Source organism: Mustela nigripes, chromosome 13 (assembly GCF_022355385.1).
Source record: "Mustela nigripes isolate SB6536 chromosome 13, MUSNIG.SB6536, whole genome shotgun sequence".
Classification (NCBI taxonomy): domain Eukaryota; kingdom Metazoa; phylum Chordata; class Mammalia; order Carnivora; family Mustelidae; genus Mustela; species Mustela nigripes.
Window position 1 is genome coordinate 80,336,056 of NC_081569.1, and position 72,089 is coordinate 80,408,144.

At 39.2% G+C, this 72,089-nt stretch overlaps 2 protein-coding genes across 2 annotated transcripts; both read right to left on the reverse strand.

Annotated features, from left to right (window-relative positions):
- Nucleotides 1–21,398: 21,398 nt before the first annotated feature.
- Nucleotides 21,399–32,009, reverse strand: DTD2 (D-aminoacyl-tRNA deacylase 2). The gene is made up of 3 exons (XM_059373052.1): nt 31,805–32,009; nt 27,836–27,905; nt 21,399–23,630 (listed from the first exon to the last, which is right to left on the reverse strand). Exons 1-3 carry the CDS (start codon nt 31,913–31,915, stop codon nt 23,305–23,307), a joined length of 507 nt encoding a protein of 168 aa, XP_059229035.1. The 5' UTR covers nt 31,916–32,009; the 3' UTR covers nt 21,399–23,304.
- Nucleotides 32,010–45,876: 13,867 nt separating this feature from the next.
- On the reverse strand, nt 45,877–52,636 carry GPR33 (G protein-coupled receptor 33). The gene is made up of 2 exons (XM_059373051.1): nt 52,504–52,636; nt 45,877–48,241 (listed from the first exon to the last, which is right to left on the reverse strand). The coding sequence occupies exon 2, from the start codon at nt 48,233–48,235 to the stop codon at nt 47,216–47,218; it is 1,020 nt and encodes a 339-aa protein (XP_059229034.1). The 5' UTR covers nt 48,236–48,241; nt 52,504–52,636; the 3' UTR covers nt 45,877–47,215.
- Between the last annotated feature and the right edge of the window lie 19,453 nt (nt 52,637–72,089).

The window sequence follows — 72,089 nt, forward strand, 5'->3', positions numbered from 1 at the left end:
AGGGCCCTGAGATCATGACTTGAGCTGAAATCAAGAGTTGGCCATCTAACCAACTGAGCTATCTAGGCGTCCTTCTGTGATAGCTTTTAGCACTAGATTTCTTTTTTTGTTTAATATTTATTTATTTATTTTTGTTTATTTGTGTGTGTGAGAGAGAGATAGCGAGAGGGAGAGCACAAGCAGTGGGGGAGAGAGAGAAGCAGGCTCCTGCTGAACAGGGTCTATCCCAGGACCTTGGGATCATGACCTGAGCTGAAGGCAGAACCTTAACAGACTGAGCCATCCAGGTGCCCAAAGATTTATTTATTTTAAAGAGAGAGAGAGAATGAAAGAGAGAATGTATGTGCGCTGGGGGGAGGGGCAGAAGGAAAGGGAGAATGAGAGTTCTTGAGCAGACTCCACACTAAGCTCAGAGCTGACATTGAGTTTGATCTCACCACTCTGAGATCATCATCTGAGCTGAAATCAAGAGTCGGCAGCCCAACCAGCTTAGCCACCCAGGCACCCCTAGCACTAAATTTCTAATAAGAACTTTTGAGCCATGGGTAGGATTTTCTATAGTTGGTAAACTACTACTATAAATATTCAGCCAAGAAGTGATACTTACAACATAGCATAGGTCTTGATCTATGATGGCAAGTAAGTAATAGTAGACCATCTAACCTTGAAAGAAGCACTTAAACTCAGGGCTAGTGTTTCTAAGCAGAAATATTGAGCAAATGTAGATTTGCATCTATTCATTTAATACTTTATGCAAGAAACAATTGCAATTATGTTCATACTTGACTAAGACACCTAAAGTCCCTTCCAATTCATTTTTCTCCAATCAGATTAAGAAATACTGTGTTTTACATGTGCACAAACTTTACAGTTTTGTTCCAGAGTTGCTGCCATATATTTTATAAGTCAGCTTTTTAATCTCTTTGGGCTTCAGTTCCCTCCTCTGGAAAATGAGCATGCATATTAGGTTTCTAAGATCTCTTCCAATTTTAAAAATTCAAATATTCTACTTTTATTCTTATAAAAACACCTTCAAAGTAAATAGAGTAGCTATTATTTGGAAGAAATAGAAACCAAAGTTCAGAACAGCTAGGTAATTTGTCCATGTTTGGAACAAGATTCCAGAAGTAAGATTTAAGACTAGGCCTTCTGAATCCTCGTCTGATATCTTTTTCATATTATCATAGTACTATATATATTCAGAACTATATAAAATATGCTAAACAGAACAGTACTTTTAAAAGTTTTTCTTTTATATATATGTACTAATGTTTATTTTAAAGTATTATTCACATTGCTTGAAAATACAGCTTTTTAAAATGCAAGGAAACAAAAACATAATCCTACCACCTCCATATAACAATCATTTTCACTCATTTGATTTTCTTTCAACTGTTACTTACATGTCTAAGTAAAGTGATATGCATACGGCTTATCAAATTCATATTCATAGTCATTTCATTACATATAGACATCTAAACATCAGTTCCTGGTTATAGTACTGCTAGCTAAATGTTACCTGGACCTGAAGAGAGAGGAAAAAACTGCTCTCTCCTACTTACAGGTAGGTGTAATTGGCAAGGAGTGAAGAGGACCTAAAATGACTCTAGTTTACAATGATAACCCTTTTCAATTAATTTCTGGCTTTAAAATCTCATGATTAGACTCATTCTTATGGTTTTCATAAGATAAAGCAAGAGACTTCAGGAGGCTGATGTTAAGATGCTCTTACTTGGGTGGGAGAAAAAATCCTGGAGATCTCCTGGCTTATTCCTTTAATATAGTTTCACCTTGGAAGACAGGGAGGATGTGACCCTGAAAGATTGAGCAGCGGGACAGGAAGGTTTCCATGGTAAGGTGGAGGACTAGGCAGCAACAAAGCTTCAATAGCCAGGGAAAGAAGATTCTGGATAGTGGGATCCATAGCAGATTCCAGGAAGAGGAGAGGAGGTGTCTGTGAGGAATCAATAAAAATGGGGCTGAGAGGATTTAGATGAGAGTCCTTGGTCAGCTTGTCAATTTTTTCCTGCCAGAAAGTTCCTTATGGGAACCACAGGAAGCACCATCATAAGCCAAATTAATCATGGAGTTAATCTGTCAAGGTGAAGGAATAAAATTTAAAGTCATTAGCAGCTTTGTTCTAAACATGAGCCCAAACCCGAGGAACAGGATAGGTCAAGCAAGAACTAGGACTAAAGAGGAGGGCTGTGTTACTAAATATTTTTTAAATTAACATACAATGTATTATTTGTTTCAAAGGTACAGGGCTGTGATTCATTAGTTTTACCCAATTCACAGCACTCACCATAACATATACCCTACCTAATGTATTACACAAGCTGTCAACTGTAGCTGCAAGCTCTTTAGAAAGTAAGTTATTTACCTGTAGACAGGTAACTTAAGAGAATAATTTAGTGCTTTCATTTAAGGATATTTTGTTCTTTATAAATAGCATATAAGGCATCCCACCAAAGCCTTATTCATCTGACATTTGAATGTAAAAACTGAAGATGGATAATTATCTACTAAAAAATGAAATATATTGAAACAATAATCATACAAGATAACATGGTAATATTAAGACCCATAAAATTTGTTGTAAAATTCATAAGCTAAGATTATTTGTCTAATTCAAGAAATTGAACTTCCCCAGTTAAAGGACAAAACTCTACCTGGTTGATTAATAGAATTCCTACTGAATTATCACATGTGAGGAGAAACTATATACAATATTATATGACATACTTATGAAAGTGTAATGTGTATATATAAGCCTATTACTAGCTTCTTTGGGACATGTTATTCTTGGAATAAATTCTAATAAAAATTAGTTTATATGTCAAACTTCTTGCTTAGCTACAAACTTATAAGAGAGAATATTATAGATGCAAATATTTATCTGGCTAGTATGAACAATAACTCAAATTAAATTAACCGTATGGGGCATCTGGGTGGCTCAGTCGTTAAGCGCCTGACTTGGACTCAGTCATGATCCTGTGGTCCTGGGATCAAGCCCCATATCCGGATCCCCGCTCGGCAAGAAGCCTGCTTCTCCCTCTCTCTCTGCTGTTTCCCTGCTTGTGTTCCCTCTCTCGCTGTGTCTCTCTCTCTGTCAAATAAATAAATAAAATCTTTTTTAAAAAAAGCTGTATAATATGATTATGGTAATCAGTGGAGCTAGAGTCATAGATCAGGAAGAAAAAGAAAAATGTTAATAATACGGAATAGAATTATATACTCTTGAACTCAATTTGCCAACCTACAGGCATTCACAGACCAGAACACAAATCCATTTATAGACCATACTTGCTCATCTTATTGACTTACACATTTTCTCCTTTTGTCTGCTTCCTCTCCCTTACACTCCTTGAGATCAAAACTTAAAAAAAAAAAAAAAAACAGTTTCTTATATATTTAAAATAAAATATTAAGCGACAAAAAAAGCAATAGCAAAATATAAATCCTTTTATACCTGGACTGTGTTAAAATATGTGTGTGGTTATGAACGAAGATTATAAGGGAATAAATAAAAATAAAATTATTATATTTGAACAATGAGATTATAGGTCTTTTTATCTTTTTTGATATTTGTAATTGTTTATCTTGCTTTTACAAAAAAGAAAGAAAGAGAAAAAGAAAAGCATTTTTAAAAGTTTTTTCTTTGCAATTTCCTGGTGCTATTTCCCCCCTTTTGAATAAGTACCTGACACATAGTAAGTGCTCAACATAAATTTGTTGAGTAGGTATACAAAATGGCAACTACAACTTTTGGCAGATTTTCTTTAGGGAGAAGCCAAATGATAGCCCTGGCTATGTTGAGCTAAGGATAAAATAAGTCAGCATTCACTTACCCACCTGCATAGGTGCTTCTAATGACCTATCCTTGAGATTGTAGATTTGTAGATTGTCCATATAAATTGTTGTCTATCTGGACATTTTTGAGAATGAGAAGACTTGCTATTTATAAATATGCTGGGTTCTTAGATACGGCACCTAAAGCGTAAGCAACCAAAGAAAAAGATATGTTAGACTTCATCAAAATTAAAAACCTTTGTGACTCAAAGGACATTATCAAGTAAATAAAAAGATAACCCATAAATAGAAAAAAATTTGCAAAGCATTTACTCACAAGGGTCTAGTATCCAGAATATATAAAGAAAATTTATAAGCAACAATAAAAAAGACCACTCAACTAAAAATTGGAAAAATAATTTAAAGGACATCTCTTCAAAGATGATATACAAAAGGGGAATCAGCACATGCAAATATGCTCAATGCTGGTTATAGGGAAATGCAAATAAAAACCAAAATGATGTACTGCTTCACAGTCACTAGGATGGCTATAAGGAAAAAACTTGAAAACAACAAGTGTTGGTGAGAAGGTAGGGAAACTGGAACCCTCATATACTGCTAGTGGGAATATAAAATGGTGCACCTACTTTGGAAAACAGTTTGGTAGTTTCCCAAAAAGTTAGTTTCTGTACAACTCAGCAATTCTACTCCTAAACATACAATCAAGACAAATGAAAATGTATGTCCATACGAAAGCCTGTACTTCAGTGTTTATAGCAGCATTATTAGTAATAGCTGAAAAGTGGAAACAAGCCAAATGTCTATCCATTACATAACAGGATAAACAAAAAATGTAGTATATCCATATAATAGAACACTATTTAGTCATAAAAAGAAAAAAGTTCTGATATGTGCTACAACATGCTTGAGCCTTGAAAACATTATGCTTAGTGAAAGACACCAGACATCATAGGTGAAATATTATATGAATCCATTTATATAAAATGTCCAGAATAGGAAAATCCAGAGACCAAGGGTTTGTGGTAGAGAGAAAGTGGGGAATGAATGTAATGGTATAAACTTCATTTTAAAAGGAAAATATTCAGGGCGCCTGAGTGGTTCAATTGGTTAAGTGACTTCTGATTTTAGTTCAGGTCATGATCTCAGGGTTATGAGAGTGAGCCCTACACTGGGCTGTGTGCTGGGCATGGAGTCTGCAATAGAGCGGGCAAGCTGGGATAATGGGGTGGACTGGAATTGAATTATGCTCATCATAGATCAGGCATTCAATAATAAATACTTGGAAAAAGTTGGGGTTGGAGAAGATACCTAGATGTTTTTCCCTAGAACAAACCTTTTAAACCTGAAAACAAACTTTAAAGAGACGTTATGCTAATATTAGATATCACACCTAGATCATCTCCATTTTGCTTCATCTCTCCTAAACAATATTCAGGCATAATTAATGCTTTTTTTGTTGTTGTTGTTTTTGTTTTTTAAGATTTTATTTATTTATTTGACAGAGAGAGATCACAAGTAGACAGAGAGGCAGACAGAGAGAGAGAGAGAGGGAAGCAGGCTCCCCGCTGAGCAGAGAGCCTGATGGGGGACTTGATCCCAGGACCCTGAGATCATGACCTGAGCTGAAGGCAAAGGCTTAACCCACTGAGCCACCCAGGCGCCCAATGCTTTTGTTTTAACATCCCTTCTCTCTCAATTTCTTTTGCTTCATTTATGACAAACAGTATTCAGACAAAAATTAGCATTATAATTGCATTCACATTTCTTCTCTCACCTCCCTACAAATCTTGTGTCCTTTTTTTTTTTTTTTTTTTAAGATTTTATTTCTCTATTTGACAGAGATCACAAGTAGGCAGAGAGGCAGGCAGAGAGAGAGGAGGGGAAGCAGGCTCCTTGCTGAGCAGATAGCCGGATGCAGGGCTTGAACCCAGAACCCTAGGTTCATGACCTGAGCCGAAAGCAGAGGCTTTAACCCACTGAGCCACCCAGGTGCCCCAACTCTTGTGTCCTTCTTAATGCCTTGTCCCTTCATCACGTAAGTCTGTCTCGTCACTTTTTCTTTTATCTGCTCTCTTTTTCTATGCAACGTAGTTTGCTTATTCTCCTAATAATCCCACTTTATCTTCTAAAATACCATCCTATTGCTAATAAACTTTCTTATATTGTGAACCTGTCCTTAACAATCTTTTGACCTCTTTGCTATAGTGGAAATCCAACTTCCTCCAGGACACACACTTCCCTTCAAGTGAAGGTGATTCCTATTTCAAGGCCAGGAAATGGAGCTGACATTTCTCAGGCTCTCCCAGGGGTTTCAGACTAGCTTTCTTGTGATCCTCCTCTGAAAATCACATCCTCCTGGAACACTACTGTCTCTCCAACCCCAACTCTGCCTTTTGCTGACCTTCATGTTATACTCTCACAGTGGTTAAGTATTTGGGCACAAGATTAGGGGTACTTCTATTCTTCTGAGTCTTATTCTGGGTTACCTTCATTGTCCAGATGGCATAGTCATCCAACCCATTACCTTTAATTTTTTTTTTTAAAGATTGTATTTTATTTATTTATTTTAGAGGTAGAGAGGGTGAGAGAAAGAGTTGTGGGGGGTGGGGAGTGGAGCAGAGAGAGGAACAAGCAGACTCCACGCCGAGTGCAGAGCCCCATGTGGGCTCAATTCCATGACCCTGAAATTGTGACCTAGCTGAAATCCAGAGTCAACCACTTAACTGACTGAGCGAGCCAGATGCACTCTAACCCCCGACATACCACCTTGTAAATTACTTGACATATACACTGCAGCTACACAGTCCCATGGCCTCATCCCAGATCATGTTATGACTCAAGATGGCTCTACCTCACAAATTTCATACTGTGCCTGGTCTCCAAGCCTTCCATAGCTCCCTCTCTTTGAACTTCCTCTGCTAACTTCTTCCCTTTCTAGTCTTTTTGACCTCTCCTGTCATCTAATCTGTTAGCTCCTAGCTGCTTTTATTATTACTATTTCTAATCTTTTCTTTGTCCGGTTTGGTTTTTGAGGTCAGGTGTTTCAACCATTTTCTTACTTACACTCCTAATTCCTTCCACCCCATGTCCCCTGCCAATCCCTGAATGTGGATCAAGCCAACCATCTGCTTTTTCTGATCTACTCTTGGACTGCCAAGAGAATTACATAACCTTGCTTTCTAATTTGCTGTATTATTTATGATTTCTAGCCTCAACTAGTTGGCTCACTTACCCAATTCCTAAAGTGGCTTTGTCACACATGCACTACTGTCCTTCAGCCCTACTCTGAGCCATCTTCCTTTCTCCCAGATGATCAAGTCATGTTTTTTTTTTTTTTAAGATTTTTATTTTATTTTATTTATTTGACAGAGAGAAATCACAAGTAGGCAGAGAGGCAAGCAGAGAGAGAGAGAGAGAGGAGGAAGCAGGCTCCCTGCTGAGCAGAGAGCCCGATGCGGGACTCGATCCCAGGACCCTGAGATCATGACCTGAGCCGAAGGCAGCGGCTTAACCACTGAGCCACCCAGGCGCCCTCAAGTCATGTTTTATAGCAAAAGAAGAGGGCATGATGTCTGAACTCCATTAGAACTCTCCTTTTCATCCTACATCTAGCAATCTTTTCCTCATCTCAGAGGATACCCAAAGTTTTCCCAAAACATCTGTCTACCTATGACTTTGATATGGATTTTGCTCCATAAACCCTTGGTTGTTTTTTTTGTTTTGTTTTGCCTTCAATTTCTTTCCCTACTTCCCCTTCCTTTAAAAACATGCTCAGATTTTTTGCATCTTAAAAAAATCCTTTAATATTGGCTTCATACAAAACTATACCTCTTTGATTTCCTTCATCCTCAACTTCCTTGAAAGAAATTTGGCTTATCTAATTTCAAGGAATCTGTATTCAGTAACATTCAGTGACTTTAATCATCAATTCCAACAGCTTTTTAAACATTCTTTCCTATTTGTCCTCTCTAGTAGACTGGATATCTTTCACTACAACCTCCTTGAATAGAACCTCTCCCTTCTCTTGAGCTCCATGACATTATACTCTTTTAATTTTTCTGCTCGTATACTCTATTTTTTCTACCGACTACTGTGTAATTTAGGATAAATAACTGTTGTAAGCTTAATGGTAGGTATCTTGCAATATACATACTTGTTTGCTTGTGATGTCAACTGCTGCTTTGCACATACTAAGTAGTAAGTATCTGGTTAATTAAATAATCTCAAATATTAATCAAACCGAGGGTATCAGTGGCTCAGTATTAAAATACTTGCATAATTTCCTACTTCTAAATGAAAATGTCAAGGAAAAAAAGAGGAGAACATATGAGAATTAATATGTTAGTACTATACTCCTACACATTTTTTAGGATAAGCACATATATGTGGGCTATATACTGGATGGACTTTATTCTGGTCACATGACCTCAGTGAGTAAGATCTGCCAGTAACATTTTCAGAAAAGCTTAGCAAATAGCAAATTTGTAATACCACTGAAAAGAAAAAGAGTAAAAACAACGTTGTTAAAGGATATGGGCACTCATCATTATTATTTATGAGATGGTAGCAAGAACACTGAGACACATTTAAAATAATATTCTGAAATCATCTTGAAACTAAAATTAGGCCCAGATTTACAATGGAAAAATATCCTACCCAACATCAAGGTGACCGAGGGCACAAAATTTAATTGTTGCTCAAGACAATCAAATGTTTTTCTCTTTCCCTACTAAATATAGTTTTAAAACTTGCATTAACTTCTGCCAATTCAGAGTCCTGAGAAAATAAGTCACTTTCTTTATAGGAAAAAGGAGAAGGTTCTTATCAACAATATAAAAGGAATGCAGCGTGGCCACAGCTCAGAGTGGACCTGGCAGACGATGAGCGCTGGAATCACCAAGAAAACGCGGAGCTATGAAAGGGCAAAAGACTGAGTGAAATGCCTGAAGCTCATTCCAAGGTTCAGCTTTGAAAAAACCAAGTGAGAACTCATGAGATGCAAGAATTTAGTTATTGTGATGGGTAACTAATGAGCTAGTTGAAAGAAAGGAAACAAATATGGCTCAAATGAATATAAGCCTAAACATTTCTTTTCAGTTCATCTGATTAAAGTTTCATGAACAGCTTCTAATTCACGAGATTCAGTTTTAAGAGTTCCACAAAATGGTAGAGGTGAACAGAATCTTAGAATGAAGAGAACAAGAATCTCAGACCAAGTATAATTCCTTCCCCTCCAAGATACATCCTAGAGGGATTGAGTTACCCTAGGGTAGGATAACACACACAGTCCATGGGAAAGCTGAGACTCCAAAAGAAGTCTCCTGACTCTCGGTTTGGAGCTATTGCCACTATACAAGCAATTCTCAGATGCTAGTCCATATCAGAGTTACAAGTGGGAAAACAGTGGCTGTTAAAATGCAGATTCCCAGGCCTCGGGTTAGGAATTCTGATTCAGTAGTTCCAGGGTGAGATGCAGGAATTTGCATTTTAACAGGTTTTTCTAGTAATTCCAATTAAGGTGGTCCTCAAACTGTTTTTTGATAAACTGCTAGAAAGCTAGACAGATCAAGGAGCCATTTAGAAACTGCTTCTTCTCCATTCTCAGGTTCAGACTTCCAGGGAGAGCTAACTAAACTAACTTGAAGGGTGGGAATATTATTTCTCCCGTGAACCATCATTCGGGACCTTTCCTTTAAAGAAAAGTCACATGGAGTAGAGAGGTTTTCCCATAAAGAAAGTTTAGGGAATCTGGGCTTATCAGTGAAATACAGCAGGCTCACAACAACCTGGGCTTCTGAGGGGAGAGGCTTGATCAGCAGTGGCAAAAAGTGAGGACAGAGGAGGAATAAATTAAAACCCTTGGCAAAACAAAATAGTCTCATTCTTGGAATGGACCGATAGAAAGATAGGTATTAAAGCAAATATAACAAGATGCTAACTACAGAATCCAGGTTGTGGGTTAACTACATAATACTTTGAACTTTTCTTCCTTTCTTTTTTTTTTTTTTTTTAAGATTTCATTTATTCATTTGACAAAGAGAGATCACAAGTAGGTAGAGAGGCAGGCAGAGAGAGGTGGAGAAAGCAGGCTCCCTGCTGAGCAGAGAGCCTGGTGCGGGGGCGATCCCAGGACCCCGGGACCATGACCCATGCCAAAGGCAGAGGCTTTAACTCACTGAGCCACCCAGGTGCCCCTATTCTTTGACATTTTCTATATGTTTACATCCATTTCCCCAATTCTTAAAACTTTAAACTCCAGGATACCAGTGTTTCCACTTATTTGTTCCACTTTCTCCACCTATCTATATCTGTCTGATGTTTGTTTGTCAATTTTTCCTCTTCCGTCTATTGCTTTAAATCTGGTTGAAAGTCAAGTGCTTTTTTGTCCTCTATATTCTCTCTTTCATATCTCTTTTTAAAATTTTTTGAAAACTTATTTGACAGAGAGAGAGCACAAGGAGAGGGAGAGGGAAAGGCAAGCTCCTGCATCTGGGCTTGATCCCAGGATCCCAGAATCATGACCTGAGCAGAAGGCAGACACTTAACCGACTGAGCCACCCCAGCGCCCCTCTTACATCTCTTAATCTTCAAAATTATACTAAAATGTTAGTGCTCTCCTAACTAGAAGAAGTCTGTATCTCCAAATCTCCACATTACTGTTTTTATCTCTCTTCTGGCACCTCCAGTTTCTCTGTGTTCCAGTTAACTGTCCTAACACACCAGTTGTTACAATCTCCAAGAGGACAGAAATCACCCTTTTTTTTTTTTCTTTAGTGTACTTATACTTACCAGAGTAGGCACTCAGTGAATATTGGATGATTAAATTTTGTCTATTTCTGGGGCTTCAACTATCACTTTCATAAATAAGACTTCCAAGTCTGTACTCTCTTTGCCCCAAGTAACAACTCCACTTGGCATTTCCACTTGGGTAAACTTCAAGCTCAACGTATTAAAATCTGAATTCATCTTCTTCAGTAACCCACACATGAGATTTTAATTTCTGATTCGTCCCTTTAGCCCCACCACAACGAGGCAGCTGCCTTGAATTGTACTTGTTTTCCAACACCTTCCAGTATCTCCAGTTATGTTTATTTCCATGTTCACAGACACTATCATGATCTAAGTCAGCCTTAAGTTCCTTATGCCTGTACGGCTAAAAAAACCCCATCTTCCTGCCACCAAATTTTCTTCTCTTTGAAATCCTCATGTACCACTGCCAGGTCTATCCTCCTTAAAATTGTTTTAATTATGCCACTCTTCTCTTTAAAATCCTCCAGTGACATCTTACTAATTAGCCCAACTAATAGAAATGCCTCTCTACCCCCTCCTTTGGGCCTATAGAAATTCTACCCATTCTTCAAGGGATAGCTCAAATTGCCATGCCTTTGTTAACAACAGGGATTCACCACTCCCACCAGAAGTATCTTCTCTATCTGCTGCTACTCTATAGTTCACAGATAGCATCATCCAGATGTCACTGACCACATACTTGTGTCTATCATGTTCCCTACTAGATGGTAATAAATTCCTTGAGATTAAGGATTGTATTTAAACCAAGTGTATTTCGCACAGCTCTCAGCTTGACTGCTGACCTGCAGATTCTAAAGACTACAACCTTTAAGTGGAGAGCATCTATCCATGATGCAGTATTAAGCAAATGTTAAAACAACATTTTCAGGATGCCTGGGTGGGTCAGTGGTTACGCATCTACCTTGGGCTCAGGTCGTGATTCCAAGGTCTAGTCCTGCATCCAGCTCCCTGCTCAATGGGGAACCTGCTTCTCCCTCTGCCTGCCACTCCCTCTGCTTGTGCTCTCTCTCTCTCTGACAAATAAATAAATAAAATCTTAAAAAAAAAAAACAAAAAACAAAAACATTTTCAACATCTGGCTCAAAAAAGGCAAGCATGTATACTGTGAAAAGAAATCAAAGCCATGAAGACTATCTGAAAGTAATGAGAAAATAAATTAATCCGGGCACTGAGCAAACTAAACTTTGAAAATGATCACATCTACTCATGAAGAGACTTCCTCGGGGCTGAAAAGTAGCTTAAAAGAATGCCTTGAGGGGCACCTAGGTGGCTCAGTTTTAAGCCTCAGACCCTTAATTTTGGTTCAGATCATGAGGTCCTGACCTCAGGGCTGTGGGACGTGTTGGGTGTGGAGCCTGCTTAAGATTGTCTCTCTTCCTCTGCTTCTCCCCCAGTTCTCTCTCAAGAAAAAAAAAAAAAAAAAGAAAAGAAAAAAGAAAAAGAAAAAAGCCTGCATAGAAAGTGTGCCTTAGTTTATCTATGTGAAAACAAAGCTAAGTAAACAATATCTCTAAGTTGGAGTCAAGGATGGCATTTTTGCAGTCAAATGTTCCCTTAAAAACACTAACATTCCCCCTCCTCCCCCAAAAGTCCACAATTACTTTCCCAACCCCAACTGTTCATAGCTAATGGTTCTCAGATACTGTTACATAGGGTGTGGTGCATTCTCTACATACATTCTTCCCACATTCAGAAAAAAAAGCTGATATAATAGGTCAAATTTTATTAAGCTTCTTTAGAGAAAAAATGCTGGCTTACCCAGAGCAAAAAATTTGTTCATATGAGAAAGTCTGGTAAAAAGAAGTAGGGTCATATTTATCACAAAGTTGGCTATTTGTGATGCATCTGACAGAACTGCTTTATTTTGTAATCAAATATAGAAGGGTCTTATTACAGCTTGATGCTTTAAAGTTCACATTTATAAATAAAACACTTTTTAAAGATTTATTTATTATTTATTTTTGTGAAGGGGGAGAGAGAGAGAAAGCATGGCGGGGGGAAGGGGCAGAGGGAAAAGCAGGTTCCCCACTGAGCAGGGAGCCCAATGTGGGACTCCATCCCAGGACCCTGGGATCATGACCCCAGCGGAAAGGAGGCACTTAACCGACCAATCCACCCAGGCACCCATAAATAAAATACATTTTTATTTGGTTCACAATAAGTTTGTTTTATGAAGCACTCAAATATAGGTTTCTTAAATGAAATAGTTTCCCCCTTCTGTATTTGTAGAATGGCTTGCTAATTTTACACCTTTTTTAAGTATGGGGCTATTGCGTAAGTACAGTTATACTATATATATAGAGAGAGTGAAACTTCAGAAAATGTAAAGTGACCACACTGATGTAATAAAGTAATAAAACAGAAATAGCAACGCTCACAGTTGTATTGAATCTCTACCTGTTTTAGTTTTCCTCAAACTTTTTTGGTGTCATCTACTGTATTTTTGAAGCAAGGTGTAGCTATATTAAACTTATTTCCTGTGCATTCCAAACCTTTTATTCTTCAGTAGCAAAGAAATCCATATATTAAATACTGGTTTTACTGATTCAAAATTAAGAGTATTTTGGCCAACTGACATATCTTCAAATATTTTTTAAAGATTTTATTTATTTATTTGAGAGACAGAAACAAAGAGAGCACAAGCTGGGGGAGCAGCAGAGGGAGAGGGAGAAGCAGACTCCCCGCTGAGCAAGGAGCCCGATGTGGGGCTTGATCCCAGTACTCTGAGATCATGACCTGAGGTGAAGGCAGATGCTTAACTGACTGAGCCACCTAGGTGCCTGACATATTTTCATATTAATTCAGGTAATATTTATGGAGAATTATGAGCATAGACAATACGCACAGTGATGTCTAAGTACTGTGGGAGACTATAAAAAACATTATACTATGTTATGTATGCTCGCTATTATACTGTCTCTGCCCAATGTTATTTATACTCTTACAGTTAAGACACATAAAACATAAACGAGTTAAAGCCAATGTACTCAACCTCATAAGACCTATCACAAGTGTCAAGAGTGGGACAACTACAATTTGGAGGAGGGTAGAGGCAGAACAAATTAGTCTGGGATAAGAAGAGATTGATTTGGGACGCCTGGGTGGCTCAGCTGGTTAAGCGGCTGCCTTCGGCTCAGGTCATGATCCCAGCGCCCTGGGATCGAGTCCCGCATCGGGCTCCTTGCTCAGCCGGGAGCCTGCTTCTCCCTCTGCCTCTGCCTACCACTCTGTCTGCTTGTGCTCACTCTCACTCCTCTCTCTCTCTGACAAATAAATAAATAAAATCTTAAAAAAAAAAAAAAAGAAGAGATTGATTTGAGCTAGATATTGAATCCTGAAGGATTTAGCAAAGCACAGAGTAACTCAGGCATGAGCATTTCTTAAGAAAAACAAGAGTTACAGTGGAAAATTTCTATTGGAAGTAGTGGGAGAAAGGATTAGAGTCAAGCTGGAGAGCACCTGGGTGGCTCAGTCAGTTAAGTGTCTGCCTTTGGCTCAGGTCATGATCTCAGGGTCCTGAGTTGGAGCCCCACACTGGGCTCCCTGCCCAACAGGGAGTGTGCTTCGCCCTCTCTCTCTCTCTGCCCCTCCCCCAACTTGTGCACTTGTGCACTCTGTTTCTCAAATGAATAAACAAAATCTTAAAAAAAAATGTCAAACTGAAGCCAAAGTTTAAAACTCTGAAAGCAGCCTCAGAAGTCTGGGCTTCATTCAGAGTAACAGTGGTTTTGGGATTTCAGTGTTTATGAGCATCACCTGGGGGACACTTGTGACTAGAAACATTCTAAGTCCTGAGATTTTTTTTATTAATATTTTAAGTTTTTATTAGCATATATTATTTGCTTTGGGGGTACAGGTCTGTAAATCATCAGTCTTACACAATTCGTAGCACTTACCATAGCACATACGCTCCCTCCCCAATGTCTAAAACCCAGCCACCCTATCCCTCCCCTTCCACCCCTCAGCAACCCTCAGTTTGTTTCCTGAGATTGAGTCTCTCTTATGTTTTGACTCCCTCCTGATCCTATCTTGTTTTATTTTTCCCCTCCATACCCTCCATGACCCCCTGCCCTGCCTCTCAAATTCCTCATATTGAAGAGATCATATGATAATTGTCTTTCTCTGATTGACTTATTTTGCTTAGACTAATACCCTCTAGTTCCATCCACGTTGTTGCAAATGGCAAGATTTTGGTTTTTGATGGTTCCATAGTATTCCATTGTATATATACACTATGTCTTCTTTATCCATTCATCTTTTTATAGATATCTGGGTTCTTTCCAGTTTGGTTGTTGTGGACATTGCTGCATAAACATTTGGGTGCACATGCCCTTTTGGATCACTACATTTCTACCCTTAGGGTAAATATCCAGTAGTGCGATTGCTGGGTTGTAGGGTAGCTCTATTTTCAACTTTTTGAGGAACCTCCATACTGTTTTCCAGAGTGGCTGAACCAGCTTGCATTCCCAATAGTGTAGGAGGGTTCCTCTTTTGCCACAACCTTGCCAGCATCTGTTGTTCCCACACTTGTTAATTTTAGCCATTCTGACTGGTGTGAAGTGGTATCTCATTGATTTTGATTTGTATTTCCCTGATGTCAAGTGATGTTGAGCACTTTTTCATGTGTTTGTTGGCCATTGGATATCTTCTTTGTAGAAATGTCTGTTGATGTCTTCTGTCCATTTCTTGATTAGATTTTTGTTCTTTGGGTGTTGAGTTTGATAAATTCTTTATAGATTTTTGATACTATCCCTTTATCTGATATGTCATTTGCAAATATTTTCTCCCATTCTGTCAGTTGTCTTTTTTTTTTTTTTTAACATTTTATTTATTTGACAGACAGAGATCACAAGTAGGCAGAGAGGCAGGCAGAGAGATGGGGGGAAGCAGGTTCCCGGCGGAGCAGAGAGCCCAATGTGGGGCTCGATCCCAGGGCCCTGGGATCATGACCTGAGCCGAAGGCAGAGGCTTTATTTCACTGAGCCACCCAGGCACCCCTGTCTTTTGGTTTTGTTGGCTGTTTCCTTTGCTGTGCAAAAGCTTTTGATCTTGATGAAGTCCCAATGGTTCATTTTTGCCCTTGTTTCCCTTGCCTTTGGCGATGTTTCTAGGAAGACATTGCTGTGACTGGTTCTGCCTGTATTCTCCTCAATGATTTTGATGGATTCCTATTTCACGTTGATGAGGTCTTTTTTTCCCAAAGGCTTTTTTTTTTTTTAAGATTTTTATTTATTATTTGAGAGAAAGAATGAGAGATAGAGAGAGCGTGCGAGAGAGCGAGCCCAAGAGATGGGCAAGGGCAGAGGGAGAAGTAGACTCTCTGCTGAGCAGGGAGCCTGATGTGGGGCTTGATCCCAGAACTCCAGGATCATGACCTGAGCTGAAAGCAGCCACTCAACCAACTGAACCACCCAGGTGCCCCTCACATTGAGGTCTTTCATCCATTTTGCATTTATTTTCATGTGTTGTGTACAGAAATGGTCCAGTTTCATTCTTCTGCATGTGGCTGTTCAATTTTCCCAACACCTTTTGTTAAAGAGGCTGTCTTTTTCCCATTGGACATTCTTTCCTACTTTGTCGAATATTAGTTGCCCATAGAGTTGAGGGTCCATTTCTGGGCTCTCTATTCTGTTCCATTGATCTATGGGTCTGTTTTTGTGCCAGTACCATACTGTCTTGATGATTAAAGCTTTGTAATAGAGCTTAAAGTCTGGAATTGTGATGCCGCCAAATTTTTGGTTATCTTTTTCAACATTCCTCTGGCTATTCAGTATCATCTCTGGATCCATATACATTTTAGGATTATTTGTTCCATTTGTTTGAAAAAAATTGATGGTATTTTGATAGGCATTGCATTAAATGTGTAGATTGCTTTAGGTAGCACAGACATTTTCAGAATATTTGTTCTTCCAATCCATAAACATGGAATGTTTTTCCATTTCTTTGTGTCTTCCTCAATTTCTTTGATGACAACTTTATAGTTTTCTGAGTACAGATTCTTTGCCTCTTTGGTTAGGTTTATTCCTAGGTATCTTATGGTTTTGGGTGCAAATGTAAATGGGATGACTCCTTAATTTTTCTTTCATCTTATTTTTGGGATATAGAAATGCGACTGACTTCTGGGCGTTGATTTTATATTCTGACACTTTCGGTATTCAGTGAAGTTCCTATATGAGTTCTAGCAGTTTTGGAGTGAAGTCTTTGGGTTTTCCACATAAAGTATCATATCATCGGCAAAGAGTGAGTTTGACTTCTTCTTTGATGATTTCGATACCTTTAATTTCTTTCTTTTGTCTGACTGCTGAGGCTAGGACTTCTAGTACTATGTTGAAATGCAGTGGTGATAGTGGACAGCCACACTGTGTTCCCGACCTTAGGGGAAAAGTTACCTGTTTTTCTCCAATGAGAATGATATTTGCTGTGGAATTTTCATAGATGGCTTTGATGATATTGAGGTGTGTCCCCTCCATCCCTACACTGTGAAGTTTTGATTAAGAAAGGATACTTGTTGGGGCGCCTGGGTGGCTCGGTGGGTTAAGCCTCTACCTTCGGCTCAGGTCATGATCCCAGGGGCCTGGGATCGAGTCCCGCATAGGGCTCTCTGCTCAGCAGGGAGCCTGCTTCTCCTCATCTCTCTCTCTGTCTCTCTGCCTATTTGTGATCTCTCTCTCTGTCAAAGAAATAAATAAAATCTTTAAAAAAAAAAAAGAAAGGATACTTGTTTCTTGAGAAAGGCTTGTATTGCTGTAATTTGTCAAATGCTTTTTCAGCATCTATTGAGAGTATCATATGGTTCTTATTCTTTCTTTTATTAATGTATTGTATCACATTGATTGATTTGCAGATAATGAACCAACCTTGCAGCCCAGGAATAAATCCCACTTGGCCATGGTGAATAATCCTTTTAATGTATGTTGGATCCTATTGGCTAGTATTTTGGTGAGAACTTTTGCATCTGTGATCATCAAGGATATTGGTCTGTAATTCTCATTTTTGATGGGGCCTTTGATTTTGGGATCAAGGTAATGCTGGCCTCATAAAATGAATTTTAAAGTTTTCTTTCCATTTCTATTTTTTGGCACAGCTTCGGGAGATTGGTATTAATTCTTCTTTAAATGTTTGGTAGAATTCCCCTGGGAAGCCGTCTGGCCCTGGGCTCTTGTTTGTTGGGGGATTTTTGATGACTGTTTCAACCTCCTTACTGGTTATGGGTCTGTTCAGGTTTTCTATTTCTTCCTGGTTCAATTTTGATAGTTTACTTGTCTCTAGGAATGCATCCATTTCTTCCAGATTGTCCAATTTGCTGGTGTATAGTTGCTCATAATATGTTCTTATAATTGTTTGTATTTCTTTGGTGTTGGTTGTGATCTCTCCTTTTTCATTCATGGTTTTATTAATTTGGGCCCTTTCTCTTTTCTTTTGATAAGTCTGGCCAGGAGTTTATCAATCTTATTCTTTTGAAGAATCAGCTCCTAGTTTCATTGTCCTACTATTCTTTTGGTTTCTATTTAGTTGATTTCTGCTCTTTATTATTTCTCTTCTCCTGTTGGGTTTAGGCTTTATTTGCTGTTCTTTCTCCAGCTCCTTTAGGTGTAGGTTAGGTTGTGTACTTGATACCTTTCTTGTTTCTTGAAATAGGCTTGTATTGCTATAGACTTCTCTCTCAGGACTACCTTTGCTGCATCCCAACGGTTTTGAACAGTTGTGCTTTCATTTTCAATTGTTCCATAATCTTTTTCAATTCTTCTTTAACTTCCCGGTCAGCCCATTCATTCTTCAGTAGGATGCTCTTTAGCATTATGCTCTCAGTTTTCTTGGTTTTGCTCTCGGTAGCTTTTGTTCCATGAATACTTTACATACAGCTTTGGAGGATGGGAATGAAAATGGTGGCCTCCCAATCGTCTCAGAGTTGCTGAGAGCTCGGGGCCTCACTCTTCAGTGTGCCCTCAGAGAAAAGTAGTAAATCCCTCCCTGCTCCCTGGTCTCCAGCTGCACTCCGAGCCTGTGACCGAGTGTTTCTATCTCTAGTGCACGGTCCCATTTGGAGTCTCCAAACCCAGCTGATTTCTGCAGCGTGCTCCCACGCCTGTCCTCCCAGAGGAGGTAGTTGGGGGTCTCTGCTTGAAGAGCAGTGGTCCGACTGCACCTTGGATCACAGTTTAAGGTAATCTTGAGCTGAGAACTCCCCTACTTGGCTCCATCTCTGCAGCCGGCTTCCCTCCTCTGATGCCTGGGAGCTCTGCAAAACTCAGGCATCCCTGCTCTTCCTGTGACCCTGCGGGTCCTGAGACCACACTGTCCCCACAAATGCTCCACTCCGGCTTAGCCTCTGGAGTGACATCTGTCAGTGGAGCAGACTTCTAAAAGTTCCAATTTTGTTCTCTGCTGCTCTACTGCTTGCTAGGAACTGGCACCTCGCCCCACTGTCTCTCTTCCTGTATATCGCCTTGGATTCACTTCTCCACACGTCCTACCTTCCAGTAAGCGGTCGATTTTCTGTTCTTAGAATTGCTGCTCTTCTTCTCTTTGATCTCGAGTTTGTAGGTGTTCAGAATGGCTTGATAACTATCTAGCTGAACTCCTGGGGCCTGATGATGTTTAGGTCTCTAACTCCTCAGCCATCTTGCTTCTTCTCCCTAAATGCCGAGATTCTAATACGTAAGTTTGGGATGGTCCTAACAAAAAACACATTTTGTTAAAATATTAGGCTCCAGGTGAATCTTGGTCCACTGGCACACTTTGAGACACTCTGTCCAAGGACAAAAGATTAAGAATCTTTTTCTGCTTCTCCCAAGTCTTGTAAATTTAACCCTATTTTTCCAGAAGCTTGAAAATACCTAACTACTAGGCCTAGAAGTCTCTCCTCAGTCTTTGTATTATTGTTTTTCTTGAGTATGTGGCACTGACTTTGTCACTATTTACATCTTGAAAATTATCTTCTGTTAATACTGCCATTTTTGGATTCTCTCTGCACTTCTGATCTCTACAGTGTTCTCTGGCCTCTCATTTGTTTGCTCTTCCTTTATGTTTTCTCAAGATTCTGACTTTGGTCCTCTCTACAGTTCTCCCTGCATGATTTCATTCACTTCTTAGGAGTATGGAGAACTTTCATTACAACTTCAGAAATTTAGACTTTGATCCATAGATAAAAGGTTATAAAAGTTTCTGAATGATAATGTAACACTGTATGTTAACTATCCTGGGGTTAGAATAAACAACTTAATAAGGTTTCTGAACTGTGGAATATTATTGAGATAAGAATGTTCTAGGATCATTACCTTGGAGATTGTCTGCAAAAAGAATTAGAGGTAGGAGTAATAGGATGAAGGGAGAATAATTAGGAGACTTATCAAACATTTAAAGTCATCACTATGGGGTGGTTTTGGAATGAAAATGTCACTTTTCTATAGATCTTCCCTTTCTGAAACCAGTATTATTTCAATAAATTAATAGGTAAGACATTTCTATTTTATTTTTTTAATTTCAGTAAGGTTGGGAATGATTAAACTTAGTAAAAAATACACTTAATGATTTTATTTATTTGAAAGCAAGAGAGAGAGCATGCCAGTGAATAGGAGAAGGGGCAGAGGAGAGGGAGAGGCAGAGAATCTCAGGTAGACTCCACGCAGCATGAGGATCCCGACGGCGGCTTGATCTCACAACCCTGAGACCATGATCTGGGCCAAAACTATGAGTTGGACACTTAACCCACTGAGCTACAGTTAGGTGCACTATGTTTAAGTATAACAAGACAGGCCCTCTTCAATATTAACCATGGGTAGCAAAAATAGGACAGGTCACTGTCTTAAAATACCACTATGAATTCTTATTCTCCAAAACAAGTGGCATAGGACTCCACAGTATTTGATCTTTATACTTGATAAGTTGAGTTCTTTCATTATGGAGTCAATAAATCATCATTAATTCAGACATGATTCATTAGTGGTGGGCCTTTTAAAATTTGAACTAATGAAGGAATGGTGTTTGATTTTAGTTTGTATGAATATATTCAAGATATTAAAACCACATTCATTGGTAATCTGTGTCTTACAGTATTTTCTCTAATTGAACCCCTGTTGTTTCTAAATGGGCAGGTAAAATAATACTTAGAAATGAAATTCTAATCAAGACATTCTAGAATCTTAGAAAAACAGGGCAGAAGGCACATAAATTAGGTTCAACCATGCTGCCACCTAACTCTGTAAGTAAACCAATTTATTATTGGCTGTCCTTTCTTAAGTGATCCACACTGGGAGATGCTAAGCCTTTACCAAGATCAATTTCAGTTTTTAACAATTCTTATTACAGGAAAAGGAGAAAGATGGATATTATTCCTCTCTATAATGTGATTCTGGGAAAATTATTTAAGCACTGTCTTACTTTCCACAGCACTATCCTCATTATATACTGGGAAGATAAAAGGAGGGATCTCTTGAAAGCTCTTTGAGCATCGTGGGCCAGGAGAGCTACGGAAAGCCATGGTGTAGTTACTCACATATCTGCTATTTCTCCTGTCTTAACTCTCTTGTCCTAGCTTCCTTGGAAATGAAAGGTGGCCATCACTTTTTGCTTAATAACCCTTCATGTAGGTGAAATTGCTGTTCTCCACAAGTACTGCAAGCAAATTAAAAAAAAACCCTGCCTGAACTATAAAACAGTAATCTAGGGATGTGAGTCAGCATTTCACCTACACATAAAATCAAAATGATTTAAAATAGGTAACACATAATCTTTTCAAAAGACATATACACCTTCTCAGAGAAGCTTTGAGAAAATTGGAGTTCGAAAGTTTATGAATAGTTTATTACATTTCAATAAGTGTAGCATGAATCAATAAAGCAAAAGTTAAGGACAATGAGCTCATTACCAAGCCAGTTATTGATTCTCAAGTTCCAAAATAGAATAGTACAGGAAGGATATAGAGTAATAGGATTTGTGTGATAACAAAAACTTTAAGTATCTTAGGAGGACAGACCTAAAGAAATTATGACACAAAGGAATTTTTAGCAGCTACTTAAGATGTTTATCCAAGTTCATTTCTTCATCTTTTGATAATTAGAAATATGACCTGGTGTTTACTCTTCAAAATATCTTTTCAAATAAAGTCAGAGGAGTTTGCAAAAACTAAGTATTATCTTATTGATTCATTAATTCTTTCAGTTTCTTATATATGTTCCTCTCTTGTGAAAAATTTACCTTATTAGCTGTCTATCTTGTATCACTACCTTCATCAGCTCAGGTTGCCCTAACAAAATACCACAGAGTGGCTTGAGAAACCGAAATTTATTTTCTCAGCCTGGAGGCTGCAAGGTCAAGATCAAGGTGTCAACATGGTCAGTTTCTGATAAGGGTTCTCTTCCTAGCTTATAAATAGCCCCCTTCTCACTGCATCCCTACATGGTAGTAGCAGAGAGAGTGAGCCAGCAAGGTCTCTGGTGACTCTTCTTCTAATCCCATCACGAGGGACCCACTCCTATGCTCTCATTAACCCTAATTACCTTCCAAATTCCCAACTCCAAACACTACCAAGTTGGGGGATTTCAACATGTGAATGGGGGCAGGGCACAAACATTCACTAACAGAAAAAACACTGGCTCAAAATCGTCAGATAAATAATAAGAAAAAGAACAAAAGTCAGCTTGTTTCCAAATAATTGCAATAGAAAGCTTCCCCTTTTTTCTTCCTTTTATGACAAGCTATATACGAAAGGACTTCCTAAAAAATTAACATTAATTTCACAAAGCACTAACTTTTAATAACCAAGGACAGAAAATGAGACACATGTTATTTTGGTAAAAAACTGAGAAATGCAAGTATTAATTAACTAACTGGTATATTAAATAAAAACAATTTTTAATCTTCATACCTTGTTCTTGTATCAACTAAAGATTTTTAAAAAAGATTTTATTTGCTTGAGAGTGAGAGAAAAAGCAGAGAGACAGAGGGAGACACAGACTCCCTGCTGAGCAAAGCCTGATGTGGGACTCAATCCGAGGGCTCTGAGATCACGACCCGAGCTGAAGGCAGATGCTTAACCAAATGAACCACCCAGGTGCCCCTCAATTAAAGATTCTTAAAATGATTTAAAGCACTTGGATGCCCTGGATGTAATATAATGCACAATAACATTTCTAGATTACATTTTCACAGATATTATTAAAACGAACAGTAAATAGCATATTGTTTTCACTCAGAATTTGGAAAACTAAAGTAGTAAAACTGCAATTGGTTTGTGTGGGATTTTACCTAATTTTAATACAGTTATTTTTATTTCATACTTCATACATTTGAGGGTATAAGAATATAAGGGTATATTAAGGATATATAAGAATACAAGGGTATATTTTTCTTGATTGAACAAAATTCTTCATGCAGAAATACTTAAATACTGCTCTCTAAGAGCATTTCCACAATGACTATAAAGTGAATAGAAAGCACTTTTCAAGTTTTCAAGTGGAAGTGAATGGGAAAGTAGGAAAAAAGGTAGGGCTGAGATTCAGAGTTTGGTGACTTGGCAGGGCAAGGTCATCCAATTAACAGGTTTCAGGGGTATGGATGACACCCAAATTTTCTTGTCTAAAAATGCTACAGATCAGTGTATTCAAGAAGAGGAAGAAAATCTAATTATAGTTGAGATCATTTTATACCAGAAAACAACTGCAGAAACTAACTTTTAATTTTTCAAAACTCAATTAGGTGTGTGTATGGTCCGTTGGTATCCAGCTGTAACACCTGCCTGTTTCCGTAAGTACCATGTTCCACCACAACCCCAGCTTCAGCACACTTGCTGTTGGCAGCCAGTTCTTTCTCACACAGAGTCACAAACTGGGAATAAAGTTCTAAGCCTTCTTCTTTTCCAGAGTTAGAGTGATACTGCATGTTTCTTCCTTTTACTCTCCCTCCAAGGGTGGCTTGAGGGATGATCAGAACATTGCCAGGTAGATCCAATATAGACACATGCTTGCCATTTTCTGTTTCACTTAACTTCACATTTAACAGTGTATTAACTGGGTGGGGAATAAAGGGAAAACATCTTGAAGTGAGAAACAAACATGAAGAAAATGAATAATCATCCAGTCAGCAAATCTCATGTTTAAAACCTAGTTTGTTGGCTCATGCTTTTTATCTAAAATCTCTATTCAGATTTAAAGAACTGCTTCATCTAAGCAAGAAAAATAAGGCAAGTTTCATGCAAAAAATGGCATGATGTTTTAAATCCACTGGGCAGTCAAGATTTCCTAACAATAAATTGATGAAGTAAAGGACTAAAAATTAACCGTATACCAAAAACCTCAAAATATTGTTGCCCCGGGGAATACATTAGAAGATTCTGCCTCTTTGTTCCTTTTTATATTCCATAAGAAAACCTCACTGGAAAAAAGCCATGATGAATTCTCCTCACACCAAATTCTGCTTTACAACAAAGAATATTAAATAGAAATCTTAGAGTAACTTAACTGCCTAGAGTTCTAAGCTGAAACAAAGTTTCCAGGTTTATTCTGAGTATAAACCAGATAATTTTACGGTTTCATAATCTCAAAGGCACTACTTAACAAAGTCTAATCATATGACAAATGTAACCCAGGGAGAAGAGTAAAGGTGAAGCAAACATCATCAGAAACTCACTGTTATAACCAAAAAAGTAAGTCAAAAGATACACTGGTATTATATTCATATATACACAAGAAAACATGGTGTTATTTTTATGGCACTGATGAAAGTATACTAATAACTCGTAAGAACTGTCAAAAAAGCCATAAATATCTATGTGTAGCTAAAGATTTAAAGTTAGAAAACCTGTTTACATCTCAACATTAGTCATTTTCTAGACAATAAACAATAAACAAAAGAAACACCTACTATGAAGAGCCTTAAGGTCTTCTTGGCTCTGTAAAGGGTATAAATACCTTCTGCTTATAAGAAATATTTCTCAGGAGTACCTAGGTGGCTTGTTGGTGAAGCGTCCAACTTCTGATTTTGGCCCAGGTCAAGATCTCAGGGTGGTGAGATCAAGCCCCCTGTCCGGCTCCATGCACAGCATGGAGTCTGCTTGAGATTCTCTCTCTTCTCTTTCTCTGCCCCTCCGCATGCTTGCATACACATTCACACTCTCTCAAATAAATAAAATCTTAAAAAAAAAAAAAGGAGTACTCCTCAGAGGACAATTGATAAACTATAGAGATCTCACACTCTACCAGTAATTATGTTTGAAAATGTATGCTTTCTAATAGGGTAGTCAATGGTTTCAAGTGCTGGAGGGTTTGTAGTAAATATTAGTAAGGACCCAGTATGGTTGCCCCACTCCACAAATCACAGAATTAACCTGGTAGAAACCTGCCAAGATGAACACCCAAATGAATTTCTAAGATACGCATGAAGCACTATCAATTTTCAACTAATTTCTATTTTAAAATACCTCTAATTTTCTCTATGATGAATAGGACTTTGCTATAGAGCCAGCAGTTGTTATTGATTGCTTCTAAGAAAACTGTAACTCTCCAGAGCACTTAGCTCCAAGGGAAATATCTACCCAGCTATCCAGGCCTCAGGCTAGTGACACACTAAGTAGACAATTTTGAAGTAACAGGCGAGCGAGGTTTAGTACAATTTATTAAACTTCCACATACCTCCCTCTACTGGCTATAACTGAGAATTCAATTAATGTTGTTAGTATTCAAGTAACAGTTATGTAGAAATAAACATAATACAGATACAAATGTCAGGAAGTAGAATTAAAATGAGACAATGAATTAATGGCATGTTGAAAACGCAAATATCTTAAGACAGGTTATCAATTAAGTATCTCTAATGATGTATATGGGAAGTTAAGCTTTGACAGGTCCCTGGATCTCAGTTCAATTATACTGAAGATGAATTGAGAAAGATTCTGCACATCTCTATGTTAGCCACATAACTTTAGACTTTATGGATATAACTGGTTATGTTCCCAAGGGGTACATGATTTGATTAGAAAGATATGAATTCATTTAATAAGTATGAGGTGAAGTTTAAGAGAGTCCCATCACACTGGCTTACTTTGCCTGGAATAGAGGGAAGTACAAGCTAATGGTATCAGTAATAGATGGTCTTTTTTTGTTTATAACTTACACCAGCAGAATGGGATAGAATCACAGCTCTTTACTGAGAGTCATAATATACACAGTTTTGTTTTAGACTGTCCACTAAAAGAGTTAAGGTGGACCTCCTAGTTCATCACAATCTTAATGTATGTATTCAAAGTGAACTTAGACACAGATGGAAACACAGGATTTATTTAGTATAATACAAAATGTAGCTTGGATTTGGGTGGTTCATTTCATTTTATTATACCTAAGAGTCACTTAAAGTCTAAAACAACTTTAGGAGTCACAATGACGAAAATTTTCTTCCTGTTTTCGCAGATGTCTACTATGCTTTTTATGGCCAATGAAGATTTAATTCAAGGCAAAATATTAACTTAGGAAAATGGACATAATGTCCAATACCCAAGCAATAGGTTTTGGCAAATCATCCTCTGTAATGGGAGTCCTCATTTCATTTGCTCTCTTTTTTAAAGTAATCTCTACAACCAACATGGGGCTTGAACTAATGATCTTGAGATCAAGAGTTGCATGCTCCACTGACTGAGCCAGCCAGGCGCCCTTCATTTACTCTTTAAACCCTGTAAAGCTCCCTATTGTCTTCCAGAATCAAATTTCAAACCACTGTTATTGGCTTTCCACCCTCACCTGTCGTAGTCCTTTAAGTCTAGTTTTCATCCCCTGACAAAGTTGCCAAACATGTTTAATGTCTTGGTATACAATTAACTCTAGGAGTTTATAGTCTTTTGCCCCAGAGGTTCCTCACTGGGCTATTTACCTTAGAGTTCCACTACTTGATGCTCTTCTAGGTTAACTTCTGCATGTTGCAACTACCCATTTGTATAATTTATATTTCTTATTAATGCAACTAATGGGTACTGTCCTCTAATAAAGAGAATATAACTTGTCCCAACCTTAGGGATTTAATTCAGGTATTTTTGTACATAATTATTTTATCAAATACTATCTAGTACGTGATGTGGTGTATCTGAAACTATGCGATTATCACAATGTGCAGTGCTATGGACTATCAGGGACAGTGGAGAACTGCAGGCAGGTAAATTAGCGTTCAGAGGTAAGTGAACACTGACCCTGCTTTTCTGTCCCTGGAGGAGGTGTGGCTGTGAAGACACTGAGCTTTGTTCAAGATCGGGAGAACTTTATGTTTTGTTTTTTTTTTTTTAAAGATTTTATTTATTTATTTGACAGAGAGAGATCACAGGTAGGCAGAGAGGCTGGCAGAGAGAGAGAGAGAGAGAGAGAGAAGCAGGCTCCCCGCCGAGCAGAGAGCCCGACGTGGGATTCGATCCCAGGACCCTGAGATCATGACCCGAGCCGAAGGCAGCGGATTAACCCACTGAGCCACCCAGGCGCCCCAGGAGAACTTTATGTTTACGTACGCTTCTTATTTAAAAAAGGTGCATAACTAGTTAGTTAAAATGTTTCCATAATAACAACGTAAGACTTAGCTGTCCAGATTTGATGGGACCCACATCTTACACATAACATGTCACCTACACGCTCCTGTCAGGGACTGTGGGAGACAAGGAAACTATATTAAGAAATGAAGCATCTGCTTTCTTCCTATGTGGACACCCTGCATCTAACCAGTTTCTGTTAGAAACATAGCTGAATCTCAAGTGTGTTGTCTGTGTGTGCACGTGTGTGTGTACACTCTTCTAAACCAATCTATAAGCCATGTGAAATGTGCAGATGTTTTGAAAGAATTCCACCACACTTGCTTACTTTAAACTTTAAAAAAGGCAAAAATAGATAAATCCAACAACTGTAGTAGAGTTAATTCATTCAAAACTTACCAGTACAACTTAAGATTGTGATTTATCCATCTATCTTCTGGCTCATCTCTCTGTTGCTATTCATTTTTAACTTTTAAAAAGCAAACATCAGGGCCCCTGGGTGGCTCAGTGGGTGAAGCCGCTGCCTTCGGCTCAGGTCATGATCTCAGGGTCCTGGGATTGAGTCCCGCATCGGGCTCTCTGCTCAGCAGGGAGCCTGCTTCCCTCTCTCTCTCTCTGCCTGCCTCTCCATCTACTTGTGATTTCTCTCTGTCAAATAAATAAATAAAATCTCAAAATAAATAAATAAATAAAAAGCAAACATCAAATACGTACCCATTTTGGGAAGAAGTTCTTTATTAGCTCCTTTGAAAAAACACACGTAGATTACTAATCCTCTCTGAACCTATGAGAAATCACCAGAGAAAACTCAGATTAGAGAAAACTACATAGGGATATAGAAGTAAATGAATAAAACTATGAAACCGTTAAATGGAGATTAAACACAAAAGAAGAGAAATATATTTTTATAACAGATTTGATTTCTTAAGTATGTGAGAAAACAAAGTCTTTTCCAGTATTTAATCACCTCAATTATCATTTCTTGCAAGAATTAAGTTTAAGATTGGATGCCTGGGTGGCTCAGTTGGTTGGGCTGCTACCTTCGGCTCGGGTCATGTTCCCAGAGTCCTGGGATTGAATCCCACATCGGGCTCCTTGCTCAGTGGGGAGCCTGCTTCTCTCTCTGCCTCTGCCTGCCACTCTGCCTGCTTGTGTTCTCCCTCCCTCTGACAAATAAATAAGTAAATAAAATCTTAAAAAAAAAAAAGAATTAAGTTTAAGATATAACCAAGAGCAGTGAAGACCACAAGTTGTACACTCAAACATTTACATCTAGTCAAAGTCATTATGACTATGAACCAGCCTCCTCTCCCTTAATTAAGCTGACACTTGGAAATGCTTAGTTTGCAGAGCCCCATTTATTCAACACCAAATGAATTCACATTATATAAGATATGGGTGATGTATAAGCAACAGCATGACTGATGTTTTTTGACATCATTACTCTTTATTCCTCCAAATCCATTTACTCGCAGGTTATAAAACTAAGGGTCTGACTCTACTTCAACAAATTCCAAGAAACTGCCCAATTACATTTTGTTATTCTCAATGCTTCCAATCAACATAGTGATTAAGGTTTGATACTGCATTTATGATATTAAGTTCTACATCATGAGGTTGCCTGTTATCAGGAATGTAAGTTGTCTTTTTTTTTTTTTTTAAGAGAGAGTGTACTAAGGGGAGGAGGCAGAGTATCCCAGGCAGGCTCCACCTTCAGCACAGAGCCCACCTAAGTGGGGCTTGATCCCATGACTGAGATCATGACCTGAGTTGAAACTGAGTTGGATGCCTAAATGGCTGAACCACCCAGGTGCCTCAGGAATGTAAGCTTTTAAATATAATGACTTGGATATTTCTTTATTAGCTCTTGCAAGATATATATGGAAAAGAGAGAAATGATAAATGACTCTGAATCACTGAATTCTTATTTTGTAGATTAACCTGGTTGAGTCCAAGAGCTATTATAAAGATTAAATGAATTAGTATTTGTAACGTGCTTAAAACAGTACCTAGTTCATAGTAGGAGCTATATAAGTGTTTATTAAATTAGTCTGTAAGGGGCGCCTGGGTGGCTCAGTGGATTAAGCCGCTGCCTTCGGCTCAGGTCATGATCTCAGGTCCTGGGATCGAGCCCCGCATCGGGCTCTTTGCTCAGCGGGAGCCTGCTTCTCTCTCTCTCTCTCTGCCTGACTCTCCACCGACTTGTGATCTCTCTCTCTGTCAAATAAATAAATAAAATCTTTAAAAAAAAAAAAAAAAAGAAAAAAAAAAATTAGTCTGTAAAAATAAATTTAAGGGCGAAAGCACAATTTATTTTACATTTTAATTCCGAAAGCACTTTACAGATATGATAGGGACTCAATTTATCTGTTGTTTGCATTTAAGGTGAACTATATCTCATAGGCTCTATGTATTATCTAAATATGTCTTCTATATAAACATAACAGCAGTTTTGCACTCACAGCTGAATTACTGGAAAACAATTAACTTTTTAAGAAGTGCAAATGTGCTTCTGGAATAAGCAAAGGTCTCCAAAGCACACCCATAGTATGGAGCTGGCAGGATGAATGATAGAGATATTTGCACTACTGTCACAGTCCACTCCACTGGGATTAATTTAGTACCAGCCCAAATCTCAAGCACATTCAGTCAAAACCTCAGGCATATTTATATTTGGACACTTGAAATGTCAGAATTAACTATCTAATGATATGCAGAAAATAGACACATGTTCTTTCTACCCACCATACTTCCTCCTCAGTAAGGTATTTTCTTTTAGTTTATTCTAGTAATAGATCTTAAGTTGTGACCTACAAATTCCCCTCTTCAAGTCAGAACCACTTTTCTTGTAGCTTCATTTGACAGAAAACATTTTACATATATATGAAATCACATATAATTCCCACCATAGTTTCGTTTTGTTTTAATTTTTAAAATTTATTTATTTATTTATTTTAGGAGCAGAGACAGAGAGCAAGCACATGCATTAGCACCGGGAGGGGTAGAGGAAGAGAATCTTTAAGTAGACTCCCTGTTGCAGGCAGAGTCCAATGCAGAGCTGGATCCCAGGACTCATGAGATCATGACCTCAAATGAAACCAAGAGTCAGACACTTAACCAACTAAGCCCTGCTTAGGCACCCCTCTCACTGCCATTTTTAAAAAGTTCACCTTCTGAAAGAAAAACAGCCCATGACAGCAAAGGTCTAAATGAATAAAACTGAGACCACAAGTAACCTTCAAATCTTTGACAAAACAGTATTTCCCTTAGAAAAAATTGTAAGTTAGAATAGGGAAGAGCATGTCTGAGGAAGAAGAAAAAATTTACTTTCTCACTAATTGTCAGCTCTTTATATTAATTTAGATACCTGTGGGAGTGAAAGGGAGAGCTTTAGAATAGCTTTTACAGTTTACCAACACAAACTGATAGTTTGGAAGGCTGCAATAAAATACCTGATTTTGCATAAGGAACTGTGGCATGAAGAATATAAAGAGATTAAAAAAATGGAAGAAATCTAAATGATTATTAGTTGGAATTTATAGTCCCTAGAGTTAACTATAAAAATAGGCAAGTCTTTGGATACGATGACCAATAAATTCCACAGTAGGAAGACCTCAAAAAGGGGCGGGGAGTTGCTCATAACAAAAACAAACATGAATTTCTGAGAAAGAAATGGGTAGGGGGAGATACAGGACTACTTATGTTTATAAATATTTCTAAATTAGCAGAGAGTAACAGATTCTGATTTAAGAATAATCACCCACATATCATAGTTTATGGATCATATTTAACATAATGACTAGGGTTGTGTTAAGGAATGCTAGATCTGGGACCGAATCCAGCAGATGAGTGAAGATGCTGCTTCTATATTAAGTTTTTGAGTAGCTCCAGAAGCCTTAATTATCAACTAATTTTTTTCTTCATTTTAACTTACTCCAAAAATAGGTCAGGGGCATTAAAGAACATTGTTTTTGCATAAACTTGGGGCTGGCTCTCTTTAAAGGGCAAATCCTAAAGTAGAAGGAAATCCTATCTCTGCAAAGGTTTTAAACTCTCCCGAGGAACTGTGTTCAACAACGCAACATTCTAGTAAAAGTTGTAGTCTTTGTTTCTAGTTGCAAATACATAAAATTTTTAAGTTTCATGAAAAAAGGTTTCATGGGAAGTCTCATTTCTGTGCCTAGCTGCAAGCTACCGAAGAGGAATTCCACGGGATCTGCAACACAGGTCGGAACAGGTCATAAAAGTTTGCAACTAATCCAACCTAAACGGTGGAACCAGCCCAGCCCTAGGGCGTGGAAAGGCCCTCGGCCGCCTGAAGCAAGAGCTCTGAGACGGTCAGTCCTCAGGTCTACCGAGCGCAGGCAGGCAGAAGGTGAGAGGAAGTTCAAATTCCCGCGGTCCTAAGCAGGGGACACACTCTTCCGCCTGCGTTAATAGGTCCGACGGAGAAGGGCTGGGGCCGGCTATGCAGGACTGCGCAGACGAGCCGAGCTGGCGGGCCTCTGCGGGAGGAGGTCGGCAGGCCGAGCGGAAGTTCGCACCGCCCACAGCACGTGTCGGCGCCACGCACCGCCCGCGCGGAAGGAGACGTTGGGGGGGGGGCGTGGGACCGAATTACCAAAAGAACGCGGGAAGGCCCGCCCCTGCACGCGGCACCGAGAGTGGCGGGGCTGACGTTACCTCCACCCACTGGCTCTCGGCGTCTTCCTCGGCCGGGCGTACTTGCAGCCTGGCGTGCAGGCACTGCTGCAAGAGCGCCCGAGCCTGAGGTATCCGGCCGCTCTCGGTCATGGTTCGAACCCGCGTGGCAATCCGGTACGTTCGAGGGTCGCGCTGCGCAGGCTCCGCCTCCAGCGCGCCGGGAGGACGCTGCGGATCGTGGCGGCGGGGCGTTCTAATGTCGCGTGGCACCACCCCTAGGTGGGCGGGGCCGCTGCCTGGCTCCAGGGTGACCCGGATGTGTGGTCTTCAAAGACAATACACTTAACTCCTACGCTGAAACTATCCAAATTTACCGAAAGTGCTAAGCGGTAAGCGTATACTTTCAACAGGTGGGAAGACTCATTGGATCTCTTTCCTACACGCCATTTAAAGAGATTTCAGATTAGAAAGCTTAAATTTCCAGGCGTTGAGAAATTTTAAAGTCTTTATTATGCCCCTTATGAAGGTAGGTAAATAGAACGAATCACCTGAATCACGAAACAAGCAGAAATGGAACTAAAAGGTATAAATCTTTTTTTTTTTTAAGATTTTATTTATTTATTTGACAGACAGATTACAAGTAGGCAGAAAGGCAGGCAGAGAGAGAGGAGGAAGCAGGCTCCCCACTGAGCAGAGAGCCCGATGCGGGGCTCGATCCCAGGACACTGGGATCACGATCTGAGCTGAAGGCAGAGGCTTTAACCCACTGAGCCACCCAGGCGCCCCTAAAAGGTATAAATCTTTAAAAAATTTCCTTACTCCAATCAGTAAAACAAGATACCTCCTCTATCAGGAATACTAGAAATCATTCTGATGCTGTAGTTTGGGAAAGATGTTGGTATGCTATGTGAATACACACTTGGAGTGAAGTTCTTTAGAGAATATCCTGGCTAAAAATATTCGTATCCAAGAAACTGTCATTGTTGATAATATTTTTATCGTGTTGCTAAGGCAAAAATAAAACAACATGTTCTGATGAACATAATGATGCTAAATTTTGTGGGGTTTCCTGTAAGATATTAGAATGTAAATAAAATTAGAGAAAGCCTTGATCTTCTTTCCCACACAACCTGCTCCTTGAACATGCATCACATTAGCATTATTTTTCTATGGGCTTGGAAGGTTTAGATGAGGAATAATAGTGCTACCATGATTGCATTACTCAGGTCATTGATTTGGGCTCAGTTGACACAATATGCCTATACATTTGGGTCGGTTTTTTCAGACGATGACATCACTGACAGTGTTGTTATCCATATAAAGTAGTGTGACTGAAGAAAATAATCTATGCATATTCAGTGGTCCTTTCTATACAAAATTGAAGCTGCCTGTTTGCTGGTTATCTTGCAGGCCGCTTTATATTTTTTGTAAAAACCAAAAAGCAAAATCTCACATTATCTCTGATTAGCTGCATTGCAGGGTGTCCTTCATTTGTTGACATTTGTCTACAAAGCACAGACAAGCTGCATTGTTTGTGTCTTTATTTCATTATAAATATTGAATCTCTTTTCTCTTCACTCCCAGACTTAAGTTTTACAGGGCTACAAGGAACTTTGACATAAAGGCCTTTAGCCTTGACCCAGAGTAAGAGAGGCCTATGATGTCCATTTGTATTGAGTACAGAAGACAGTAAGTTCTCTTGAAAATAGGATATATGGTTCCCAGAGATCTTTCCACAGTGAAGGGACTTTAGCAAATTGGGCAATCCTTCCTGTGAATAGGTGGAGTCTGGTTGGTAATGAGTAATCTCTCAAAAGTCACCAGTTGTGTTAAACCTTTCTGTTAGGTGGGAATGTCTTGGCCACCACTGCAGGTAGTAATAGGTTGTGACTCACTTATTCTTTCCTTTCACCTGCAGAGGGCAGTAGAGAGTAGGCACTAAGGTATTCCTTGCTGTATTTTATTTTTTATTTTTATTTATTTATTTATTTAATAAACATATATTTTATCCTCAGGGGTACAGGTCTGCGAATCGCCAGGTTTACACACTTCACAGCACTCACCATAGCTGTATTTTATTTTTTGACCTAATCTCTTTCCACAGAGAATTTAAGAAGGCGAGACATACATGCAATAAAATAGTAAAATGTGAATAAACATAAAGCATGAAATAAAACAGTAAAATTTGAATAAACATAAAGCACTAGGAGTAAAGAAAATAGAATTTTATCAGTAAGTCCCAGTGGGAGAAATTGGAAACAAATAGATAAACAATGGTTTATCTGAGATGGTAAGAGTATGCAGCAGTTTTCACAGATATATCACTTTTGGTTATAAAACAGTTATCCCCGGGGCGCCTGGGTGGCTCAGTCATCTGCCTTTGGCTCAGGACATGATCCCAGGATCCTGGGATAGAGCCCCGCATCTGGCTCCCTGTTCAGTGGGAAGCCTGCTTCTACCTCTCTCACTCCCACTGCTTGTGTTCCCTCTCTCCCTGTCTCTCTGTCAAATAAATAAATAAAATATTATAAAAAAAAAAACAAAACAGGGGCGCCTGAGTGGCTCAGTGGGTTAAGTCGCTGCCTTCGGCTCAGGTCATGATCTCAGAGTCCTGGGATCGAGCCCCGCATCGGGCTCTCTGCTCAGCAGGGAGCCTGCTTCCCTCTCTCTCTCTCTCTCTGCCTGCCTCTCCATCTACTTGTGATTTCTCTCTGTCAAATAAATAAATAAAATCTTTAAAAAAAAAAAAAACAAAAACAACCGGGGCGCCTGGGTGGCTCAGTGGGTTAAGCCTCTGCCTTCAGCTCGGGTCATGATCTCAGGGTCCTGGGATCGAGCCCCGCATAGGGCTCTCTGCTCAGCAGGGAGCCTGCTTCCCCACCCCCCCCTGCCTGGCTCTCTATCTACTTGTGATCTCTCTCTCTCTCTGTCAAATAAATAAATAAAATATTAAAAAAAAAAACAACCCAAAACTCCTTAAAAACAAAAAAACAACAACAAAAAACCGTTGTATCCATTGTCAATCAAGAAGAGTCTGTAAAGTAACCAGGAGCTTTATTTTGGGGACTTAGGGATTATAATCCTGTACCCACAATCCTGGACTGAAATTGAAATGTGTTCAGAATTGAAAGCGCAAAGTGCAGACATGTAAAGGTAAAGCCCAGGAGGTTATATGACTTTCTTTGACTGAACTGTGATTGGTGCTGACAGAGTTAAAATGACTAATAAACAATGAGCTATTTAGGTGAGATAGATTACATTATCTCTATTTCAGTCCAAAGTAGAAGGATGTGTTCTGGAAGGTGGTGGAGGTGCAACTGACAAAAATCAGAAGTCCAGGGTGTTCCAAAAATTGAAACAGAGGTCCATATGCCTTCTTCTATACTCCCCGATCCTATTTTCGAATACTCTCTTAGCAATGTTTACTTCACTTTGGAATATTTTTTCATACAATCATATATAGTGTTGAGGTGGTGCACATCATACAATTTCCTTCAATTTAAAAGTAAAAGGTGAGAGACGACTGGGTGGCTCGGTTGGTTAAGCATCTACCTTAAGCTCAGATCATGATCCTGGGGGCCTGGGACCAAGCTCTTAAAAAAAAAGGAAGTAAAAGGTGAAGTGCATCATTAAGTTGGCTCTTGGGGAGGTTGGTGGTTGAACAGGAGCCTAAGAGTATGCAAGAAATCACTGTCTGAGCAGGAATAGTTTTTGAACAGTTGTAGTGCTATAGATCGTAGGGCTAGTAGGTTATGCAGGAATGCATTCTAGGCCCTCTGAGATGGTACAGTGATTGATTTAGAGTTTTGTGGGTTTTTTAAGAAAGATTTTATTTATTTGAAAGAGAGAGAAAGGGAGAGAATGCAAGCCCGGGGAGTGGCAGGCAGAGGGAGAGGGAGAAGCAGGCTCCCTGCTGAACAGAGAGCTGGATGTGGGGCTTGATCAGAGAACCCTGGGATCATGACCTGAGCCAAAGGCAGACGCTTAACCAATTGAGCCACCTAGGGCCCCAAGATACCTGTTTTAATCTTATAGAGGTTGGAAGAAATCTAAGCCCCCCACTTGAAAGCTCTGAGATTTATTTTTTTCAGTGGTTAGCGAGGTCATCAGGTTCTGAGAAATTAGTTAACAATAACCATAATGTACACAAATTGGGTTAGAACCAGAATACTAATTTATTCATTTTCAGTAAGAAATATTGCTGTGACACAGAGTAGGAATTCTCAAATAGGGCATGATCAACACCTTTGCCCTTGCGTTCAAGCATGTATACTACGTCATGTTCAAAAGTCTCCTAACTAATTTCTTATGTGAGATAGTCACTCTTCTACCAGAGCACAGGAAACTGAGGTTGGAAAGGCCCTTGGGGATTCTGGCTTTAAGATACTTGGCCACAAGCATTAAGACTGTGAGGAAAGAGGAAGCAGACATATTTAAATAAGAGCCTGAAACAAAAAAGTCCAAAGGTAAATGCTCCAAACTGGAAGTCTGTGTTTTGTCAGGAAGCCTCTTCTTACACAGGCAGAAACTGAGGCCAAGAATGTTAATCCAGTCAAAGCCCCTCTAGGTGGAAACACGAGGCCTGGGAAAATGACAGTTCCCCATCTAAGAGCTGAGTCTATCTTTTAACATGAATAGTTTGTACAACCAGGTAGAGGATGGGATTTGGAACTTGATATTGATTGTTCTTTTGTTCGATTTGCTTTTTTAAATTATTTTGTTACCGCACCATTTGCTGGTGGGTTGCCTAGGTAACTTGATATTGCAAGTGCTTTTAACTCTAAGGCAGTGATGGATATCTGGCAGTCTGTAGGTTTTCCCCCGGTAGGCTAATAAATTACCTTGATCTTTGGGTTTTCAGTCCGCAGTGTTGTGATAGCTTAGCAAAGCATTGCATAACCCTTTGAATATTTGTATAGTTGTGTTAGCCATTTTGTCAAGTCAGGCCAGCTGTTCTAAGGGCTTTTTTTTTTTTTTTTTTAAGATTTATACATTTATTTTAGAGAGGGGGGAGGGGCAGAGAGCGAGGTAGAGGGAAACTCAAGCCAACTCCACACTGAGCAAGGAGCCTGACAGGGCGCTTAATCTCAGGACCTTGAGCTCACGACCTGAGCTGAAACCAAGAGTTGGGTGCTTAATCAACTGTGCCATCCAGGCACCCCCATTTTATACTTTATGTTTTATAATTTGGAAACCTGCATCCTTTATAGGAAACAAAACAAAACAAAACAAAACCATGGAAGATTTTGAACAGACAGAAGAGATTTCTAGATATCCTTTTAAGACAATGCTGGAGCCTCTGGAGATACCTTTGGTCCTAAGGGGCTATTTAGGATTTGTCTTGACTAGGCTGTCTTATAACTCTTTAGAGATAGAAGTTAACTTGTTCAACACAAATTGTAAGCAAATCGTTCCTGTCCATAAAAATGTAGAATTTAATTATTACTCTATGGATGCTGACTGATTTTGTCCATTTTACATCCTTTTGTAAATTCATTTCAGCATTCCTTTCCCATTCATACATGTGTAGCCACCTTGAGTTTTCTCTGTCTTTTGAAAATAAACTTTAAATTTCATAGTAGATTTAGATTTGTAGAAAAGATGCAAAAATAGTATAGAGTTTTTATATAGCCCTCGCCCAGTTCCCCCTTTATTCACATCTCAAATTACTATGGTGTGTTTGTCACAACTAAGGAAACAGTGCTGGTATGTTAATTAAATTCCATCCTTTTTTCAGATTTCTTTAGTTTTTCCACTAAATCCTTTTTCTGGAATCCATCCAAGATACCACATTACATTTAGTTACATGTTTTCTCAGGCTGTGGCTGTTTCTCACATTTTTCTTGTTTTTGATGACCTTGCCAGTTTTGGAGAACACTGGTCAGTTACATTGTAGGATGTCCCTCCCTCTATGGAAATTTGATATTTCCTCATGACTAGACCAAGGTTATGGGTTTTTGAAGGAGGATCACAGAGGTGAAGGACCATTCTTATGACGTCATATCAAGGGTACATGTTGACATGTCTTCTTTGCTGATGATATTAACCTTGATTAACCGGAATAAAGTTAAACCTTCCTTCCCCTTTCATAATATACTCTTTGGAAACAAATTCCTTAACACAGCCCATACTCAAGGGGTGTCACTATACACATTTTTGAGTGGGGAGTATCAGCATAAATTATTTGAAATTCTTCATACAGGAGATTTGAGCCCTCTTTTGAATTATTTGAAATTCTTCACACAGGAGATTTGAGTCCTCTTTTGAGCCTTACTGGTTTTTTCCTTATTGAGTTAAATATTAATGAAATAAAAATCTTTGACACATGTTGATTTTATATTAGTATGAGAGTTGCAAGTTTATTCTTTTAAAACTTATCCTCTCATATTCCCCTCCCAAAAAATGTTGTGGAAATTATCTTTTATATGGTTCTTTGACATCCATGAGTAAATGCCATACACATTATTTTGAAAAGAAGATACAGAAGATAGAAGATAGTCAAAGAAAAAAACAAGCTTTTTTAAATTAAAAATATACTTTTTTTTTTCACACTAACTGTCAGTCAGAGTCCCATCAGGAATTGAATACATTCTAAATAGGATAACCTGGGAAATTATTTACAAATGGACTATTTGTAAAGGTGTGGGTGTAGAGGAACCACAGGGGTAGTGTAGTAACCCAGGGCATGGTAGCAGCTGATATGTTAGTTACCCATTCCCCAGCCTGAAGGGAGAAAGGGAGGGAGTCTGGAATTAAGTGGTATTTACACAGACCCTTAAGAGGAGTTGACTTTCTTCCAAGAAGCTCAGCCAACTCCAGTTGACCCTTTTGGAGACAGGGAAATAAATACCTGACCCCATTTTACATCTTCCATGCATTTCCTGCCAGAGTTCCTCATTGACAAACCTCTACCAGAAGCTAGGAAGCAGAAGACCTGTTGCTGACCCAGGCTCTGGGGCAGAAGACAGGGTAGAGAATGCTTGAATGTGGATCTGGAAGGAAGCAAAAGGGCCCAAGCTCACTGATTGAGGAAGATGTTCTAAAGGCCATAATGGGGACTCTTTTGTCATCTTTTTGTTGGAAGATAACAGCTAGGGAGACAGAGATAGCTGAATTAACATTTCTAATGGAGCTCCTTAATTTCTCTAAGAGTTTAGAGAAGTGAAGTTAGACTTCATGAATTATCAGTGTGAGATGAACCAAGGTCCTTGCATTATAGCTCCTCCCACCTCCACTGCCACCCCGTCCCTTTTTTCCAAGTCATTGGAGTTATGGCTAATACCTCAAGGAAGAAGTTTTTTTTTTTTTTTTTAAGGTTATTTATTTATTTATGTGACAGACAGAGATCACAAGTAGGCAGAGAGGCAGGCAGAGAGAGAGAAAGGGAAGCAGGCTCCCTGCTGAGCAGAGAGCCCAATGCGGGGGCTTGATCCCAGAGCCTAAGGCAGAGGCTTCAACCCACTGAGCCACCCAGGCGCTCCCAGGGAAGAAATTTTGCTGGGATCCTTGCCTTGGTGAAAATACTCAACATGAATGGAAGAAAGAGATGGAGCTGCTACTTCCAAGGGGTCTTACAGAATTGGATAAGAGGTATGTTATAGGAGACCATTAAAGACCCAAGTCCTTAGAGCTCTTCTGGAATCCTTTGCTCCTTGAGGGAAGGGACTTGGAATAAGATCTGATTTGATACAGAAAAAAATAATGAACCACGTTTACTGTTTCTGAGTGTTGTAACTAAATAAAGTTGATACGGACTCCTACAGGAAGTGAATAATAATAGAAATTTCCACAAAGAATTGTTCATATATACCTAAATCTTCAATTGCATTTGCTTGAGATGGACGAGGGAAAGCTAGTGTTCTGAGACAGCTCCCTGTTTGTTCCTTTTGACAAGTGAAAGAAATACTATAGATTCTTAGTTTGCTTAAGGAAGAACATTCTAAAAACCTCACAAATAGAATTCTAACTCCAGAATTAATTTATAAGTGCATGCATGTATTTATCCAATTGTTTATAAGCATTTATCTATCATGTTAGATAGCAAGTTAGGTGCTGGAAATACAGGAGGAATTAGATAAAGGTTTTACTCTCAGGGAACTCAGAATTTAGTAAAGTGACAAGGAAAATGATGGGAGAGCATTAGAAAAACTGTTTCTCTTTCTACCAGTGTGTTCTTTCCCTCCCAATAGGGAAAAGACAGGACTTGGAAGGGAGACCACCTCCTGGAAACCCCGAGTTAAACTAAACTAGGGTGACTGGCCTTAACTGGAAAGAAGATAAGGTCTTTGGCCCAAACAATTTGGCATAAACTGGATTTTCCGGGCCATATCACAACGAGGCAACTTTTTTCTTAGTCACCAACTGACTCTCTCTTCAGAATACCTTTCCCTATACAGGAATTATGTGAACTTCACTGTCTCCAAAGTACACTCCAGGCTTGACCTCCAACTCAGAAGTTTTCCTGCCTTTAGGCCACAATCCAAAGTCTAGTACTCTCTCTCTCTCTTTTTAAGATTTTATTTATTTATTTGAGAGAGAGAGAGTTGTACTCAGGGAGGGGGAGGTGAGAGGGGACAGAGAGAGAAGCAGGCTTCCCACTGACCAAGGAGCCCAATGTGGGGGATGTGGGACATGGGGCTCCATCCCAGGATCCTGGGATCATGACCTGAGCTGAAGACAGAGACTTAACTGACTGAGACACCCAGCTGCCCCCCAAAGTCTAATATTCTAAGTACTGTGTTTAGATGCACTCTGCTGGGTGTGAAGCTGATTAAACTAATTCTCATTTACTTGTGAATGAAATGTAACCTTCTTAAAAGGCATATTTGCATTTTAATGGCAGTCCCTTAACACAAATTAATCTCTAATTAGTAGAATGTGTGAGAGTTACTTTTTTTCTGGGAAGAAGGTGGTGGAATTACTCCTTAATTCTCCAAGTTTTAAAGAGCTGCTACTCTCAGAGCCTTTGGCTTCTCACCTCCCAGACGCAAATTGCATGATGCAATTTTGTTTCTCTTCCTGAAGCTAATCATTTTGAAAAGCTTTTCTGGTTAATTTCAATGGACACCATCAACTTTTGAATCACTTTTATATTTGGGGAAATTGCTACATTATATGCATCCTTTTCCCTCTCAGGTGGAAATCAGAACTCAGCTTCCCAGCCTGCATGGCAGCTAGGATGCAGGCATGCCAGATACCTTCATGCAAGATTAAACTTGGAAGTGAGCAATGTGAATAAACAGGCTCTGCATAGGGCTTCCCTGTTCCTTATGGTGGTGTTGGCAGAGCTCTTGGGCACAGGACAGTTCAAGACTTGTTGCAGATGTGGCGTTGGTGTCAGCAACAGTTACAGTAAAACCAAGTTGCTGGGGCTCAAAGCTGAGTGGGAGCAGAAGCAGAAGATGCTACTATTTACTGAAGTAGAGAACACCAGTAATCAGATGCCTGGGTGACTCAGTGGGTTAAGCGGCTGCCTTCAGCTCAGGTCATGATCCCAGGGTTCTGGGATCTAGTCTTCAGTTGGGCTCTCTGCCTACTACTCCCCCTGTTTGCACTCTCTCTCTATCAAATAAGTAAATAAAATTTTTAAAAAAGATTTTACTTATTTATTTGACAGAGAAACACACAGCGAGAGAGGCAACACAAGCAGAGGGAGTGGGAGAAGGAGAAGCAGGCTCTCCGCTAAGCAGGGTGCCCCATGCGGGGCTTGATCCCAGGACCCTGGGATCATGACCTGAGCTGAAGGCAGACATTTAATGACTGAGTCACCCAGGTGCTCCTAAATAAATAAAATCTTTAAAAAAGAAAGAAGATCAGATTCCTGATCTGGGTAGTTCTGTGGTAAAGTTTTGGACACTATTCCAGGAATCTTTGTCTTGGATGTTTCTCCAGTCACCCCAGTAATTCTGTGAGCTACTTAATATCCATTAATAAATCAATTTGTGGTCAAACCAGCAGAATGAAATCTGCTGTTGGCAAATAATTGATACAAGAGTCATCTTCAACTTTCTCCTCTCTTTTGACTTCTCAACCAACAATTTACAGTACAAGACTCTGCTTTTCTCCATCCCCACTCTTACTGTCTTAGTTCAGGCCACATCATCTGTTACTTGGATTACTCCAACACGGTCCAGTTTGATCACCCACCCGCAGTTTTGATCTCCTCATCAGAGCAGCCAAAGTGATCTTCCTAAAATGAAAACTGAATTCTATCACTCTTTGCCTGTAGATCCTGCCATGGCTCCCTAATGCCTGAGGATAAAGCCTAGGATCAAGTCCAGACTTCTTGGCAGGCTTTTAGGATGGTTGAACTTTCCTGCTCATCTTGGCCATGCCTGCTTCTCACACCTATACTTCAGTTGTACTCTTTTCTTGCTTGGAACCAGCAGTAATGGATCTCCTGGGATCCTGTTACAAATGCAGACTCTCAGGGTGCGTGGGTGGCTCAGTCCGTTAAGTGTCTGGCATCAGCTCAGGTCATGATCCCAGCGTCCTGGGATAGAGCCCCGCATGGGGCTCCTGCTCAGCAGGGACCTGCTTCTCCTTCTCCCTTCCTAGCCCCCCACCCCTGCTCATGCTTGTGCTTCTCTCTCTCTCCCTCATGTTTTCTCTCTCAAATAAATAAATAAAATCTAACACACACACACACACACACACACACAAACACACACACAATCTCAGTCCTACTCCATACTCGGTGAAGCAGAAGCCGTGTTTAACATGATTGTTAGGTGATTTGTGTGCATATTTATGATTGGAAAGTGCTGCTTTAGGGCCTCATGCTCTCTTTCCCTCTGGGGCTTTTATACATTCTTTTATACATTCTCCATTGTACTACATACTACGTACTGTGTTTATGTGTTTAAAACTCTGTTCTCCAAGATTTGTCTGGGAAAACCCTGACTGATGAAAGCTGGGTTGGGGCTTTTTTTCCCCAAACATGGCACTTATTCCTTTGTACAATAATGCCCCTTTAACTCCTTTTTCTTTCCCATGAAACAGGGGTTTTCTGTTCTGGTTGTACTTTAGAGTCTGCCTGAAAACTTAAAACAGAAGACAGATTCCTGGGTCCCACCACTAGAGATTTGGGTTTTAATTGATTTGAGTAAGGCCTAGATACTGGTATTTTAAGAAGTGTTCCAGGTGATGATAATGGGGAGCCAAATTCAGAACCAGCACACCAGACTTTAAGCTCCTTGGAGACAAGATTGTTTTTTTTCACTGTTGTATTCTCAGAGCACAGTCTCATTAGATAGTTACATAAAGTCTACTGGTGAAGAGTTGGTGCCCCTAGTTTCTCATGGCAACCTATTTGGCTTCTGTTGTTCATACCACACTATACCACAAACCCTCCTACATGTTCACAGCTGGGCAGCCCATTCCTCTCATGAAAGCAAGGAGCCATTTCTTTTTTTTTTTTTTTTTTTAAGATTTTATTTATTTATTTGATAGAGATCACAAGCAGGCAGAGAGGCAGGCAGAGAGAGAGGAGGAAGCAGGCTCCCCGCTGAGCAGAGAGCCGGATGCGGGGCTCGATCCCAGGACCCTGGGACCATGATTCGAGCCGAAAGCAGAGGCTTTAACCCACTGAGCCACCCAGGCACCCACAAAGAGCCATTTCTTGAGGAAAGAACTCGAGCTGGCATTTGAGATATGTCTCTAGTCATCTCTGTATTCTTTTCTTGAGCACATTTGATCCTGACGTAATGAAGCACGTTTATATAATTGGATGCTAATAGGCACATTGTTTTGAAAGACTGTCTCCAAACATGAGCTTCAATAGCAAAACCACTAAATGGGTTCTGAGACCTTATAATAGTGAGGAGGTTGGTGTGATCAATACAGTTAGACAGGTTTTCTCAAAGTTAACCATAGTTTTATGGGAAGTTAAAAAATACATTCTGGGAGAATTTTCTTAAGTTTCCATCCCATTTTCTTAAAATTCAAAGTGACAAGTTAAAAAAAATAACCTCTCAATAATATATGGATACAGTGTTTTATATTTTAGAGGTAAATTCATTTCCACAATCTCAATAAGGAATGTCCCCATATTATAGATGAAGAAGCTAAGGCCCAGAAAATTTGGATAATGCCTCATATAAAACAAAGAGGCAAAGCCAAAGGCCACCCAGATCTCCTGATTATAAGCTCAATGTTATTTTTTAATTTTTACTTTGTGTGTGTATCCTGGTATTTTCTGGGCATTTGTTTGACTTTTGCAGCCAGCTTCTGTTGAAATAAACAGACTAGGTAGATCTGTCTGTTGAAATAAACAGACTAGGCAGCCTTGCTGCCTCCTCACAATGGCCTAAAGCAGTGAGTATAATGGTTCAGAGCATGGATTCTAGGACCAGGCTCCTGGGGCTTATCACACTGCCTCTTCTAATTACTAGTCTATGGCCCTGGGAAAACTCATCACTTTCATAGTCTGTAAAATAGGGAAAACAGTGTGACCTAATTCATAGACTTGCTAGAGGATTAAGTGAGTTACTATTTGTAAAGGACACAGAATCATGCCTGCACACAAGGTAAGTGTGATGGTAAATCTTTGTTAAATAAAAAACTGGCTCAATCTTATTATTTTATACCTAAGGTCACTTTTCAAATCACACATTGTGATGATCCATATTCAATTTTCAGTAAGTATCTTTTCTTAGATACCAATCATGTATAATATTATAGAAAAGGAAATAGAAACAAAACAAAACAAAACAAAAGGAAAGGAAATAGTGGGGTGCCTGGCTGGCTCAGTGGGTTAAGCCTCTGCCTTTGGCTCAGGTCATGATCTCAGGGTCCTGGGATCAAGTGCTGTATGGGGCCCTCTGTTCAACAGGGAGCCTGCTTCCTCCTCTCTCTCTGCCTGTCTCTCTGCCTACTTGTGATGTCTCTGTCAAACAAATAAAAAAAAAACTCTAAAAAAAAAAAAAAAAAAAGGAAAGAAAAGGAAATAGTATGGCCGATAGACTTCTTCTGTCCTTGAGGAGTTTACAATTTACAGAGAGATGGAACAAAATTTTTTTTTTTTAAAACCAAGAAAGAGGGGCGCCTGGGTGGCTCAGTGGGTTAAGCCGCTGCCTTCGGCTCAGGTCATGATCTCAGGGTCCTGGGATCGAGTCCCGCATCGGGCTCTCTGCTCAGCAGGGAGCCTGCTTCCTTCTCTCTCTCTCTGCCTGCCTCTCAGTGTACTTGTAATTTCTCTCTGTCAAATAAATAAATAAAATCTAAAAAAAAAAAAAAAAAAAAAAACCAAGAAAGAGCCCTTCCTTGTTGGTTATTGTGGCAAGTTTGAGGAGGGAGACAAAAGACTCTCTATATAGCTTCTAGGTTTCCGAAACTATTCTTGTTTCAAAGAATCATAGGTTCCATCCAATAACTTTCTCGAATCCCATGTCATAAACTTCAGTGGGCTTGTCAGGATACACAAGTGGGGGGACAGAAGAAGCGCTGGTCATTGCTTGCTGCTGGGACTCTTGGAGCCACAGACTGGGCATCAGTCCTACTCCTTCTGCTCTGGGAAAACTGTTCTGGCTCCAAAAGCATGAAATAGGGGCCAACAATTAAAGTCTTCATCTACCCGAAGATTTTTGTTCCTCCTATTCAAAGAGAGAGAGACCAAGCCCCCAGATGCCAGGGAGACAGTGATGCTAAGTCAGTTAGCAGCATTTCTAGGGCATCAAACTATCATTACTTCTCTTAAAAAAAAATTAGTAATGAAGGTTAATTTTCCTTCCTTTCTGTAACCCCTTGTAATTAATATCACCCATTCTGGGGATTTCTGATTAGGATATATGCCTGTGTCTTGGAATGGGTTATGCAAAGCCAGTTGGAATATTTAGGGGCTGAGTGTGTGTTTTGGCTTAAATGTCTGCATTCTGTATCAGTTGAACCAGAGAGCTAGACCTATCTATTGATTAATATCTATTGACTGATATATAGAACTAATGAGCTAAATTGTGAAATGTAATTATGTCAGTGATACTATGCAATCCTACATAACTTAGATGCTACAAGTTATTGCAAGGACTTGAACCAAAACTTGAAACCAGGGAAGATAAATTAGTATTGTTATGTCTGTTCTAAAATTAAATACATTATGAAATTACCCAGGTAGATTCTTTTTTCCTTTTTTTAATTTAAAATTTTTAAAAAATTAACATATAATGTATTATTTGTTTCAGAGGTACAGATCCTGTGAACCCAGGTAGATTTTTAAACATTTGTAATTTTCTTAGTCACATATTTCTGAGACAGTTCAATCTATAGGTTTTGAAGAGAGACATTTAAGATATCTTTACATTGAAAACATTATAGTATAAATTCTTTGTACTTTAACATAGATATGAAAAAATCAGTGTTTTGTCATCCCTATGTTAAATTTTGTCCTAAGCAATTAAATCATTTAGGTGCTATGTAAATAAAAAGGGATCTTAGTCCAAATGTCTATTTGCTAGAAGATTTTGTGACAGAAAAGTCAGATCAGTAGGCACTATTGCTATTTAGAAATTGATATTCCTGTAGCCTCAAAAATCAGAGGTTGAGAATCACATTTGCACCATTTCACACTAACTGGGATGGCTATAATTGAAAAAAAAGAAGGAAAATAATGAGAGTGGGTAAGGGTGTGGAGAAAGTGGAAATTGCACATGCTGATGGTAATGTAACATAGTACAACTGCTGTGGAAAAGTGTGGCTGGTTCCTCAAAAATTCGGACATAAAATTGTCATATGACTCAGTAATTCAAAATAATTGAAAACAAGGACTCAAACACATGCTTGTGTATCAGGGTTCACAGTAGCATTATTCACAATAGCAGAAGGTAGAAACAATCCAAAAATCCCTTAACAGAAGAATGGACAAACAAAACACACCATGGAATAAACATACAATGGACTATTATTTAACCGTAAAGAATAAAGTTCTGGTGTGGGTTACAACATGGCTGAACCTTGAAAACATCATGTTAAGTGAAGTAGGCCAGACACAAAAAAAGAAATGTATGCATCCACTTACATGGAATATCTAGAATAGCAAATTCAGAGACTGAAAGTAGATTGGAAGTTATGAGGGGTTGTGGGGAGGGGGAAATGAGGAGTTATTAGTTAATCGCTGCAATGAACTAATCTCTTTAGGGTAATAAATATTTTTGGAAATGGTTGTGGCTGCAAAACACTGTGAATGTAGTTAATGCCACTGAAATGTACATTTTACAGTGGTGAAAATGGCAAATTTTATGTTATATATATTTTACCACAATAAAAACAGAGTAAGAAATTATATTTGCAACATCACCCATTGCTTGCTTTCTTACAACCCTTTTCATAGTCATAGATCTAGCCACGGTGCAGCCTAGATGTCTCTCTAATACAGGGATTATATTCTATAAAAGCAGAGGGTATATCTCTGGTGGTGTAATTGATTAAGTGTCCATTGTTTCCTCTGGGATCCAAAATTTAAATGTAGGCTTCTGAATTTAGGTTTTGTGTCCTTTCTGCCAAAAATTCCTCACTGAATGTTGACTCAAACAGAGCAAGAATGGACTTCTTGAAAACATTTTTGAAGTTCTCCCCAGTAAAGAGATAGAGTGTAGGAGAAAAGAGAGCATTGAAAGAAATGGTTATCACTGTAAGTAGATGAGTCACCTGTAAAAGTACTGATTGATGCTCAGTGAGAAGTAAGCCCTGGTGTACATGGTAGGGCATCCAGCACACAAAGAAAGAGAGAATGGCAGTCACCATGACTTTGAACGGCTTATTAGATTTAAACAGGCTCCTCTCTTTCATCTTGTTGGCTACTCTTTTGTAACAAAGGGTGATAATAAAAAAAGGCAGAAGGAAGCCCAGCAAGAAGCGGCTGATGAAACAAGCTACATGAATCCTTTTCCCTAATGTCTGCATCTTATTGCTTTCCCCATTAGGAGATGCAGCGTAGTTATTTTGGCAGGTCACTCTTCCTTTATGGTCATCCTTTGTCTCTCTGAAAACCAAATAGGGCATGGCGAGGGCAGTGGCGGACAGCCAGATTCCCAGGACGATGCCGGTAGCCCAGCGTGGGGTTCGGTGAAGCTGTGACCACACTGGGTGAAGAGTGAGAAGGTAACGGTCAATGCTGATGGCCGAGAGGAAGAAAATAGAGGCGAACATCCCTGCCGACAAAGTGGAATTGAAGATCTTGCACATGGCAGTTCCAAAGCTCCAGTGATTGTCCTGAAGATAGGTGGTGGCTATAAATGGTAGAATCAATGTTGAAATAAAATAGGAGAGAATGAGATGAAAAAATAAGAGCGTATTGACAGTCTTTTTCATCTTGAATTTTAGCACCCACAGGTAGAGACCATTGGTGATGGTACCAATTATAACTGACGTGCACAGCAGAAAGGCAATGATCACATTCGAGGCAGGAACTGGAAAGTGAGTGCTGTTTCTTACTAAAGTAGAGACACTGAGCAAATCAGTAAAGTTGACCAGATCCATAATTACCTATAGAGAGAGAAACAGAAAACAACCACGAAAAAGAAGCAAAATTAAAAAAAAGGTTAAATATAGAAATATAAACAATAATCTTTTCATAGTAAGGGCCCAAATGACACGATTTTTAAAAAGGCAAACATTGGGGGCCCTGGCTTAGTTGGTGGAACATGTGACTTTTGAATTCAGGATCTTGAGTTCAAGAACCACATTGGGTGTGGATCCTCCTTTAAAAAAAAATTATAAAATGACAAACATAATATTTCTACAATGATACAAATCAGATATTTTCCTGAGATTTATATTTTTATTTTGTATGAAGAATTAAGATCAGATTAATTTGAACATCCAAAATGGAAACACTACAGATGAAATTAATATGAAAGAGAAATAAAGTTTGGGATATTTTGACTTGAAATAATGAGCTCAGGTAGCCAAACATCTTCTATTTAGAAATGAACCAAGCCTGACCGTCCTTCATAGTCATTACTTCTTAAATAAGGCAATGTAGGATCAGTTTTGCCTGACTAAGTCTTGGTCAGGGCAAATGTTGCTAATGAAATTGAGTAACAAAATTATCAACTGCTCCAAATCAGTAATCATTCAGAGCTATAATTAGTTTTCTCCCATAAGCTAATTATTATATGTAGTAAATGCTAGTATTTTAATAGTCAGCATGTGATAAGAACCGATATTCATTTGGGAGCCCTGGGCTAGAGCACCATAAGAGGGTGACAAGTTGGGGCGTCTGGGTGGCTCGGTCAGTTAAGAATCTGACTCTTGATTTTGGCTCAGGTCATGATCTCAGGGTTCTGAGATCAAGCCCCACCTTGGGCTCTACTCTGGGCGTGGAGAGGCTGCTTAAGATTCTCTCTCTCCCTCTGCCCCGTCCCCCCAAAAAGATTGTAATGTGCCTTGAAAATCACCAGTCAAAGAGGAGCATGTGCTGTTGAGTATAGTGGTAGTTCTTACTTGGGGAAGGAAAAGAGGGAGAGAGGTCAAGGGATTGATATTTATCTAATACTTTTTATATGCCAAGAGCTTTATAAAAGAGTCATTTATTTTTTTTCCTCATAAAGACAAATATTTAAACAGAAGAGAAAGTGAGGATTACAGGGGTTAAATTTCTTAACTCTGAGCTCCTTTCACTTTCTAAAACCCAACATTTCCCACTGTCCCTCCATTTTTGTGGCAGCTGAGCAACCCCACCATTGTTTTATGTGACTTCTTTGAAAACTAGTAATTCATGTGTAGCATTTTGATAATGCTCCATGAATCAGAGTATTTGATGATCCAAGCTAGCCCATTTCTTGGAAAATGATTCCTATAGTATTGAAAATATGAACCTGAGAATGTTTTGGAAAATAGCTATTATATATAATAGTCATATCAACAAATTGGTTTTTGATAAATTGGATAAATTGCTTTAATGGAAATTGCTAATTTTTTTTCACTAAGCAAAGACATCTTAATATATGGAGAGAAGAAATAAAAGAATTACTATTAAAACCTCAATTATTTTAAGTTAATTCTGCCTTCTAAAGAAGTTGCAAAATTTTTCTCCAAAGTAGAAAAATGGTCCTCTTGGGGCACCTGGGTGGACAGTGGGTTAAAGCCTCTGCCTTTGGCTCAGGTCCTGATCCCGGGGTCCTGGGATCGATCCCCACATTGGGTTCTCTGCTCAGCAGGGAGCCTGCTTCCTTCTCTCTCTGCCTGCTTCTCTGACTACTTGTGATTTCTGTCTGTAAAATGAGTGAATAAAATCTTTAAAAAAAAAGAAAAAAGAAAAATTGTCCTTTTTAGGAAAATACCTTAGTAGTCTGCTTTGAATAAAAAGTGAAGTCTAAGCACATGGAATGGGTGGCAATGGTGAGTGGAAGAGTGGGAACCTGTGAAAGAGGTTGTGTGAAGGCCCTGGGGCCATGAGTAGAGGGAGGAGGGATTTGGTCTTCAGAGAGTGAGGTACAGGAAAAACCCTGCAGGAAGTTAGGAGGTTTGAGGAGGAGAAGAATTCAGTGAGATATTCTGAGAAGCAGAAATGGCGCAGAGGATTTAAAATGAGGAATTGTCTAATATTCAGTTTTAATCCATTTGCTATGCTTTGACATGGTGTAATGTCCCTTCTTTTTAATCACAACTGTCTTGTATCGGTGGTTGCCTTGGGGAATCGAAGGAAAAGAGCTTGTGTTCCTGATTTGGGATGCAGTGGGTTAGAGAGAACAGACCAGCAGCAGGAGGTGAGATGTGAATGAAATGAAGAATATGGTGGAAACCGGGGAGACATTGGAATATGAGTAGAGAAGGAGAAACAAAATCACATGGAGAATTTCTGATGCTGTGTGGATAGCTTTTGTGTGTGTGTCTGTGCATGTGTGTCTGTGTCTGTGTCTGTGTGAGGTGTCTTTGGTTTGTCTCTATTTATGGTGTATTTGTCTGCATGTATGTGGATATATAGTCTTGTGTGTGTCTCTGTGATGTGTGTTTGAATCTGTGGGGTGTGCATGGAGGGGGACGTGTGTGTGTGTGTGTGTTTGTGTGTGTGTATCTGTGTGTGGCCTCTGTGTGTATGGTGTACAATGCCTGTAGTCTATGTGTATTTATCTGTGTAGTGTGTGTTTATGTGGTGTTTGTAGGTCTGCAGTGTGTGTATGTGTGTGTGTGTGTGCACACGCGCATGTGGTCTTTTGGTGTATGTGCATATAAAACACTGGATATCTGAATTACAGGGAAGTGTTTTGTTTTGCTTTGTTTTTAAACAGTTGTGTGGCTGAGCTATAGAAAGGCATCTGAAAGTAATGTGGGGCTTGAACAAAAGCAACATGGATAGTGGTTCTGAATAGAATATAAAGTTTCCTAGGAGTTTTGATTAATTGCACAATAACCAGGAGATTTCTTCATTCTTAAAGAGCTTTTAACATGGTCTTAAAGTGCTTGAGTATAAATTACTGGAGCAGAACCTGGGCTCTGGAGTCCCATAGACCTGGGTTTCCATTCTCTCTCTACCACCTACCAGTTCTGTGGACTCTTAACTCTGAGCCCCTTTCACTTTCTAAAACCCAATGAGTGTTTATGAGGATGGAATGACACAGTGTATATGAAACACTTAGCTTGGTTCATGGCACACATTAAACACTCAATCACTTTTTACCTATTATTTTGCTCAACTTGTTATTTGAAGGCTAGCAAGTACTTCATTTTGCCCTTTTAATACTGCAGGCACTGCAGTCCCCTCCTCCTCAAAATCTCCCTACTGAATCTCAGAAGACCAGCAGTAACTTCTGAAAAAAAATCTAAACGTTCATCTATTGGGGCAGAAGTTCTCAGATTTGGAGTTATTTTGAGGCCTTGCTACAGTGATACCTTTGGCACAGAGTCTTCCAGGTAGACCCCTCTCCTACTCCTTGGGAACACTGTGCTTCTGTGGGGGTAGGCAGAAGAACCTTGGGCAGCTGATGTGTGTTAATTTAGAAACTTCATTGTAATGTAGTAGTATAGTGATATGTTCTTTTCTTCCTTTTTTTAAAAAAAATATTTTATTTACTTACTTGACATTGAGAGAGCACAAGCAGGGAGAGAGGCAGGCAGAGGGAGAGGGAGAAGCAGACTCCCCACTGAGCAAGGCGGAATAGGATCAGCAAGAAGAAAGGCAGACGAAATGAAGTCAAAGTGTCACTGATTTTTATTTCTGTCCCAATGCGGGGACATGGGATCATGACCTGAGCCGAAGGTAGACAATGGACTGCCTGAGCCACCCAGAAGCCCCTGTTCTTTCCAAGCTTTTCTACTAAAGCTCTAAAAACTTGCCCAAGAATTAAACAAATTCATTGAATGTTCTCCCAAACAGTGTGTTCATCATTAGCAATGACCTATCCCATTTAACGCAACAGCATTTAATTAAAAAAACAAAGCACTGGCCTTCCTCCAAATGATACTTTTCCTTTATACTGCTCAAATCTGAAGATTTCTGATACATGTTGGAGGTTGCAGGGTCTGTAGGCCCTGCATCTGGATTTCTTGTTGAGTTTGTTGCTATGGTAGGTACAGGCTCCCCCTCACTGCCCACCACAGGGACTAGAAAACTACACTCATTTCCCCGAATTTCTTTGCAGCAAGCGATTCACTTTTAAGCATTAAGGGTTTCATGTGATTCAGCGAATCATAAGGCAATGCCACCTGTGCAGTTTCTGGGGTCGGAAAGCTGATGTGGAGTAAGCCTAGAGGGTTTATTCAGATGATAGCATGAGGATAAAGCCTGCTGGCCCAGGGAATCTTACCTTTATAACTGCATATCAGGTGGTCTTATGTGGGCCAGAGTGACTCTAGGACAGTAGTCTTCTCTCCAGGGATAGAAACAAAAATCAGTGACACTTTGACTTCATTTCGTCTGCCTTTCTTCTTGATGATCCTATTCCCCAACTTTGAGCCTATTATTTAAATATTCTGTGAGGTCTTCTGGTTCTTTCCCAGTTCCTTTTTCTGTGAAATGTGTCTTAAGAGGGAGGTAGAGAAAAGACTACTTCTTCAAATCATTTCTCCATTTTAAGAAGAGATTTTAAAAATTCCATAAAGAGTCATTCCATGTAAGGTTGATAAGCTTGTTTCAGGTGTTAAGACACTGATGAGAAATGACCTCCTCGTATGTGGTTGCCCCTCCAAGCACCCCCTTGGACTTGAGTGGAGTGTGGTCATTAGCATATGGAGCATGGTGCTGGGTGCGTAGGGAAGTGGTAAATATCTAGCATGGAAAAAAAAAAAAAGTGAGTCTGGAAACGAGTTACCTAATTCTGCTGGAGTGAAATGGTCAGGAAGAGAAACAACCACTGAGTTTCACATTAAAATGGAATGTATGAAGACAAGGCAAAGATTAATATTATTTAGTTGAGAAAGATGCAGACTTTTATCTCTTGTTTGGATCTGTACAATTGTTGAGAATGGTTGGAAAGAACACAGAGTTGGGTACTGTATCATGGAAATCTCATTATAAGGAAATCCTGCAGCACAGGTAATATATTTATAAACCGAGTCTTGCATTTCCTGTTTTCGTCTCCCCTGTCCATCTTGACATTTTTTAGGATTAGCTTCTCTGCTGACCTCAGCGTCTTGATTTCTTTCCTGCTCAGTTTCCTTTTGATCTCTGCACTGCCAATAGAGAAAAAGACATCAAAACCTCTGTGTGGCTTCAGTGTTGAAGCTCAGGAATCGGTCATCTAGTTGGTGTTAGAATTTTAAAGCTTTCATGGCTACTGTAACCTTATTAGGAATAGGCTTAAATTTTAGTTCTTAATTCATTTGGGATTATGACCTTCATCCGGGGAACGGATCTTCTGTGCTTCAGGATAAGTTTTCAAACTTGCTACTGCATTTTAAGAGTGAGTTTTGCTCAGTTTTCATGCCCTTTGGGTTAGTTCACATATCTGGAAATGACCTCAGATATTATTTGGTTCAAAACAGCTAATTTTGAATATTAGGACTTTGAGATGCAGAGTTAAGTGATTCACAGTTTTTTAAATTTAATTTTTATTTATTTATTTGAGAGAGAGAGCATGAGAGAGCACAAGCAGGAGAAGCAACAAAGGGAGAGAGAGAAGCAGCTCTCACCATGAGCAGGGAGCTGGATGCAGGGTTCAATTGCTGGACTCTGGGATCATGACCTGAGCCAAAGGCAGACACTTAACTGACTGAGCCACCCAGGCACCCCAACAGTAGTTTTCACCAACACAATAACAAGGGCTCCTTCTGCTGCCCTATGCTGTTTTATTAATAAAAAAGATTGGAGGGGATGTGGGCTAAGTTTCTCCTCCTCTCTCACTCTGTATTTTCAAATTTTATAATTAGTAAAATTCATAAATAACAAATATATTAGGGACTAGTGTTTAACACCCCCCCCCCCCAATGCACAGGAGCTAGTACTATCATTAGATAGCCTAAAATTGAACTCTTCTGTAACTGTCCTCAGAAATACTCTAATTAGTGAGCATTTTCTTCAAATAGGTAGTTAAACCAGTGACATTAACTTTGTTGGGAAATATGTAGACTGTGTTTGAGGAAGTCTCTTCTGTGGCTTTAGTGATGTGGCTTCATTCATTTCACTTTTCATATTTCAATTTAAGTCAAGTGATTTCAAGGAAAGAAGTCATGGAAGTGGAAACTGTTTTATGTTGTTTTGATATAAACACAGTATGAAATATGTAGAAAAGCAGAAGCAAATGATGTTGCAAAATTAAATGCTCAAAGGTCTAGGAACTCATATTTACATATAGTTTTTAGAGCTGGAAGAGGCCACAAAATTAATTTAATCTAATTCCTGTTTCTATAGGTGAAGAGAGTAAGACTCATAAAGATATTTGAGAGCTTCTTTCCATTATTATTTAATAAATAACGGGGCAGAAATAATATACACTAAAAATACTGATGCACTACATCGATTGCACAAGACAATATAGGATATGAAAAAAAAACCTAGATATAAATTTCAACTCTATTACTTACATATGTATAACTTCTCTGAATCTCTTTTCTCATTTGTAAATGGAAAGAAAGAAAGAAAACACCTCTTCTGAAGTATTATTTTGAGGAATAAATGAGATATTATAGATAAGGACTTAGCATAGTTCCTGGCACATGGTAAGTATGAAATAAATGATAGCTATTATTAACATGTAAGTTGTAAGAAGCCCTGTGGGCTGGAGAAAATCTCTGAGCAGTATAATTCAAGAAACATTTATTGAGTATCTAACGCATGCCACAATGTTTGAGACTGGGGAAACAAAATAAATAATTCAAAATAATTGTCTTTAGTGTTTATAGTTATTAAAGAAAATGGTTCTCCAACTCACTAGCTTAGGAAGGTTGAGGAGAGTATATACTAGATCTGGCAATCAGTATGGTTAAAGGTCTAGCAAAAGAGAGCAATGCTTTGTTATTTTGGCCTGGTTTTGCATTTTTCAAGATTACTTCCCAGCACCTTCTATGTCCCAGCATAGTTGGAATAACAAGGCTGGTATTAGCCCAGCAGTTTCCGTTCTGGCTGATGTCAAAATCACTTGGAGGTCTTTAAAAAAATGCAAAGTATCCCTGAGACTTAATTCATTTATCTAGTATTTATCAAATGCTTACTGTATTTGAAGGACTATTCTTGCCTTTGGGGATATAGAATAAATGAGAAGAGCTTTGTTCCCATGGGCCTTACATTCTAGTGCGGAGAAATGGACAAGATCCAGTTGATAAAGAAGTATATTACCTAGCACTACAGTATTATGCAGGGTATAAAACATGGAGATGTGATGAGTAACCAGTTGGCTATCTAGACGGGGCAGTTGGGAGAAACTTTCAGTAGATGGCATTTGATGGGATTGGCATGACACGAAGGAGCCAATTGTTTAGTGATTAAGAGGGAAAGCAGGGTGGGGGGGGGAAAGGTGAAATAAGTGAAAGAGATTAAGAGGTAAAAACTTCCAGTTATAAAATAAATAAGTCATGGAGATGAAAAGTGTAGCATATGGAATATAGTTAATAATATTGTAAAGGTTTATGGTGACAGATGGTGACAACAATTACGGTGAACATTGAGAAATGTATAGAATTCTTGAATTGCTATATGACACCTGAATCTAGGATAACACTGTATGTCAACAACACTTCAATAATTAAAAAAAAAATTAGAGGGACGCCTGGGTGGCTCAGTTGGTTAAGCAGCTGCCTTCGGCTCAGGTCATGATCCCAGCGTCCTGGGATCGAGTCCCACATCGGGCTCCTTGCTTCGCAGGGAGCCTGCTTCTCCCTCTGACTCTGCCTTCCACTCTGTCTGCCTGTGCTCGCTCTCACTCTCTCTCTCTTACAAATAAATAAATAAAATCTTAAAAAAAAATTAGAAAAGTAATATTTTTCATTTTATCCTTCATGTTCTCTAATGTCCTTTTAAATGGATAACTTTTCTTTGTGATTACAAAGATTTAGACCACCAGTTTATCATTAAAGTTATAAAAGACCATTTCCTCAGAATACTGTTTTATTATAGACCTAAGTATTTTGGACTCTGTATTAAAACATGAATTCTTTTATTATTTAAATGGGCAGACATATATCATTACATAAGGTAACCCTATCCTATTTTATTCTCATTTTATACAAACACAACACCATTTGTTTAAGAAAAGTTATTTTTGGGGTGCCTGGGTGGCTCAGTGGGTTAAAGCCTCTACCTTCGGCTCAGGTCATGATCCTAGGGTCCTGGGATCAAGCCCCGCATCGGGCTCTCTGCTCAGTGGGGAGCCTGCTTCCTCCTCTATCTCTGCCTGCCTCTCTGCTTACTTGTGATCTGTCTGTCAAATAAATAAATAAAATATAAAAAAAAAGAAAAAAGTTATTTTTAATAGATTACTATTGGGGTTGTTTGCTTCTCTGTTAGAGAGATGCATACTGCATTTTCATTTTTTGTACCTATTGGCTTTTCAGTGATGGTGATGGTGCTTTCAATGGTTTGCTTTTTTAAAAAATTAATTCTGGGTTTCAAATATTGAACCATGAAAAAGCATTAAAAATTACCATTCTAAAGAATACAAAAACACTAATTCAAAGAGATTCATACACCCTGATATTTATAGCAGCATTATTTACAATAGACAAGATATGGAAGCGGCTTAAGTGTCCATTGATTGTTGAATGGAAAAAGTAGTATATGGTGGAATGGAATATTATTTAGCCACAAAAAGGAATGAAACCTTGCCATTTGCAATGATGTGGTTGGAGCTAGAGTGTATAATGTTAGACAAAATAAGTCAGTCAGAGAAATATAATTATTACATAATTTCACCTTATATGTAACATTTAAGAAATAAATGAGCAAAGGGAAAAGAGAGAGAAAGAGACAAACCAAGAAATGGACTCTTAACTATAGAGAACAAACTGATGGTTACCAGAGGAGTTGGGTGGGGGATGGGTGAAACAGGTGATGGGGATTAAAGAGTACACTTATGATGAGCACTGGGTGATGTATGGTATTGTTGAATCATTATATTGTATACAATATAACACTGTATGTTAACTGAAATTTTTTTAAAAAAACCTAAATAAATTACCTTTCCAAACCAAAAAAGAAAAAAAAAGAGGAAGAGCATTATTACCCTGGACCTAACTTACATCTTGCTCCTTGTCATTTCTCTGTTGGCCCCTTTCTACTTCTTATCCGCTCTCTCTCATGTTTTTTTTTTTTTTTTTTTAAGATTTTCTTTATTTATTTGTCTGAGTGAGCACAGGCAGATAGAATGGCAGGCAGAGGCAGAGGGAGAAGCTGGCTCCCCACTGAGCAAGGAGCCCGATGTGGGACTCCATCCTAGGACGCAGGGATCATGACCTGAGCCGAAGGTAGCAGCTGAATCAACCGAGCCACCCAGATGTCCCCACTCTTTCTCTCTTAATTGGATTTCTCCATTTATTGGAATCTTGGCTCATGGCTTTTTAACTTTCTATGGTTTATAGCTTGTATTCTCCTCCTCGGCAGGGTCCTTTTATTTATTTATTTATTTATTTATTTATTTATTTTTATTTTATTTTATTTTTAATTTTTTATTTTTGATAAACATATATTTTTATCCCCAGGGGTACAGGTCTGTGAATCACCAGGTTTACACACTTCACAGCACTCACCAAATCACATACCCTCCCCAATGTCCATAATCCCACCCCCTGGCAGGGTCCTTTTTATGACAGCATTCCTGGAAACGAGAATTGAGCTTTATTCAGGAGACTTCCGGGTTCTGCTCCCAGCCTTGTTAGATACCATTCACCTCGTCAGGCTCCAGATCCTCTCCATGTTGGACTGCATTCCTGGAACTTGAGGTAGGATGTAGCTGGAGAAGAAGCTGAAAGTGAGGTTGGGAAGTTGGCCCAGATATTGATTATGAAAGGACCTGAATTCAGGTTCAATCTTGGGGAAGAAACATTTGGGGTTTGAAGCACAAGTGGAGAGGGAGGTTTTCTACAAAAGAGTGAAAGAGTTAAGATGTTGGGTAGATTTGTAACCCTGCAAATTCAGCCCCAGCGTAATCTGCTGAAAGTGAACAGAGGAAGGATGTTGGGAAGTGATGAAGGTTTAGAATTTCCTATGAACATAATGAGATATATAAAAAATAATGAGTGGTGTTAAGGGTCTGTTTGAGGTTGGGGACCACTCATTTGTGGATTTAGCCTCCTGGGAAGAAATTACCTCATTGTGTGCATTTTAAATTCTGAGCAGTAATTTATTGCTGTTACATTTACTTCCAGCCTGGGTACAGAAGCTGAGGCAGATTGTCAAAATATTCAGGGCTTATGGTTTCCTCAAGATAGTCAGGGCCAGTGGTTTCTGAGCTGACACCACCAGCGGTGGAGGCCAGCGGAATTAACAGTGTCGATAAGAGAGCAGTGGAAGTGATGTTGCCAGGGGGTTAGTAGAACAGGGAGTGTGCAAAGCCATGATCAGTTTGATAGTTGGGAAGAAAGGATTGAAGAATTGAGGGCTGGTGCTGACAGAGTAGTAGTGTTTGTATGAAGATAGAAGGTTATGGCCAGAGTGTGAAATACTGGAACTTTCCATTTCCAAGGTATAGTAGTTCTGTGTGATGGTAATGTGGCAAAACTCAGGTAGTAAAGCTCAATGGTATTGACATCCAGAAACTTTAAACTAAGGTATGGATGGTCTTTCTCCTAAGAGTGGTGGGAAGTCAAAAGGTTTTTGGTAAGTAGCGATATGGTCACAGTGGCAGTTTAAAAAGATAACCTGGCTTTTGAGATGCAGAATGGATTGGTTAGAGGTGAGAGTGAAAGTAGGAAGACCAATTCACTTAGTTTGGGTTCTGAAACAGGATTCTAGGGCAAGTAGTTTATTCACAAAACAATTCCAGGAAACCTGGGTAAAGGGAGGCGAAGAGAGATAGGGAAGCGCAGAGCAAATAAAAAGTGAATTATTAAACAAGATATAGCTGTGGGTATCCTAACATACAAGCCCACTGTAGAACTCTTGTAAATGGTATAGAACACATAATGCTGGATTACCTCATCCGAGGACAAAGGGCTGTGGTATTTATATACCAACTCCTGTTAGTTACTGGTTGAGGATTCCTCTTGGGGAATGCTAATTTCTTGGTACTTTCTCTGTCACACATATAGGTAGGAACAGAGTGGGATCCTGTGGCCAGAGAAAGCTTTGGGGGAAAAAAAGTAGAAAGTAGATTTTGGCAGAAGGAAGTCTGACAGGGGGCTCAATCTCATGACCCTGAGATCATGACCTGAGCTGAAGAGTTAGACACTTAAGCGACTGAGCCTCCCAGGCAACCCGCCCTTTTTTTCAAGACAAAAATTATTAATGAAATAGTTTATAGTCTTGTTTTGTGCTAAGTCTTTAAAATCTGATGAGTATTTTACAGTTCATGCACACCTTAATTTGAACTGGCCACATTTCTGACACTTAATTGTTGCTATATTGGACAGTACAAGTCTAGGGTATGGGTTATTTAAGAAATGCGTTCTTTTTTTTTTCTTCAAAGATTTTGTCAGAGAGAGATAGAGGGTGAGAGAGAACACAGAAGCAACAGGAGCTGCAGGCAGAGGGAGAAGCAGGTTCCCCACTGAGCAGGGAGCCCAGTGCGGGGTTTCATCCCAGGACCCCGAGATCATGACCTGAGCCTAAGGTAGGCACTTAACTGACTGAGCCATCCAGGCTCCCTGGATAAATATTTCTTATAGTTTGCCAGTTGAACAGGAAGTCCCCTTTAAGTTTTTGACATCAGAATCAGCCTTTTTATAGCTCATGGTCCTTTCATGTCTCTTAGGTCCTCTCTTCCTTTTCTTATTTCAAAACCCACAATTATCAGCAGGTAATATAAGGCTGGAATTCAGAGCTCATTGTCATATGAATCATATTCATGCTCCTTTTCTTTCTCCATCTTCATGATGGGAATGGGAAATTGCTATTGCCAGGTCAGTGAAATAACTTAGGACAATATAAAATGGTCCTTGAATGAGATTGTGACCTAATTATCAGAGGGCCAGAGATACTGAGATGAATAGGATGAAATATTTCAATATATTTACACATATACAATTGGATCCTTTAGGATACTTTTATGACAGCCATGGTCAATGTGGTTCACTTATGTTTTTCTCCCAATTTGTTCATATAGGCAGTATAAAAATGAAGGCAACTCAGGCCTAGAGTGGCTTAATTGACATTAGGAGTCATAATGGCTATAACTAATTTGGAGATGATAAGTTTACTAGTTATAAAAATCTCATTTTCATGAGCTCTTTAGGAAATGTGTAGTATATTTCCTTATTTTATACATGAAAAATTCCCCTCATAAGCCTGGGCCACCTTGTAAATGGTGTCCAAAGCAGTAAACTAACAAAGTATGAAAAAAGCTTTGGATCTTTGGCTTCAGGTACACGTGGATCAAATCCTGGCTTTATTATTACTATTTTTTAAAATAAGATATGGCCTCAGTTCTATTACTTAGGTTCTCTAAGTTTCAGATGTTCCCAATATATCTTAAAGAGTTTTTTAAAAAAGTGTATAACTCACTAGTTATCACTTGTTGCTGTGATGTATACACCTAAGTATGTGGGCATATTTCTATAAAAATGAGACCATATTGTGCATCTTGTTTGGTAATTTTTCCCATTTTATAATATGTTATAGGGGTGCCTGGGTGGCTCAGTGGGTTAAGCCTCTGCCTTCAGCTCAGGTCATGATCTCAGGGTTCTGGGATTGAGCCCCACATTGGGCTCTCTGCTCAGGGGGAGCCTGCTTCCCCCCCCTCTCTCTGTCTGCCTCTCTGCCTATTTGTGATTTCTCTCTCTTTCTGTGTCAAATAAATAAATAAAATCTTAAAAAAATAATATGTTATAAATGTTTGCCGTATCAGTAAACAGTATGCTAATCATTATACATCTATATTATCATACAGCGGTCCATCCCAAATTACTTTGAGGATTAAATGTGATAAAATACATGAATATAACTTATATAGTAATTTAAGAACAACTACAGAATATACATGTTACTGAAATTTGGATTTCATCCAGTCAGCCTGGTGGTTGACCTTTGCTAGCTGGCTGCCATCCTACAGGTGGTCTCCAGCCACCTTAAAGCAAAAGCTCCATAAAAATTGCTTCCCACATCAGAACCAGGATTCATGTGTTTCAGACATCACGTAGGCACCACAATGAAGGTGGCTCAGAGACCTGCATAGAAGATGTTTGTATGTCTGAAGGTAAATAATAGAATAATATTGAGCTCTTTAAAGAAAAAATGTACTATAACTAGTTCAAGACATGGAAAGCCAGCAGACTTCCAGAGGTTTTCTCAGGCATCGTTCATCAGAGCAGGAAGTTAATTTTCATTTCTGTGAAGTCCTTTATTTCCATCACCCTGGAAGTGTTTTTTCCCTTCCTTATGGAACAAAGCTCAGTTAATGACCTTCCCACTTCAGCAAGATTATCAGAACATGAAGAACACTCCAGATTTCTGTTTGAAAATATGTGTTCCTCCTACTATATTTCTAGTTTTAAAATACCTTCTTTAACATTCCAAGAATTATTTTTGTAAATGATCTTGGCTGCAGTTCAAAACACTGTATGTAGCATTTGCTCGCCTATTTCCTAGTTCTCCTCTGAGTACCATTTTATAGAAGCACTCTCAGATGGTCTGGGTTGGAGACAGATCCTGAGGCCTGAGCTCCATGATGTTTCTTTCCTAAGTCATATGGGGCTGGGTCTAAGAGAGGAACTTTGAGGTCTATTGTTAGCCATTCCTCCTTTTAACTCCGTCTCATGAGGAGGATACTCTGAGCTAGGAGTGCTGGTGAAAATAGAGCCTGAGGGAAAGAAGGGCTGCATATTTGGCATTTGATGGTACTGCCCCAGTGGCTTCTCAACTAAGCCAGTTGATATCTCAATTCCTCAACAGAGGTAATTGTAAATACCGAAACAGAGAATCTGTCATATGGTCAACTAATATTTATGGAAGCCCCCCTATTTGTCAAGGACCATGCTGACACTGTATCGAGAAGTAAACAAGATGGGAGTAGTTTGGTTCTTGTGGACCTTCTGAATTAGAGGGGAAAAAAGGAGATATGAGGCAAATAATAACAACTGTGTTTAGGGAAATTGCCCTAGACCAGATTCAAGGAGATTTCCCTGAGGAAGTGACCTTTGAACTGAGACTTGAAATTAAGCGGGTAATGGGAGTGGGGGACTGGCACTTCTAGCAAAGGAAACACCTGTGAGAGGTTCCAGGTATGTATGAGAACTAAGGCTAGAGGGCAGAGAGCTAAGGAGAGGGATAAGGTGGGAGATATCCACAGGGCCAAATCATATAGGGCTTTATAGGCCCTGCATATTACACCCATTTTATTTTAAAGGTAAGAGGAAGAGGGAAGACACCATATGTATTAGTTTGCTAGGGCTTCCAAAGCAAAATGCTACAGACTGGGTGGCTCAAACAACAGAAATTTATTTTCTCACAGCCCTGGAGGCTGGAAGTCCAAGATCAAGGTGTTGGCAGAATGAGTTTCTCTGAGGCCTCTCTCTTTAGTTTGCCGATGGCTGCTCTTTTGCTGCCTCTTCATATGGTATTTTCCAGTGTGTGTATGCCCTGGGGTCTCTTTGTGTGTAGAAGTTTCCTCTTCCCGTAAGAATACTACTCAGATTGGTTCGGGGCTCACCATACTGCCGCATTTTAACTGAATTGCCTCCTTAAAGGTCTTATTCCTCAAAGCAGTCACATTCTGAGGAATTGGGGATTGGGGCTTCAACATGTGAATTTCGGGGGACATAATTCAGCCCATAATACTATTAATATGCTTGTAGTGTGGAAAATAGGTTGGAGAGGGGCAGTACGGAGACACATAGGAGATTACCGAGAAGACCGATAGCGGCTTGGCCAGGGTGTATGCTGTGAAGATAGACCTGCGTCAGCATCAGCAGGTCTGAGAAGCACTCTGTTGGAGGAATGATGGGATCTGAGGGTCAGAGAGTGGGAGGAGGCAGAAATGACCCCGACATTTCTGGCTTTTGCATCTGACTAGATGATGATGCACTTTATTTAGATAAAGGACAGAGTGGAAATGGAAGAGTGGTTTGTGGGGAAGATGATGGGTTTGGTTCTGCACATGTTGAATTTGACATACTTGTCATTCACCAAGTGGATATGAAGAGTAGTTTGTTTACTGGAAGAGAAATGGACCTTTGTAACAGATAGAGCAGATTATTATATATACCAACATCCATAATAGACAAAATTGCTCTTACCTGGCTCTCATTTTGTTTTCTGTGGAAAACACTGTAGCCTTTTTCAAAAAGGTACTCTTGACATCCTTAGAAATTTGTTCTCGGGACGCCTGGGTGGCTCAGTTGGTTGAGCAGCTGCCTTCGGCTCAGGTCATGATCCCAGCGTCCTGGGATCAAGTCCCACGTCGGGCTCCTTGCTTGGCAGGGAGCCTGCTTCTCCCTCTGCCTCTGCCTGCTATTCTGTCTGCCTGTGCTCTCTCTCCCCCCCCCCCCCCCGATCTGATAAAAAAAAAAAATTTAAAAAAAAAAAAAAAAGAAATTTGTTCTCAAAATTTGCTAGATTAGGGTTCTTATTAATCAATATTGTAGAATATTTCTTTAACCATCTTTCTTAGCTTTACTTGTGATTTAACGTACCTAAAGAAATTGTCTAATGTTTATACCTTCTTTTTGAGGATACAACAAATCTTTTTTCATTTCCTTCCCACATGCCAGAGCTTAGTGAAGGATGAAATCTTACATTAAAAATGAAGTCCTTGAAACTCTTTTTAAAAAAGATTTTATTCATTTGAGAAAAAGCATGCACCACAAAAGAAGAGGGAGGAGCAGACTCACTGCTGCTGAGCAGGAAGCCCAACTTGGGACTTGATCCCAGGACCCCGGAATCATGACCTGAGCTGAAGGCAGAGGCTGAATCGACCGAGCCACCCAGGAGTCCCCAGAGTCCTTAAAACTCTGATGTGGATGGTAGAACAGAGAGATTTTTTGTGGCAGCATTAAAGTCCCAAGCAGTACAGCTTGGTGGGGGACTTGGAGGCCCCTCAGTGGAAGCAAGGGTGTTTAGTGGTAGCTGGGGAGCAGAAAGGCAGTGTTAACAGGTAGCATGGGCTTTGGTACCAGGGTCACAGATAGTGGTATCCTTGAAATGAAGGGTGAACTTTGGGGCAGCTGGAGGCAGGCTGGAGCTAAATCAGCGGTTGGGGAAGAGCCGGGTCAGTGCTGGTAAAAGAATTTTGTTCCGTGCCCTTCCTCACACCACTTCAAGGGCCAAGGGGGAGATACAACCTTGCTAAAAGGCAGCCGTAAGGAATTAGGGTGACCAACCTGCCTGGTTTGTCCAAGCTAGAGGGATTTCTGAGGTGAGGGACTTTTGGTTTTAAAACTAGGAATGTCCTGGGAAGACTTCTAGGAAGATGGCTACCCAGTGAAGAGATTGGAATAGACCTAAAATCCTTGGTCCTTAAGTGGTCTTAGAAGGAAAAATTTTAGTGTACAGCAAAGAAAGCTGCATGATTCACTCATCATAACCTTCTTAGTAAAAGGACTGCTACAATTTGCTTTATGTTTTAATAAATCAAATAATTCATGTTTTTAAAGAATTTGAGATCATTAGGTTGACCTAATCCTAGTTTGTCTGGGATGATTCCAGTTTATGTCTGTTGTCTCATGTTATTAATAGTGTCCTTTTCAGTCTCAAAGTGTCCTGATTTGAATGACAAATTATATAGTCATTCTATCTTTAATAAAATGGTCTTTCTAATTGGTTAAGAGTACTGTTTTGTGAATCTTGGCAAAGCAGGCCAATTTTTATGTCATTATGTTTGACAGTGTTCCTTTTAAGATGATTTACTATCTATTACTCCTAATAAATTAAATTTTAAAAATTAAGGTTTTCTATTCAGAAGTACTTGACCATAGTTCCACCTCTGAAATCAGAATTTATTATACACTTATATATTCTCTCTTCATCTCACTCACATTCTACCATCTCGTCATTTTACAAAAGCATCATGAATTTTAAAATTTATTTTTATTTATTTATTTATTTATTTTAAAGATTTTATTTATTTATTTGACAGAGAGAGATCACAAGTAGACAGAGAGGCAGGCAGAGAGAGAGAGGAGGAAGCAGTCTCCCTGCTGAGCAGAGAGCCCAATGCGGGACTCAATCCCAGGACCCTGAGATCATGACCTGAGTCGAAGGCAGCGGCTTAACCCACTGAGCCACCCAGGCGCCCCTTAAATTTATTTCTAATTAAACAATTTTTCATAACATTTTATAAACAAGAAATCAGAATTTGAAATGGAGAAGATACGAGTGCAAATTAAGCAAGGGAAGAGGGGGAAGGATTATTTTATTAAGGAAAAAAATTAAAATAATCTGTGATGTGCTTATTGCTTGGATATATTAGATAACTTTGTTGAAAGTCACATTTTATGAATAGAAAATTAATTATACAGAATGTCTAAAAATAATTACTGTGAAATAGAAATATTTTATTATTCAAAGAATATAGAGAGTATCTGTGGATCTAAAGAAATTGTATCTCAAATAAACCTCTTTTCGGATTATGAGACAGATTTGAAGACATTTCACATTTGTTTACAACAAAACTGAACGTCCATTTTCATCTTTTACCCACATCTAAGATCACCCTTGTTTGCGTTTCCATGTCAATGAATGTTATTGACCACTAGAGGGAGAAACAAGAAAAGCTTTGAAGATTTTGACAAATTGAGAGATTAGTTACAAGCCAGTGGTAAAATGTATTAATTGTAGTGAATAAGGATTCAAGGAAGGCATTAACAGATACTGTTGGTTGTTGGAGATCTGTCAGTTCTAAGGGATTCTATAGAAATAATGTAACAGAAAGATGATGTGGCTTCTTTAAAGCACGAGGAAGAACATATTCTGTGGTTCCAGTTATGTTATAGTTTTGTTCAATGTGTACCTTAATCCAAAAAGTAAGTGCCATAAATAAACATATTTTAGGATGAATGATAAGAGGATTAGCTGTTTCAGGCTTCACAGGTGGGGATAGTGGCAGTAAAGGAAAAATACTATTATAATCAAAATGATTTCCCTGTATTTTACATTAAGTGAATTTGACAATTAATACTTAAAATTATAGTTAGATATGTAGAACATAGTTGTCATAAAGTGTGGAAAATCTAATCAACTAAAGGTGTTGTTATCTCAAATTATTCAGTACATGAATTTATCAAGAGATAATTTCTTAAATTCTTCATTAGAAAATATCTTTGAATTATTTGTTATCTAAGAAATTACTGACTCCTTAGTTATATGGAAAAGATATAAAATCTACTAATTTAACCAATATATGTTGAATATCTACTCAATGTAAAATACTCGGGAGATTCAAGACTGACTTGGACATGATCTCTTTTCTCAAGAAATCTATAGTGTGAAAAATCTATCCATAAAAATCTGTAAAACAAGGTATACGCAGGACATGCCAAGAGAGAAGCAGAGTCAGCATATGAGTATTGGGAAGGAAGAGTTACTCCTAGTTTGATGTGTCTGTGGAGGGTAGTCAGACAGGAGGAATCAGAGAAAGCTTTCTTTTTAAAAAATTTTTTTATTATTTTTTTAATAAACATATAATGTATTATTAGCCCCAGGGGTACAGGTGTGTGAATCACCAGGTTTACACACTTCACAGCACTCGCCATAGCACATACCTTCCCCAATGTCCATAACCCCACCCAGTTTGTTTTGTGAGATTAAGAGTCTCTTATGGTTTGTCTCCCTCCTGATCCCATCTTGTTTCATTTATTCTTTTCCTACCCCTGAAACCCCCACATTGCATCTCATCTTCCTCATATAAGGGAGATCATATGATAATTGTCAGAGAAAACTTTCTAAAAGATGGGGTATTTGAGCAAGGCCTGAAAATATTTAGGATTTATAAATGTGGCAATTACCGGAAAAACATTCTAGGTACATGGAACAGCATGAGCAAAGGCATGGAGTTAAAGTCCATGCAAATGCATGGAGCAAATGCAAAAATTTTTTTTTTTTAAAGATTTTATTTATTTATTTGACAGAGAGAGATCACAAGTAGGCAGAGAGGCAGGCAGAGAGAGAGAGAGAGAGAGGGAAGCAGGCTCCCTGCTGAGCAGAGAGCCCGATGTGGGACTCGATCTCAGGACCCTGAGATCATGACGTGAGCCGAAGGCAGCGGCTTAACCCACTGAGCCACCCAGGCACCCCAACAAATGCAAAATTTTTAAGCACACTAAAACAGAGTAAAGGACAGATAATCTAAAAAGAGATAAATTCATTCTATCGTGAAATATTCTTGGTTTGAATGATAACTGTGATGGTTAATTTTATGTGTCAACTTGATTAGGCCATGGGGTGGCCAGATATTTGGTCAAAAATTCTGGATATTTCTGGGAGGTGTTTTTGGAGGAGGTTTAACTGATTTAACAGTTAAATCTGTAGACTGTGTAAAGTAGATTGCTCTCCATAATTTGGGTGGGTCTCATCCCATCAGTTGAAGGCATGGTTGACCCTACCTCAACTGAGAGTTCTCTCTCTCTTTCTTTCTTTCTTTACAGAGAGATCACAAGTAGGCAGAGAGGCAGGCAGAGAGGTGGGGGGAATCAGGGTCCTTGCTGAGCAGAGAGCCTGATGTGGGGCGCGATCCCAGGACCCTGAGATCATGACCTGAGCTGAAGGCAGAGGCTTAACCCACTGAGCCACTCAAGCGCTCCTCAACTGAGAGTTCTGACTGATGACTTTTGGTTTTGAACTGGGACATCAGCTCTGCAAACTTTGGATTTACCAGCCTTTATAACATGAGCCAATTCCTTATTTTTAAAGTTGTATTTATTTGAGAGAGAGAAAGAGGGAGAGAGTGCACAAGAGAGTGCACAAGGGAGGAGGGGCAGAGAGAGGGGGAGAAACAGATTCCCCACTTAGCAGGTAGTCCAAAGTGGGGTTTGATCCCAGGATCCTGAGATCATGACCTAAGCCAAAGGCAGACACTTAACCAACTGAGCCACTCACACGTCCCGCCGATTCCTTATAATAAATCTCTTTCTTTTTCTTTTTTCTTCTTTTTTAAGATTTTCATTTATTTATTTGACAGAAGGAGAGAGAGCGAGCACAAGCAGGGGGAGTGGCAGGCAGAGGGAGAGGAAGAAGCACGCTTCCTGCCAAGCAGAGAGGCCGAGTTGGGGCTCAATCCCAGGACCCTGGGATCATGACCTGAGCAGAAGGTAGGTGCTTAATCAACTGAGCCACTCGGGTGCCCCAAGTCATATAATATTAAGTACGGATAGTTAAAAAAATATAGTGATTTCCCTTTTGGAAGCTAACCAAATTTACTTTAATATATTACTTTGTAAGAATGCTTCTTTAGCTATTACACTAGCGTTCTGGCATTTATGGGTTGTTCCCCCAAACTCTCAATTATTGATAATAAGACTTAAAAGTGCACTCATGATTTAAGCTTTAGATTAAGGCATAAAAGGAAAGCAATTTTTTTTTCTTCAAGTAGCCTAGAGGATTTTTTGGTAAGCTATAAATATTTTATTCCTTTTTAAATGTACTAAATATTCATTCAGTTGGTGTCTATGGCAGTGATTTCACATATTTTTATGGTCCACATGGGATCTTACGATTCTAGACAGCAAGGGCAGTGGCTGCAGATTCTCTAATCCTTTCTTCCCAGGCTTTGACATAAGCGTAGCTCTAGGATATTGCATGAGGCAAAGGGGTGAGACAATAAGTCATCATCATGTGTAGCTTTGCTCACATAATCCCACCAAACTGAATATATTAGTTATCTATTCAAGTATAATTAAGATACAGTGTTATATTAACTTTAGGTGTACAGTATAATGATTTAGCAATTCTATGCGTTACTCAGTGCTCATCACAAGTACCCCTAATTCCTTTCACCTATATTACCCATCCATTTGAATTTAAATACCCGTCAAAAGAGGGGCAATCAAGACATAAAAATAAGTGACACACTGGTGATACCATGGACTCAATATATTGAATCAGCTTGATCTCCTCTTCTTCCAGAGAAAGGGCTGGTGATAATTGATGGAGTCTTTTCTGTGCCCTTTGAATCTGCTGCTGTGTCTAGTTGCTCTAGACCAGCTACCATCTGTTATGCTATTTGGGCTGAGAAAGAACTTTTAAAAAGTCTTTCAGAGTACTTAAAAAATAATGGGTAAAAATATCTGAGACATAGTGATCTGACCATCAATATTAATTATATCAGGACTTGCATTGGAAAGGCTTATTCAGGGAAGTTTGCAAACTTGCCATTTAGGCCGCTGTATTTTATCCAGAGCCCATAGCAATGACATTTAACTTCCAGCAGATATCCGGGGTCCTAGTTAGGGCTACATGCAGCTTGAAGCACCCTGATAGCCATGTGATCTTATGCTTTTATACCTTTTTATGTTTTGTCTCTCTTGCCTAGAATTCTGTATTTTGTCCTCTGGGAGTTAGCATGAGTTTGTGTTCTCTTGTAAGTGCTTTCTGAGCACTCCCATTGCAGCATGAGTTAGGTGCCCCTTGTCTGTACCCTCAGAACATCTTGCTCATAATCATGTCATTGAGCTCTGATGTAATTGATTTGCTTACCTGTCTGCCCCGCTGTAATTTCAGGCCTGGCTGCAACTGTGTCTTATTCATCCGTGGCCTAGCAAAATACCTGGCTCAGTAGACACTCAGAGAGTATTTGTTGAAAGGATGAAAGCAGTTGGAGTTTATCTTTGGAATCCTCTCATCTCCCTCCTGGCTTCCCTTCTTTTCCTTTGTAGTGCCCCAGTTGCCACTTCATCTTACCATTTTTATGCCTTTTTTCATTCTTCTGACTTGATACTGGCTCCTATTACCAGCCCCCATCTGGGTTAGGAGAAAAGGTTACTTATGTCAGAAATTACAAACTGCTGGAAAATGGGAAAGTGTTGATCACCCATTTGAAAGCGTTGCATCCTTCAGTAATTAGCAGACTGATTTTCATGCATTAGGTGTTTATTTAGATTTAAAAATGTACTGCTTTTATCCATTCATGAAAGTAATATAGTCATGTAGAGAATTTTTTAAAAATATGGATTATCATTAATAATAAAAATCACAGTCATCTGTAGATAAGCACCATCAATACTTTGGTCCATTGAGAATTTTTTCCTGTGCATATATACTCTTCCTTTTTTCTTTTTATTTTTAAGATTTTATTTATTTGACAGACAAGAGATCACAAATAGGCAGAAAGGCAGGCGGTGGGGGTAGGGGGGGAAGCAGGCTCCCTGCCAAGCAGAGAGCCCAGTGTTGGTCTTGATCTCAGGACCCTGGGATCATGACCTGAGCTGAAGGCAGAGGCTTTAACCCACTGAACCACCCAGGCACCCCTACTCTTTTCCTTTTCGGAACAATTGGGACCATGCTTTATTAGTTCTTTTGTCCTACTTTTTTCATTTAACATTATATCATGAGCATTTCATCATGGTTTTAAGTATTCTTCTAAAATGTCACTGATTTAATGTTTTTCGTTCTTTTTTTTTTTTTAAGATTTTATTTATTTATTTGACAGACAGAGATCACAAGTAAGCAGAGAGGCACGCAGAGAGAGAGGAGGAAGCAGGTTCCTTGCTGAGCAGAGAGCCCAGGGGGCTCGATCCCAGGACCCTGAGATCATGACCTGAGCTGAAGACAGAGGCTTTAACCCACTGAGCCACCCAGATGCCTCATGTTTTTCTTATTTCTGGGAATTCAGATCCAGTTTTTTCCTTTTATAGACAAGTCTGTGATGAAAATTCTGTGACAAATCTGAACATTTCCAATTATTTCCTTAAGGTAAATTAGAATTATTTGATTGGGACACCTGGGTGGCTCAGTTGGTTAAGCATCTGACTCTTGATTTCATGTCTTGATGTCAGGATTGGGCTCTGAGGTGAGTACTGGGTGTGAAGCCTGCTCTGAAGCAGGCTTCAGAGAATCTGATTCTCCCTCTCTTTCTTCCTCTCTTTTTGCCCCTCCCTCCACTGAAAAAGAGAATTATTTGATCAGTCTGTGTCAGCATCTTAAGGTCTTTATAGATAAATCAACCTCAAGAAATGTTGCATTATTTTATCATTTATTCATTCTCTTACATATTTAGCAAGCCTTTACTATGTGCTTGATACTGTGTAGGGGCTAGGATTTTAATGGTGGATAATATATTCAAGGTCCTTGACCTTAAGCTTCTAGGGAGAGACAGATAAACAGGTAAATGATAAAAGATAAAAGAATAAGATTGTTAGTAGTGCCCTGAAGGAAACTCTGATATGATAGAGTAGGACTCTCCTTAGGTGCTGAAGGGAGGGCTTTTATGAGAGATCTCTTTTAATTTGAAACCTGAAGCACTGAGAAGGCACTAGTCGTGGAGGTGAGGGTGGGGGTCTGCTGGGAAGAAGAGCATGGCAAGTAATGAGGTTGAGAAGGTCGGTAGGGCCAAAGGACCAAACCATGGTTCTCTGTTAGGTGATAGGGAGCTACTTAAAAAAACTAAGCATGAAAATATGTTTATAGGTATCAGCAGATTAATGCAATTTCAGTTTTCCTGAATACATGCACTGTAACAGAAGATTCCTAGAGAAGTTTCCTTAACTCAAAGGAATGCCCCACAGATGGAATGTGGGGTACTATGATAGGTGTCCTCTCAGATCACATTTTACATTAGGTGGCCTACATTTCCCGCATTAGGGAGTTCTTTCCAGGTTGTATTTGTTTCCACCACTGTCCGGGAGTCTGCAGAGGTATCCTGGCATGGCTAGCAGCCATGCA

Excerpts from the sequence above, each read along its gene's own strand:
- DTD2 (XM_059373052.1), bottom strand. The coding sequence starts at position 31,915 with ATGACCGAGAGCGGCCGGATACCTCAGGCTCGGGCGCTCTTGCAGCAG. Across the intron at positions 27,906-31,804 it reads CCGAGAGCCAGTGGGTGGAG|GTTCAGAGAGGATTAGTAAT; the intron begins GTAACGTCAGCC and ends GATTTCTCATAG. Across the intron at positions 23,631-27,835 it reads AGAACTTCTTCCCAAAATGG|TTAATACACTGTTAAATGTG; the intron begins GTACGTATTTGA and ends TTCCCCACCCAG.
- GPR33 (XM_059373051.1), bottom strand. The coding sequence starts at position 48,235 with ATGGATCTGGTCAACTTTACTGATTTGCTCAGTGTCTCTACTTTAGTA.